The 70,940-nt window shown below is 43.3% G+C and overlaps 7 protein-coding genes and 1 pseudogene across 7 annotated transcripts; 7 read left to right on the forward strand and 1 right to left on the reverse strand.

Moving 5' to 3' along the window:
• Positions 1-731: 731 nt before the first annotated feature.
• Positions 732-1,682, forward strand: LOC119254631 (olfactory receptor 52H1-like). Its single transcript, XM_037521732.1, has one exon. It carries the CDS (start codon positions 735-737, stop codon positions 1,680-1,682), a length of 948 nt encoding a protein of 315 aa, XP_037377629.1. The 5' UTR covers positions 732-734.
• An 8,528-nt stretch (positions 1,683-10,210) lies between these two features.
• Positions 10,211-11,241, forward strand: LOC119254983 (olfactory receptor 52H1-like; annotated as a pseudogene).
• Positions 11,242-28,781: 17,540 nt separating this feature from the next.
• Positions 28,782-31,115, forward strand: UBQLNL (ubiquilin like). Its single transcript, XM_037521733.2, has one exon. The coding sequence runs from the start codon at positions 29,055-29,057 to the stop codon at positions 30,894-30,896; it is 1,842 nt and encodes a 613-aa protein (XP_037377630.1). The 5' UTR covers positions 28,782-29,054; the 3' UTR covers positions 30,897-31,115.
• A 1,800-nt stretch (positions 31,116-32,915) lies between these two features.
• On the forward strand, positions 32,916-35,595 carry UBQLN3 (ubiquilin 3). Its single transcript, XM_054699472.1, has 2 exons — positions 32,916-33,021; positions 33,297-35,595. The coding sequence occupies exon 2, from the start codon at positions 33,334-33,336 to the stop codon at positions 35,293-35,295; it is 1,962 nt and encodes a 653-aa protein (XP_054555447.1). The 5' UTR covers positions 32,916-33,021; positions 33,297-33,333; the 3' UTR covers positions 35,296-35,595.
• A 4,942-nt stretch (positions 35,596-40,537) lies between these two features.
• LOC119254634 (ubiquilin-3-like) lies at positions 40,538-42,496 on the forward strand. The gene has a single exon (XM_037521735.2). The coding sequence runs from the start codon at positions 40,757-40,759 to the stop codon at positions 42,320-42,322; it is 1,566 nt and encodes a 521-aa protein (XP_037377632.1). The 5' UTR covers positions 40,538-40,756; the 3' UTR covers positions 42,323-42,496.
• A 1,379-nt stretch (positions 42,497-43,875) lies between these two features.
• Positions 43,876-44,880, reverse strand: LOC119254636 (olfactory receptor 52D1). Its single transcript, XM_037521736.2, has one exon. It carries the CDS (start codon positions 44,856-44,858, stop codon positions 43,902-43,904), a length of 957 nt encoding a protein of 318 aa, XP_037377633.1. The 5' UTR covers positions 44,859-44,880; the 3' UTR covers positions 43,876-43,901.
• Positions 44,881-53,069: 8,189 nt separating this feature from the next.
• LOC119254637 (olfactory receptor 51I2-like) lies at positions 53,070-54,014 on the forward strand. The gene has a single exon (XM_037521737.1). It carries the CDS (start codon positions 53,070-53,072, stop codon positions 54,012-54,014), a length of 945 nt encoding a protein of 314 aa, XP_037377634.1.
• Positions 54,015-67,296: 13,282 nt separating this feature from the next.
• Positions 67,297-68,241, forward strand: LOC119254638 (olfactory receptor 51I2-like). Its single transcript, XM_037521738.1, has one exon. The coding sequence runs from the start codon at positions 67,297-67,299 to the stop codon at positions 68,239-68,241; it is 945 nt and encodes a 314-aa protein (XP_037377635.1).
• The last annotated feature ends 2,699 nt before the right edge of the window (positions 68,242-70,940 follow it).

The raw sequence follows: 70,940 nt of genomic DNA on the forward strand, positions 1-70,940 counted from the left end.
TCATAAGAGCTGGCAGACAAGAAATAGGGACTGAAAGTAGAAGAAGGACAGTCAGTCCTCGGATCACTATGCCCCAGCAGTAAGAGGGTGAACAATGTGATAACAACGTAGAATAACTGATGAGTAAGATGGCAGATGGGAGAAAAGTATGAATCCTGAAGAGTTTTTGAGTTGACAGAAGAATATTTGGATGGAGATTTTTTTTCCCCCCAAATATGGAAGAGGTAGAAGCAAGTCCTGGACAGCAGTAGATTGGCTCACTAGCATCCCAATGACACAGTGACATTAAAGAAATGGGTATTTGCTGACTTGCATGTGGTCTTTGTTGCCTTTTTGACTAGCCCAGTGAAGATGCTCCTGAGACTCACGAAAAGTAGTGTGTTTAATACATCTTTGAAAAATCTCAGACTGAGTTACATGGTAAGGGCAAGACAATCTTGGAACTTTAATTGACACAACGGGCCAATAGACTCCCAGCTCAGGAATCAGTCAGTCCCAATCTAGTAACAATGGAGTTATGGTAAACTCTATCACCCACAAGTAATGATTGGTTTTCACTGAGGTTAGTAACTAATGTAGACTGTGACAGAGGTATGTTTTGTTTTCTTTAGTGTTTGCTATCTCATAGAAAGGGAAGGATCTTAATTGTGGACAAGACTTAAAGGGAATTCATGGCTAGTCAGTTCCAGGAATCAAATAAAATATTTTGTCCTCAGGGAATGACAATCACCACGATGGCCACATTGAATTTGACAAGCCTCAATTCAGGCTCCTTCATTTTGGTGGGGATTCCAGGACTGGAACAGTTCCACATCTGGATTGGGATTCCTTTCTTTGCTATCTACCTTGTGGCCCTTGCAGGTAATGGCATCCTTCTCTACCTCATCACAGTGGACCGCAGCCTCCATGAACCTATGTTCTTCTTCCTCTCAATGTTGGCCTCTACAGACCTCCTCTTGTGCAACACATGTGTTCCCAAAACACTTGGCATATTCTGGCTCAAAGCTCAAGGAATCACATTTTCTGGTTGCCTCACCCAGTTGTTCTTTCTCCATTTCAGCTTTTTTCTGGACTCGGCCATCTTGTTAGGCATGGCATTTGATCGTTACATGGCCATTTGCTCTCCTTTGAGATATGCCAGTGTCTTGACGCCAAAGACAATTATCAAGATCATGGTGGGTATGGTTGCTAGGAGCTTTGCTGTCATTTTGCCTGTTGTTTTCCTTGTGAAGCGTTTACCTTTCTGTGGGTCACATATTATCCCTCACACATACTGTGAGCACATAGGGGTGGCCAGACTTGCCTGTGCTGATATTGCCATCAATATCTGGTATGGCTTATCTGTGCCTATGTTGACTCTTATCTCAGACTTGGTCTTCATTGGCATTTCCTATACTTTCATCCTTCGTGCTGTTTTCCGTCTTCCATCCAGAGATGCCCGTGAGAAAGCGCTCAGCACCTGTGGTTCTCACGTCAGTGTCATTCTCATATTCTATGCACCATCCATATTCTCTAGCCTTACTCATCGCTTTGGTCACAATATCTCTCTCTCCTTTCACATCATGTTTGCCAACTTCTATGTGGCAATCCCACCCGCACTCAATCCCATCATTTATGGGGTAAAAACAAAGCAGATCAGGGACAAGGTCATCCTTCTATTTTTTCCTAAAGGGATGCAGTGACCTAAGTATAAGGGCACAGAGAGAAGATTGTGGGAAATCAAGTAATCATGTTGATTTAATAGAATTTCTCATGTAAATCAGTAGTTGGTATCCTTCCACTGATGGAATCAATTTCTACAAATTTCAAAACCTCAGTTTTGTTGGAGAAAACAATGGATAGAATCAGAGGGTGAAAGGTAAGAATTATTCAATTTCCAAGAAAATGATAAACATCTGATGGAAGTATCCTGATTTTCTACTATCAAAAACATAAATACACAATTATTTACTCTCTTTGGGTACTTTCATTCTGTTTTGATTAATTTTTTAACAAAGGAAAAATAGCACTCATTTCTGAAATTGTTGTGGGTTTAAATTTGCTTATCACATGGTAAGCTCATAAATTCAACAGCCATCTATATACTGAAAATTCCCAATTATTTCTCTCTCCCATCTCTATTTGATATCTCCTATTGTTCATCCAACTGAAACTTCAAATCAGCACATGGAAAGAAATATTATTACCTTTTCCTCTTTCTTCATGATGAATATATTCTCTTGAATTCTCCACCTTGTATAGTGATACAGAATCCAACCGGTTTTCCATGTCAAAACTGGTTCTCCTTATCTCCTTATCTTAAATTTTTAAAAAATTAATTTACTGTTGATTATATTTTCTGAATTTTCTTAACATTCACTCACATGTTTTTAATGTAAAACATATCCCAACTTTCTCTTTGTCCAGGATTTTTCCAGCCGTCCCACTTAGGAATTTTTTGCATCCAAACTTTTTCTCTCCAATTTATTATTGTACTTAAAAAAAAAACTGAATTGTCTAATTCAACTCCAGCAAGGATCAAGGCAATCTGCTACTTAAAATTATTTAACAGTTACCATTTTCATTTGAATTAAACTAAAATATCCTAACACATCTTCAAAATTGTTATGATTGGCGCTAACCACTTAGTGCTTGGTGTCTACAGTGCCCAACTCTACCCTTCCCTCTCACTCTCTCCTTTACATGCCCTTTATACCACTTTAGATTTTCTTTTCCTTCTGAACTGATACATGTTCTATTCCTTTTGAAATCTGAAGCTTAGCTTGAATTTTGGTAGAAACAAGAATCTAGGAAAATGATTTCTCAATGACTTCATATTGTTTTATGTTCACTAGAGGTTATACTTAAAAAATGTCAAATAAGATTGTTGGTGAGGATGTATAGACACTGGAACTTTGATACATTGCTAGTGGGAATGTAAAATGTCACAACGTCTGTGGATAATATTTTGGTGGTTTCTCAAAAAGTTAAATATAGAATTACCATATTATCCAGCAATGCTACTCCTAGGTTTACACTAGAGAAAACTGAAAACAGATAAGATGTTCAAATAAAAAGTTGTAAACGAATGTTTATAGCAGCATTATTTGTAATAGCCAGGAAAGTGGAAACAGCTCACATCAAATGTTACCAACTGATGAATGGATAAACCAAATGTGTTATATCCAAATAATGGAATTTTTATTTGGTCATAAATAGGAATGAAGTGATGATATATGATACACATGGATGAACTTTGAAAACATCATATTAAGTGATAAAAGTCAGACACAAAAGTCTGACATTTTGTATGATTTCATTTATGTGGAAAATTTAAAAAAAGCCAAATCCATAGAGACAGAAATCAATTAGTAGTTGCCAATTGCTGGGGGAAGGAGAAATAGAGAGCTCTTAGTGAATATGATGTTTCTTTTTTGGGATGATGAAGATGTAGAATTAGATAGTTATGTTGCACACCATTGTAACTATACTAAAAGCCTAATTAATAATTCACTTACATGTTTTTCATGTAAAGCATAAATTTAAAGAAATATATTGCCCACTATAAAATGGTTAAAACCAAAAATCAAAAAGTTTTCTGCATTGCAAAGTAAATTGCCATCCAAATGAAAGATCAACCTTCTCAATGAGAGGAGATACTTGCAGATCATATATTTGATAATATACAAAGCATACAAAAAATTCACAGAACTCAAGAACAGAATCCGAATAGACACTTCAAAGAAGACATGGTTAGCAGGCACATGAAAATATGGTCATCATCTAGTATTTTTAAGCAAAAGCAAATTAAAAAAAGATGAGATATCATTTCACATTGTGGGAGTGACTATTATCAAAAAGACAAGAAATGAGAGGTGTCCATGAGGGTGTGGAGTAAAGGAAACCCTTGTGCACAGTTGGTGGGAATGTAAATTGGTGTAGCCACTATGGAAAACAGTGTGGAGAGACCTAAAAAAGTAAAAATAGAAATTCCATATGATCTAGTCATCCCACTTCTAGGTTCTTATCTAAGGAATATGAAAACACTAATTTAAAGAAAGGTATGTACCCCCAATCTTAATGTGGCATTATTTACAACAGTCAAGGGTGGAAACAACCTAAGTGCCATTGCTGGATTACTGGAAAAAGAAGATTCAGTGTATCTACACTCACAATGGAATACTAAGTTTTGTATGGAAATATTGTCATCTGTAACAACTTGAACGGGTAGAGAGAGTTTATGTTTGTGAAAAAAAGTCAGACAAAAAGATAAAATATATGGTTTTATTCATGTATAGAACATAAAGAAACGAAGTTAATGAACAAGCGAAGCAAAGTAAAAACAAGCATTTAGGGCCTCCCTGGTGGCGCAGTGGGTTGAGCACAGTGCTGTGAAGCTCTGCAGCACGGGTTCAATTCCTGGCCGGCCAGGGATATACCCACATGGCGCAGCAGACCTCTCCTGTCTCGCCCACTGCTCCCCTCAGCAGTGTCTTCGGGTGCCTGCCTGTTCTGCTCCCTGCTCTGTCTCTGGTGAATCCTCTCACCCTTCTGCGCCTCTGGCCTGTACTCCAGCTCTTGTATAAATAAATAAATCTTAAAAAAAAAAAAAAGAAAAACAAGCTCTTAGACTACAAGAACAAAGTAATGGTCACCAGAAGTTAAGAGATAAAGGGAATGGGTAAATCGGGTGGAAGGAGTCAATTGAATGATGATGGTGGTGAACAAAATGTGATATATACAGATGTAAAGTATAGCGCTATACACCTGAGACCTGTATAATGTTATAAACCAATGTTACTTCAACAGAAATGTTTACAATGGTAAATTTTTATTATGTTAGTCTTACTTTAATAATAAAATTAAATAATGTGCTCAATATCATACAAATAATATATGATAAGCATATACCTAGAAGTCTGTCTGAGTCCAAAGCCTTTATTTTTAGGAGACAAGAAAATAATTTTATTTTCTTTAAACTGTCAGTATTATGATACATGGAAAGATAAAGTATTTTTGTCTGCTGTAGAAAATATATTATTTTTTAATTAATTTTTTTTCATTAATGAAGTAGCATTGTTTTACACTTTGTTAATATTTTGACACTGTAGGATTTCTACCTTCAGGTGTGGTCACCAAATCTTTCCCACCACCAAGGCATCCATAGTCCATTGTGCTATTTTCCCACTTCTTATTCCTTCCTCTCCCCCTGATTTAAAATTCCTTATTTTTCACTCACTAGCCTACCTCCCAGTGGGTCGGGATTTCCTATTCTCCTCCTCCTGTTCAACTATTAACTGGCTCCATTGGCATTCCTGGGCACCCTGCTGAGAAAGAGCAACACCTTGACCCCTATTCCTAGACAGCTTGCCTCCTGCATGAGCTGGGGATAAAGATAGAACTGATTAACATAGTTATCGGAATTTCTGCAGGCAAACTCTGGAACGGTGAGTGGGGGTAGAAAACCTTAACAATCTTTTCAGCAAACCAACTTAACTCCAAAGGGAGAATTTCCACTCAAGAACACTATATAAAGATGTCCCTTGCTCTGGCAAAACAGAGATTTTGCTTCAGGACTACCTGCCTGTCTATGCAGTTGTGTCTTTAATCCTGCCCATTTCAAAAGGCACCTTCTTGCCCTTGGAGAACTGCCCATTTGCACCTATGCCAATGTCCCTTTCTTCTTCTTTTCTTTTCTTAACAAACCTGTCCTTTTCGCTTAATGATAAAGCCTCATTTCTAACTCACCTGTATTCCTGTGAATAAGTCAAGAACTTCTGGGATTCCTCAATACCCCAGGCCCCATCAGCCCCAGATATAAAAGGGACATTTTTTTTTGCAATTATAACAAGAAAAAGGGGGTAGAAAATAGGCATGTATATATGCCTGTTAGACGCCATCATATGTCCTGCTTGAGGTCATATCCAATGGCTTCTAATTTCTCTGTTAAGTAAAATAAAGGATTATCTGTTGAGAAAAGGGGAAGTTGTTGATGGTGAATGTGGTTGGAGGAGGGTAGAAAAAAAGTTATAGAAATTGAGCTGAACAAGATCATGTTGGAACTTTGGGCATTGTTGAGGGTTAAATTTTAGGTTGATGATCATGAAAATAGGGAAATATAAATATGCCTATTTGAAAGGTGTTTTTATTATTTTTAATTTTATTTTTTTTCAAATTTATTTATTTATTTATACAAGCACTGGGTACAGTCAGAAACGCGGGAGGGTGAGAGAATTCACCAGAACCAGAGCGGGAACAGAACAGGCAGACCGAGGAAACACACTGCTAAGGGGAGCAGCCATGTGGGATCCTCACCGGCGGCCGGGATTGAACCAGTGTTGCAGAGGCTGCAGGCAGCTTTGCAGCCCAGCGCGCAACCGCTGCGCCACAGGGGAGGCCCTGAAATGTGTTTTTTCACCATGACCTACAGTACTTATTAGGTTGATTAGCCTAGGATTTGAATTCTTACATTAACACACATGTAATTCTTACATTATCACGCATGACAGAAGGTCAGTGAGGCAAGGATAAACAAAACATTTCTAAGTGATTGAAACACTGAATCATAGCTAGCCTGGGTAAAGAGGAATGCAAAGACATCTGGGTACCAAATGATCAGGAGTAAAAACAGTCAATGTCCTGGAGGGCTCAAGATCATGAAAATAAATTGGTGACAGCTGAGACACATAACTGAACAACTATGAAGTAGAAAATTTAGGCAGGGGTTTCTGGGAGCCAAGACGTCATGGCAACTGTATGATCTCCGAAGGCTGTTGTGTGGGATCTCAGACAACCATAAAAGAGGATTACAGCAGCCAGGTCAACTTTTGCATCTGTGGAAGGTGGGAGAGGAAATGAAGATGATCTGAACCAACTCTCAAAGCAGTATTGAAGCAAAGACCTACCTTCTCATAGAAAGGTAAAATGTGGACAGTCACTCAGGATGTCCCTGAACAAGTTTGGAAACATCACTTCAGGACAGTGTTGGAAGAGAGAATAGCTACATGCGGCAAAAATTGAAGTGAACCAATCCAGGACTTACAAACGCCTCTTCTATATCAAAGAAAAAAATCTCTTTTAATTAGTTGCAGGTGAAATTTCGGGGAGTCAAGGTGTTGGGGCTTCGAGTACTCCTGGAAGCCACCGCTTGAGACTTGTTATCCTCTGCCTGTTTTTGGCTAAAGATGAGAGCCTGGCTCCCAAGCACATGGCTTGGACTATTTTTTTCTCCTCTGAGTGGGCATTTCATAGAGGCCCTGAGCCCAATTCTGTGGATTCCCGCTGCAAGCCACCACACAGATGATCTTTTAACAGTTATTAATTAACCTGCCCCCAAGGATTTGGAGGAAGATGAAGATGAAGATTTTGAAAAGGAGAGTGTGGAAGTCCAGGAAGGAACAAGAACAGAAAGCTGGAGAAGACAGCACGTGTTTGGAAGACATTCTCTGTGGAAACCCTCTCTTTGCTCACTGGCCCCTCCCTGCCAACTTCAAAGATAAAAGGAGACGGGATGATGTTGTTTGCAAGGACTGTGCTAGAGGTGTGGCTGATCAGAAGATAGACAAAAGATTGTAAAGGCTACTCTGTGATCTGAATTTCAAAAAAATTTCAAGAAGAAATACCCTCAGTAGTACGGTTTATGTGCTAACTAAAGACTGCAAAATGTACAGGATCTTTCTGATTTTATTTTGGTTAGCCTTTCTTCTCTTTGCCCCTTCTACATTGTGTATAGTCGCCTCTCATTTGAACCTCCCAGATGTCTTTTCCTTTATGAGACCATGTATATATAAATATACGTATATATGAAATATTATATATATATATATGTTTTTTTTGAGAAAGTGAAAAGGTGGATTTATTGAAACACTGCAAGAGAACACGGGGTGGGGGCCGGGGGGGGGCTGATACAGGAGACATCTACACACCAAGAAGGGCGTGAGACTCTCTTTTATAACCTGTTATCTGCTGGGATGCCTGGGCTTGAGCATTGACCTTTGACACAGATTGTGTCCTGGTCCTGCTTCTGCATTTGAGATCAAGTTGATCAGTTCTTATGGCCCAATTCCCAATGCAGCCTTACCGAGTCCCTTTATCTATTCAAGCCTTCCAAACTGGCCAGCTGGGCAAGGAAGGGGGTCTTAGTTTTTAACCTTTGTAATGATACCCTGACCTTTCCCCCTCTCCTGAGAGTTCAATGACAATCTTTGGAAATGGGATAAAGATTTAGCTTCTGTAGCTTCTTCAAGCTGAGTTCTGGGGTGTGGCCCTGGCCCTCCCTAGCTTGTTTTGTGTAAAGACTATAGGGAATGGGGTGTGAATGGGAATGAGATGCTGCAGGTTGGGTCTTTAGGCCAGGTCAATTTCAGCCATCATGTGTTGCTCTGAGGGGCTACAGGTGGTGCTGGTTGTCCAAAATGGTTGCCCAAGCATCCATCCAGGCATTCTGCAGCTGTGTAGACCTCTAGGTAGCCATACTCCATGACCTGAAGCTTTAGTTTGATGGTCTGTAAGCGAGATGAAACTGAACAAAAAGTGAGCAAACAGGGCTGTGGTGTTGTAAAACGTCCAGCCTTGGGTTGGCCATCAGTGCTAGTGAGGGCAGTGAAACAGTAGGTCAGTCTGGAGAACTAGAGCAAGGCAGAGCAAATGGCCTCTGTATCTACCAAAAAGCTGATCTCTTTGCCTGCCACTTTTAGGATCATCCAATACTTGTCCATAGAAGTAGTAAAGGCTGTCTCACCTCTGGGGTCTTTTAGAAAAGGAGGTCTTCTCTGTTTTTTTTTTAAAGATTTTATTTATTTGTGCATACAAGAACTGGGGTGTGGGCCAGAGATGTGGAGGGGTGAAAGGATTCACCAGAGACAGAGCAGGGAACAAAACAGGCAGATTGACTGAAATGCACTGCTGAGGGGAGCAGCGGGCAAGACAGGAGAGGTCTGCTGCACCATGTGGGAAGCTCCCTGGCTGGGGATTGACCTCGTGCTGCAGTGGCTGAGGACAGCTTCATTGTGCTGTGTCTTAACCCCTTGTACCACCAGTGAGGCCCTACTTTCAGTTTTCTTTATGTGACTTCGTTTGATGTCTTCTGCCATTCAGTTATATATGTATACCATTTGTCACATACTCTACAGATAATTTTGGTTATGCGTGCCAGATTTCTAGGAAAACACCCTTTGGGCTTGAGTCCCAGCCCTACTGGTTTCTCCTTGTGTGACTTTTGGCAAGTTACTTAACTTCTCTCTGCCTCAGTACCACATCTTTAAAATGTATCTAGATAACAGTCCTACCTATATCATAGGGCTAGTAAGAAGATTATAGAAGTGATTTCATTAAAGAGTTTTAGACTGTATATTGAAGATTCTAAATTCTTGTGGAAGTTCCTGATTTGCTGTATTTATTAACCCAGAATTTAGAATATATAAATTCTGCATCTCCTCCACTAGAGGTCACCTCTGTATTTGTCAAAAACACACTTGAACCAATTTCCTCACTCAGTACTAAATGGGAACTGGAAAATGAGTTGCCTAGTGTTCCCTCCAGTCCCCTTCACTGCGAGCCAGACATTCAACATGACCGTCTCCGAACTTTCCAGTCTGCAAGGCCCAAAGTTTTGTCATGTCAAGTATGTCAGAAAAATCATTGCGAGCACCCTAGGGTTGGTATAGTGGACAAATTAGAGTTCCACTCTTATATTTCCTTACACTTTTATGTCTACTGCCTACTCTCAATTCTTGCCTTCTAACAGTGTGAGGAAGCAGTCACCATGTGAGACAGCCACATGAAAGAATATTGGAGTATGTGGGATTTAATAATCCTGATCCTGCCACTTACTAAAGATGAAATCTTGGGTGAGATTATCTTTCAGTTTTTGTAAAAAAAAAAAAAGAAAAGAAAAGAAAAGAAAGAAAGAGGGGAGATAAAAGTAATTATCTTATCTTAGAAGATGATTCAAAATGAAATTATAGTTTATAAGAGCCTGACCTGTAAGAGGGATTTGTAATTGCAACCTACCTCCTTATTTTCATAGTTGTATCCCACTTAGTTTCTTTTTATCTCTGTATTGGTTCATTTGCTTTTCTTTATGGCCACATATATCCAGTAACAGATTGCATTAGCCCCAGAGAAGCTCAGTCTTTAAAACTGGAATAACATTTTTGGCAGTTTGAAGATTATAGAATGCCTGAGCAATTAGTACCTGTTGTAGTGGGTCAGGGAGATCTCTCTTGAAGAGATGAGCATTGCTCTTCGGAGCAATGAAAGGTTCTTCTTTGGAAGATTGGAAAGGGAAAAGCTGGGATGTAAAGAGAGGGTGGAGGAAGAATTTCCATATAGTTTACTCATGCTCATTATATAGAATTTGTTCTTTGCAGACAGAAGCTGTTCATCAGAACCCAGTGGCCATGTGCATCCTGAGTAGCTACAACACAAGTGACTTGACTCTCTTGGGCATGCCTAGACTTGATCAGCTTCCCCTTCTGCTGTATCTTTCTTTTGGCCACTGTGGGCAATTGTATCCTTCTTCACATCATTGCAGTGGGACATGGTCTTCATGCACCCATGTTCTTTTCCCTTTACATCCCGGTTGTTTTGACCCCATATTGTAAACCTTTTACCATCTTCTGGCTTGGTTCCCAGAAAATCAGTTTTCCTGACTATCTAACCCAATAAAGTACTCTTTCTGCGCTACAGCTTTTCCTGGACTCAGCTACATGATATTTGACTGCTATGTGGCCATCTGTTCCCCTTTGAGATACAATGACCCGAAGGACCATTGAAAAAATGCTGTGGGAATCAAGGTTTTGCTCTATGTGTTCCCCTTGTAAATCAGCTAACTTTTTGCAGGACACGTGTCCTCATCAATACTGTGGTTCATAGGTGTTATCTGCCTTGCCTGTGCTGATATCGTCATCAATATCTGGCATGGCTTTTGTGTTCCTATCATGGCAGGATGACAGATGTTGCACTAATTGCTGTCTCCAGCACCATGCTCTGTGCTTTCTTTCACTTTCCCTCCTGAGATGCCTGCCAGAGACGCTTGGCACCTGTGGTTCTCTCATCTGCGTCATCCTCATGTTCTATTTACCAACATTCTTCTCCATCCTTGCACATCACTTTGGGCACAATGTCCCTCATGCTTTCCACATTGTGTTGACCAATCTCTATGTAATCATCCTACCTGTACTCAACCCTGTTACCCAGGGAGTAAAGACAAAACAGGTTCAGGACAGAGTCACTCTTCTCTTTCTTAAGGCATCCAAGTGATACATGCCTGCATCCGGGCAGCAAGAGCAAGTTGACTGTGCATATGGAAGTTCTGCATTCGCTTTGGTACATAAGATTAAGTAATCTAATAGTGTGTATTAGATTGGATAATATTGGCTGTTAGACCTAAGCTGTAGCTTATCACCCCAGAGAAAGAACATTTGAAAAATTCCATCTTAATTTGAAAAGTGGTTTTGCCTTTCTTACCATTTCAGACATGTCTACTCAGTCATTGCAGTTGCAAAAAAGGTAAATTGTGAGTCTAGGAAATAATAGATTTTTTTTTAAATTCCTGGAAACTAAAATTTTGCAATTCCTTATAACTGCTCTAAGATGATGACAAACTTTTAATTTAAACAAAAATGATCAGCATCTTTTTTTCAATATGTTGTTTATGGGCTAAGGGGACAGAAATAATACTAAATAACCATAACTATCTGCTTCTAGATGGGTTTGCCCACTTGAGAATGCCTCCATCTGAGTTGGCTGCTGCTCTCTCCAGTAGTTCTGCAGATCCTTCCCTGCTCCACCTCTACTTTTCCCCAGGCCCTGGGAGTGCCAGGCAAATGCAAGTCAGCAGAGATGAATATAGGCTTCTGCTAATTCCTCATTAACAGCTTGCAGCGGAGACTAGCAGTTTCTCAATCCTACCAGGCCTCAGGGCCCATGCCCCCCTCCAGAGACGCAGAGAAGAAACCCATAAATCCTTCTCATAACACCTGCTCTCTCCCAGGCTTACCAGAGGAGCATCTTTGGAGCATCCCAGGTCTCCAATGCACTGACCGCTGAGTGGACAAGCTGGAGCAGCAGAAAAGGAAGCAGCATTGGGTAGATAGAGGTTGGATGCGTCTTCCTCATCTTTAATCCAACTTCCACAGCAGAGAGGTGAGAGGTTCCTGTCCCATCAGCAGTAGAAGTTCACCAGCTAAGATCAGCCATACCCGAGGTAGAGTTTTGGGATTCCTGAAAATATCACCTTGACTTATTCCAAACACTACAAATATCACTTTGACTTATTCCCGCACTTTGACTTATTCCGAACACTGAAGATTTTGATAAGAATGCCAGGCCTCAAGGAGATGCTCTAGGAAATATTGTTGTCCTGATGGAAATGAGTTAAGATTTTTTTCAGAGAACAACTCTGGGGTACAAAGGGGAGCATGCAGCACAGGGCCAGTGAGGCTGTTTTGAGAACTGGACTAAAGCATCACAACTTCCTTCTTCTTTCCCACCATTACTGAATCAGAATAATGGGAAAGATGAAGGTTGGGAACCTGGAGTGGGATTAGAAGACAATATCATCAAACTACCCACTTTATTTAGAGCTAGCCTTATACTCAGTGCCTGTTTCTTGGGTCTATTTGCAAAAAAAAAGTTATTTCTTTGGCCTAATCAGATCTAATCTGAATCTTTCAGTCTGCTTTTAGCCAATATTTTTTCATACTCAGGACCTTTCTGCTTTCAAATTTCCTTAGTTCAGTTCCCAACACTCTTTGTTGTTAAAAATATATATTAAAGAACTTGAGGCAGATTATGGAAATGAGAGGTAAGAATGTAGGAGAATGGGACTCTAGAGGAACAGGTTCAAGGGACAATGCAAGTGCTAAGGGTAATAGCAACAACACTTTGTAACATGCATTAAGCTTTCACTGTGTCTCAGGCACTTTTGTACCTCATGCAATTGCTTTGCATATTTTGTTTTTAAATCCTTACATTATTCCTGTTAAGTTGGTACATTTATTATAATCCATGGATTTTAGATAAAGAAATTAAAGCATAGAGAAGCTGAGTATCTTGTGCAAGGTCACACATATGTGTGGCAGAACTAGAGACCTAACCTAGATAATCTGGTTTTAGAGCCCGCTCTAGATCTAAATCACAACCCTGAGGTGGGACTATACAGGAACAAGAAAAATGGAACACTCCTGCCTCCTAATTTCTGCTAGGTTTAAGATTGGATCAGATTGACAGTCTGATGCTTCTACCAATTTCCCACTAACATGCTATGGACATACTGGAAAGAGAAATGCACATACACACATCCTCAGGATAAATCTATTTTCAAGAATCTTTGAAGAGCTTTCACTAACAGACCAACTGAATTGAATTGTGAAACAACTTACGGTGCTAATGCATATGTTTTTCCATGGAAACCAAATAAACTAGCAACCCTTAAAAAAAAATGAAATCAGGTCAGGAATCTCAAATCTGTCTACATCGTGGTCACAGTGATTCATAGCTTTGCCTCAAATCATTTAACAAACCTGAGACTCAATATATGGTGTTTGAATTGATTTTCTGAACTCTTTTCATTATGTCTTTTTTCCCCCCATAAAGCGTTCATTTGCATTTAATATGCTCTTCCACAGAGGGAGCCTCTTAGGCAGGACACTGTATGAATAGAATGGCTCTGAGGAGCCAGAGGTACGCTGAGGAGGATGGATGGAAAAAGAAGAGGGAAATAATGGCCTCCAGCCCAGAGCACTCTGGGGAGGAGGCAGCAGACGGTGAGAGACAAGTCTCAGTCTGCAGCGGTTGGGGCAGATCTCTGTACCACCAGTGCCTCAGGACTTGTACCTATTAAAAGGAGTGAGTGTGTGACTGGAGAGATGAAAGAAGAGGTTCTCAGAGTGGGAGTAAAGCCCAGGGTTAAGCAGAGCTGCGGAACCTGTGCAAGTGGCAGAGGCAGATTCCTCCGCTAAACAAAACCACTGTTGAGTGAGGAGTAGGGTGAAGAATGTGGGAGGAGGGTTCCGGCCTGCCAGGTGATCTTGTCCTAGTCCTAACTCTATTAACTCTGTCCTTCTGTGTATGTTTCCAGAGAGGAATAGACTGGGAGGACACCTTAGCTGGGCATGACCACTCAGATGCTCCTGGACTCGACTCAGAGTCATCCTGTGCCTCAGAGGTTGGGGGGAGAAGACATCCTATTTTATCTCTCCCTCCCCGCGTTCCTTGTTGCACTCCAGGGGATGCTGACCGGTTCTGGAGCGGCAGCAGGGACTGGCAGGCAAGGAGAGCAGAGAGGGCAGGTGGAGGAAGAGAGGTGTGTGGCTGTGCCTGCAGAGAACCGGACACAGGGCAGACGCTGAAGCTGGAGGTAGTAGGGGAGTCCAGCTTCTTCCTCCTCCCCTTTCCTTAGTCTGTGGGAAGAAATGGGAGGAGCAGAAGTGTGGGCTGTGGACATGAGGGAAGGGGGGGGAGTTGTCCCTGGAATTCTGCCAAGAGGAAGTGTGCTGGTAGGGCCTACACTCTACGTTTTGGAGATTTTCTTGTGGGGCCCTGTCTGGATATGGGTTACGCTTGCCCTATGGTTTGGGGACAGATGTTCCCAGACCTTGAAAAATTTGGCAATCTCCTCCCCACATGAAGGCTGAGCCTGTCCTGTGGGTCCTGGAAGAATGTTCCCAGGGCTCAGGCAAGCTTGCAGGGCCCCCACTGTGCGAGAGGCAGGGCAGGGCCCATGACTCAGTCAAGCCTCCTCCCTCAGAAGGAAGCTCTAGTTTCTAAACCAACAGGACTTCCATTTGGGAAAGTCTAGCCAAGTGTATCATCCGTGTCTACTCTGCAGGAGTCCAGGTGTGGGATGTGAGGGAAGGTCTCCAAGGCAGCACTGTGGGAAGCCTGATGTGGACACAGCATGGGAAGCTCCATAGCTTTCTCAGAGCCAGACACCCAGCTGTCTGCCCAGTCCCTCAGTCCTCTGAGGTTGGACCCCAGATGCTATATCTCATGCAGTTCAAGGACATATCGCTGCCCTTCTGGTAGAGTATGGAAAACCTGTCTTAGCTTAGATCTTTTTTCCAGTCAATTCTTAACTTCAACCCAGCTAAGTTAAGACCTCTCACCGCTACCCTGTAAATCTGACCACCAGTTGCCCTGTCACTGGGCAGCTGAGCCAGTCATCTTAACTGCTTTAGCGTTCTGCTGTGTCCTCAGTGGGATCTGAACTTTCCCATACTGAGTTCTGTAGAACCCAAAGGATCTTTACGTGCATTAAGGACAGAAGAAAGAAGAGCCACACAGCTAGTGAGGAGTGGACAGCTGCACTAGTCAATGAAGGAATTATTGGCATGAGAGCTGGAGGGAGGAAGGTCAGAGGCCACGAAAAAATGGGGAAAAGTACTGTACAGGCTGGGAGGAATGTGGTATTTGGGAGAGTGGCTTCTGGAGAAGGATCTCAGAAGAGCTTTGCAGGAGCATGTCAGTAAGTGGGGTGGGAAATCACAGTTCCATAGTTGTTTCTGATTTCTTTCTCCTCTAGGGAAGAGGGAGCACAGAGTCTGTACTGTGGCTGGAGGGATTGAGCTAGAGGACACGAATGGCTCCCTCTGGAACAGGTGACCAGGAAAGGCACACCCCGCTGCCCCCAGGTGGCAGCCCTCAGAGAAGGCTGTCAGAGAGGATGGCATTTCATCATGTTAATATTGAATCAAATATTGAATATTGAATCAAATATTCCTCTAAGTTCCCTGTTGTGTGACCTGGAGTAATTATACTAACTTCTCATAAGCCAAATTCCTTGATCCATCGTATGGGACCATTAGCAAACTGGTTAGGGAATCAATAGGCCGACAGTTCCCTAGAATAGTGCCTGCCACGAAGACAGCTCTTAGCAAATGCGGCAGCATCCTAACCCCTGCTCGCCACAGCCACCTATGTGAAAAGTCTACAGAACTGGTGATTGCCTCTCATGGGCCCTGTTTATACCTTGCAGGGCTGAGCCGGAGGAACCGGGTGATGGAGCTGGACCCTGTACCGCCTGCTCTCAACCAGACCATGCACATCAGTGGGCCGGGGCCCTTTGTCCTGTTGGGGGTGCCAGGACTGGAGGCCTTACACGCCTGGCTCTCTGTGCCTGTGTGCCTGCTGTATGTGGCAGCTCTGGCAGGAAATGCCCTTCTGCTGGGGTTGGTGGCGGTAGATAAGGCCCTCCGGGCGCCCATGTACCAGCTGTTGGGGCTTCTGGCAATCACTGACTTGGTTCTGGCCACATCCACTGTGCCCAAAGCTCTGGCAGTGCTCTGGGGCTTGTCAGATGAGATCTCTTTTGGGGCCTGCTTAGCTCAGCTCTTTGTTGCTCACGTGGCCTTCATTGCCGAATCCTCTGTGCTGCTGGCCATGGCTGTGGACCGCTACGTGGCCATTTGCCAGCCTCTGCGCTATGGGGCCTTGCTGACCCAGCGTGTGATAGGTGTCGTGGCCGTAGCTGCTGTGACCCGGGGTGCCTGTGTCATGGCGCCCCCTGTGGCCCTGCTCCAGAGACTGCCCTACTGTGGGCAGCGGGCTCTGCCCCACACCTACTGTGAGCACATGGGGGTGGCTCGACTGGCCTGTGGCGACACGCGTCCCAACGTCTGGTACGGACTGGCCACTACCTTGCTCTCTCCAGTTCTGGATCTAGGCCTCATAGGTACTTCCTATGCTTTTATTCTCCGTGCCGTCTGTCGCCTGCCATCCCACGGTGCCCGTCACAAGGCCTTGGGCACCTGCGGGGCCCATGCCAGTGTCATCACTCTCTTCTACACACCTGCTCTTTTCTCCTTCCTGACTCACCGTTTTGGCCGCCACACAGTGCCCAGCCACATCCACATCCTGCTGGCCAACCTCTACGTGGTGGTGCCCCCGGCCCTGAATCCCGTGGTCTATGGAGTGCGCACCCAGCAGATTGCACAGAGGCTCAGGCGCTTGTTTCGACTCTGCTGGGCGGGGCCAGTGCCAAGCGTGGGTCCCGAGAGAGCCTCTGGGAGGAATGAATGAACATTCTTTTTTCTCCAGCGAGTGCCGACGGGTGGCCAAGCAGTGCTACTGGGCCTGTCTGGTTCAGCTCTACTCAGGTCTCCCCATCACCGGCCAGTTTGGGGCCTTACCCTCACCCCAGCCCTCTTCCATCACACAAGCGGAATGAACACTGCACTGACCTTGCCCTGCCCGGAGTGCCGTGCCTACACCTGTTCTGCTCTTTCTGCCTCTGTGTCGATCCCCATAAATGTATCACCGACCTATAAGAAGATGGCTGGGCCTGGACCATGACAGACAAGGAGGGCCAGGACACAGCTGGGTGGGAATCAGGAGCCTGTCTTTTTCTACCACCGCTCAGCCAGCAACAGATTATAAAACCTGGCCCTGAGTGGGGCCTTTTGTACAGTGTGTGACACAAAGGAAGAAATTCACGTTTGCTGAAGGGAAGGGATGAAGGCAGGAGGGGCTGGGGAAATGGCTGGGGAAATGTGAATAAAACAGAACATAACTGGAAACTGTCATGGTCTCTGACCTGGGGGATGGATACCTGGACCCCAAGTTACCCGTAGCGCTGGGAGGGAAGGGAGTGGATTACAAGTGGATCTACAACTTGTATTAGTCACAAAAGTCTAGAAAGAGGACCCCAGCACTAATTATTAGGCTTCATGCTCTATCTGTTCTTTCAGCCTCCCTTCCCTCTATCCTGCCTGCCATAAAGTTCTGGCAACACCAGCCTGAACACTGGGCATGAAGAAAGTTTTCCACTCCATGCAGTTTACATTTTCAGTTTACATTTTCCAACTCATTCCTCTCTTATCTCTAGTCCCTGGTACCTCCAAGGCTCATGGTACAAAAAGACTGGGCCAGAGGACTTGAGGGAGAATGGAATCCTGGCTTTGGCAGGTGGGTGAGAATAGTAAAGTGAGATACAGGTGTGGCGTCTCATCAAAATGCCCTGCTGCATCCTGGGCACGTTTGCAGGAGTTATGCATTCACATAAGCTCTCCAGCACTTTCCCTAGAATGGGAAGGTAAAATTCCATGCACATCTTTCTCTACTAGGTATTATGCACTGGGAAAAGTATTCTAAAGGATGTGGTGAGCAAGCAAAGGACATTTATGTTAAGTGCTCATAATATTCAATTGGAAATGCAATGAGATTCAGGAATGGTAAAGGGTATAGAGATCAGAGTACAGAGACTAAATTCCTCAGTGGAAAAAAGGGGGCAAAACACACCTCATAGTAAAGTGACATCCCCCTCGGTGCCAGGGTGGATGTGAGACTCAGGGTCGATGCGTGAGACGCTCTCAAGAGACAGAGAAGACGGCAGAGGAGAGAGTAAAAGGGTGGCCAACACTAGGCACTGAGCTCTGACCCCTTCTCTAGGCCTCAAGAGCCAAAACTCCTCCTTTGTAGGGATGTCCTAGCAACAGCACAGGGCACTGGAGCCTCTTCAGCCTCCTTTGACTGGAGGGGACTTTCTTGGAGGGTAGGCAGCGGAAGTCTGGAGGACAGGTCACTAGAGCTGGAATTAGGGGATAGATCTGAATAGTGGGATGGGACGGAAATGTTTAGAGTAGCTAGAATAGAGGGGCAGTGCTTCTCTCTAGGGGTGAAGCAAGGCACAAGACAGAACAGGTCAATACAGCGTTGCTGAAGCTATGCCCCCAGGTTGACAGCTTGGCCCCCATCCAAGGATGCATGGTTAAGTAAATGCTTCTCTTCTGGAGACTGAGCAGGTAGAGTTGCATTTCCTTTTAGAGTATTCCCTCCCTCTAAGTTGAGGGGAAGACCATAATCCTCCTTGAAAGGGACCCATCTCGAGGCCCCCAGGATGTCTCAGATTTGCCTTAATCTGTTTGGACAGGAGGGCCCAGCAGGGCAGAGGCAGATTTCACCTGGGGGTGGGAAACTCACCTCCACCCCCTCTTCAGAGGCACTGGCCTGTCACAGCTCTTTTCTCCCACCCCTGCCTCATGGCCCCCCATCATACAATTAGATGTCGAAATCTATGCTCCTCCTATTGAGACCATTCACTTGGACCGAGGATAAAAGCCTAGAAGAACGCGAAAGTCTTGCTCCACTCCGACAGCTGATTCAAGATGCAGCCTCTCCCAGCCTTCCTGACCACAGTCCTGCTGCTGCCCCTGGTGTTCCCAGGACAGCCTCAGGTACAAGTAGAGGATGAGGGGGGATCACAAGCAGGTAGGGAGATGGTGATGTGCTTTGGCTAGACTTCCCTCACCATGGTGATCTTTTTTAAGATCCTCAAGGTTTAAGGCAATGTGGGGATGGAGAGACCTGGTAGAGAGATGCCCTAGACGGAGAGTGGGGGATGTCTAGCCAGTCATGCCTGCTCCCCTCAGGCACCCAGAGCAGGGCCCACTCTCCTGCCTCATGTTCCCACCGTGCAGTGTGCCTGACTTGCTTTCATGTGCTTAATGTGCTTGTCGTCATTCTTTTGTAATGGACGAGTTGGGATGCCTAAAAGCGCAGGATAGCTCGCTTATGCCAGCTACCCCTTGGTTGGTATGGCATGGGGTTAGAGACGAAAAATAAGGTGATAAAGGAGGATTCTGGGCTGTACCCTGCTCTTTTATGAGGCCTTGTATTCTGCAGATGTCTGCCACTTTTTTCTTGTGCTAGGGAGGCTGGGACTAAGCGTGGTCAATCTGGACTATTGTAGGCATGTCAGCCCTGATTCATGATCCCTGAAACCTAACCTATTGGACTGGTTTTAGAGTCTGAAGGTGTAGCTAGATTAACTACCAGGTGACAGGGCTTTGAGTGGGATTATGCAGAGAAGGACAGGGGCACACATCTTAGTTCTTGAAGATTCTGTAAGGAACCCCCATCTTGTGCCACAGGCTTGGTCAACAACTTGGGAAAGAGTCTTTGATATAGTGCTGGCTTATCTGACTTCAAAATGGGAGTGGAGATGAGCATAGGGAATTATAATAACTGATATAAATGACTCCTACCATAGAATAGTGAGACTGCATATAAATATAATATCTACATATTAACATATCTACACCTCTTAAAGTAAAACATAATTATTCTCATTTACACACAGGACCCCAGGACATGGAAGATAAGTAACTGACCTTACGTCACAGAGTGAGAAGTAGAACTCAGTCTGGCTGTCAAGTCAGTGGGTTTTGGCTCTGAGTAAGAATGTGAGTCAGATGAGGCAAGAGGGAGGAAGACCCCAAAATATGCTTTATTTATCTCTGGAACATTTCCCCTCCTGCTCTATTTAGCTGAAGCAGGGAAGCTGCCTCCCCTCCGGCACCCTTCTGCCTGCATCTCCTTCCGACTCCAACTTGGAGTTCTGGGGCTCCCCTTGGAGGAAACACACAGGATCTAACACAAACATGAGACCTGGGGGAAGTCTACAATCTTGTCATTATTGATCAATGAGCTAGAGAAACATTTTTTAAATTCTCAGGACTTCTGGGTTTTCAATTATAAAATGTGGATTACAAGTCACACCTGGTCCTGGTCTTGTGAATGTTCCATATCAGTCTAGGCTGTGCTGTCATCATGCTATTCTTACCATTTCCCTTCTTTGAAGACCTGGAGCTCTCTGTTGCCATTGTCTTCAAGACAAAGCAAAGCTGGGGGAATCTACTAAATCTCTAGTGTGGGGATACTGCAGAGCACTGAAGCCCCTCAGCAGACCCCTTAACACTTTTCTTCAAACCAGTTTGCCTCTCTCCCACAGAACCTGGAGGAAAAGTCAGCTTCCAGTTATGTGAACTGCAGCCAGATCCAGCCAGTTCATGAGGTAGGGGGGGAGGGTGGTCTTCCCAACAGGAGCCAGCAGGGGACTGCAGCTTCAGTTCTGGGAAATCAAGGAAATAATTACTGAAACCTATGGTAGAAGCATGTTCAGACAGTCCACAACTGCCCCACGTGCAGAGAGCTCTTCTTGGGCCCACAGCACAGGGCGAACCTACCCCATGTCCCCAGAGTGCAGGGTGCCTCACATGCTTCCTTATGCTTAATGTGCCCATGCCTATGCTTTTGCAGCTGGTGAGAAGTGTGCCAGGCTCCATGAATGAGGACGGCATGTGCCATTGCGTGGTCCACCTGCCCAACGGCCTCATCTCCCTGCAGCAGCTGGAACAGCTACAGAGTAAAGCCCAGGCACTGATGGACAAATATGAGTGGGCGCTGTCCAGGGTGAGTGCTGGAGCCCCAGGCTGGGCCTTGGGCTATGAGCTGTACAATCACAGTTTCTACGGCTCCCAGCATGAGCGCTGGGATGGAGAAGGAGCTGAAGGAATTGCAGTCCTCACCTTTGAGATGAGTTCTCATCTTTTGAGTATGAAGGGAAAATTAGGAACTGTTCTTGGGACCCTCAGTGGTAGCATCAGGATAGAGAGGTTTATAGAGAGGTTGCTTTCCATATTAATGGATGAATTAGTGAGCATGAATCAAATGGGAAATGGAAGGAGGATATGACACTCACTGGTTTGGAAGTAGGATGATAGGTGCAAAGGAGGCAGGAGTTTGAATTAAAGAGTTGAAAACGGGCAGTTTGTGCAGGGTCTGTGGGTCAGACAGTTGAGTTTGAGATTGATGCTACACAGGTGAGTGAATAGGAAAACAACAGTGTGAAGCGGGCAATTATTATTTATTGATTTTTCTTGCAACGCTCACACGTTGCTCCTGGGAATGTTGATGGGATGAAGCCAGATGGAACCTGGGAGTTTGCCCATTCAGTCCCTCACCAAACCATTCCTGAGCGTGTGGCTCTAATCAGGACAAAAGAAAGAAAATTGGGTGGCGTAGGGAAATGGTTATTTCCCCTGTGATGCAAAGGAGGATCTGAGTGTCCTCAGTTGTGAAATGGGGATAACACCAATGCTCACCTCACTAATGGAAATAAAAAGGGCTATTAAAGGCAATAAAGGAGGTGACAGAAATGAGTAATTTGTAGGCTGAGTGGCACTGTTGGGATGAGGATGGATGGGCAGAGCCACAGGGGTTGAGGTTTGGAGGAACTGCTTGGTCCACCCTCCCACCTCCCTGCTCAGGTCGGCGGGGATGCACATGCCATGGACGGTCAGGGTCATCAGGACCTGGAAAGGGACCTCACTCCAGAATCCAGGAATCCCGGCGTCCTAGTTTCCTCCTATGAGAACCCAGTTTTCAACCTGCTGCGCCTGGAGCTGGAGGGAGCCCAGGAGTTGGTCACCCAACTTAAGGCTACGGGAGAAGGCAGTGGAGCTGGGGGCCTCCTCCACCAACTGCAGAGCCAGGTACATGGATGGATTAAAGCATCTCCGCCCCCTGTAGCTTCTAGCCTTATCGAGCCTCGCAAACTCGACGATTTCCCACATCACTTCTTTTGAGCTGAGAAATATGAGAGCCTGTTTCCATGTCTTAAGAACATCTGTGACCTATGTCTTGGCATCTAATTTCCACAGGTGGCTAATGCCAGTGTCACACTCAAGCTTCTGGTTGACTCTGACCAGCACACCCTCCGCGCCCTCCGCCAGGAGGTGGATGTCCTTGAGGGCCGGCTGAGCGAGTGTGAGAGGGAAAAGGAGCAAGAGGAGGCCTCTCCACATCCTGGCTCCTCCTTGCCCCCTGGTGAGGTCCCAGAATGAGTTTTCCAAAACCTCATCACCTTAAGGGCGGGTTGGGAATGCAGGGTTAATTATGGTGCACTGGAGGCTGCGCAGTAAAGATCTTGATGTATAAGAAGTCTTCATTTCCCTGTCTGGTGTATCACTAAGGGATGGAGGCTGAGACAGGTACAGGCACACCACATGCACAGACATATCAACACACCCCCTATAAGACATGCGCACTAACCTGCATTCATGCAAGATCATCCCTGCTTGAACGCTTATATAAGCACTCAGGTGTATGGACACATCTCAAAGGTGCATGTGCTTATTACACTTTCCTTCTCTGCTCCCTGGGGGTTGTGTGCTTCACAGCTACTTCACACATTACCTATGCTCTTCTCTAGGTTCTTGTGCTCATGGAGGCCTCCAAAAAGTCAGCAGACCCCTTGTGGTGCAGCTCAATTGGAGAGGCTTCTCATACAAGGCAGGTGCCTGGGGCAGAGACTCAGCACCCAATCCAGACTCATCCCTCTATTGGGTGGCCCCTCTGCGTGCAGATGGCAGGTAAGTCCAGGGTGATTTCTATTCTGCAACCAGATTCATTTCAAATGTTCCCTAGCCTACCCACTAGTTTTCTTTCAGCCCCCAGCCCACCTATTTCTTTACCTCAGGTGTATTTCTGGGCAAAACTAGCTCAGGTCTGACAGTTTGCCTCCTAATGTACCCCTCATGGATTAAGATCAGCTCCTAATGTTGCCCTCATGAGTTAAGGATGGTTCAGATTGTCCTGACTTCCTTCACAAACTCACTGTCTCAAATTTCTAATTTCATTGTATTTCAAAGTTTGTTCTATCCCTGTCCTGTTCTTATACCAAGAATAAGATCTTCTATATCTGGGCATCAGAGTCATAATTTCTATTCAGAAGTTTAGAGGATTAACTACCAATCTTGACACTTGGAGTCAAATAGATCTGAGCTTGAATTTCAGTACACTTCTTGGAGAAATGCATTAACATCTCAGACCCATTCTTCACCATATGCAAAATGAGGAAGATTACATATATGAAAACATCACAAGAAATTACAAAGAAAGTTGTGGACAACATAGTAGGTGTTGGTAAATATTTGATGAAAAAACAGCTAATGAATTGATGCACAGATGAATGCGTCCTTCAGTAAACTGGCTAGGGAGCTAGACCTGGCCAGGGAGGTAGACTCAAAACAGCAGGTTTAAAGACAGTATTTATTTATTTATTTATTTTTAAAGATTTATTTATTTTTTTTATACAAGAACCGGGGTACAGGCCAGATGTGTGGGAGGGTGAGAGGATTCACCAGAGACAGAGCGGGGAACAGAAAAGGCAGACTGACGAAATACACTGCTGAGGGGAGCAGCAGGCGAGACAGAAGTCTGCTCGCCATGTGGGTTGCTCGGAGGCTGGCGGGGATCGAACTGGCACTGCAGAGGCTGCGGACAGCTTCACAGCACTGTGCTCAACCGCCTGCACCACCAGGGAGGCCCCAAGACAGTATTCATAAAAAAGTGACTCTGGAGTAGGAGGTTATGGGAGGGAGAGAGAAATGCGAGTTCAAGGAGTCCTTGAAGAACGCCAGTAGAAGTTAATTTCCGAATTGTAAGCGTCACTGATAATTCTTCCTAACCCCTATAGACATTTTGTTTCATATGAAACACATTTACTTGCCTTTGCTTTTTAAATTCTTTTTTTTTTTAAACTCACCAAGTTTTATATATATATATATATATATATTTAGATTTATTTTTATTTATTTATTTATACAAGCACTGGGTACATTCAGAAGCTCGGGAGGGTGAGAGAATTCACCAGAGCCAGAGCGGGGAGCAGAGCAGGCAGAAGGACCGAAGTACACTGCTGAGGGGAGCAGTGGGCAGCAGGAGAGGTCTGCGCGCCATGTGGGACCCTCCTTCGGTGGCTGGGGATTGAACTGGCGCTGCAGAGGCTGCGGGTTGAGCAACCCGGTGCTCAACTGCTGCGCCACCGGGGAGGCCCTGTTTGCTTTTTAAATTCTATCAAAATCTCTGTAAGGAAAAAAAAAAAATGTCTGTAAGGCAGGACTTGCTGCCTAATGTTAAGAGAGGACAATACTCATAAGACAGGGATAATTTAAAGGACTTTCCAAAAAGACCTCATCTGCATAATCTCCAGGAAGGAAGCTTTAGCTAGAACTACATTCTGCTCAAGGGCAGATGAAAAGCTGTGAAGTTTATGTACAGGAAAATATCCATGAAGGAAAAAACTAGCTACAGCTTGTGGATCCTTATTTTGAGGTGAATAGGCTACTAACTGTTTTATTTGCATTATCTAGGCCAGTTCTGACACTGAATGAAGTAGATTCTTTTGTTACTGTTTTTATGGATTTACATATGAACTGAATGACCAGGAGCAAACTACTTAACCTTTCTGAGACCCAGTCTTCTAATCTGTAGCAACACAACCTTTCTTTAAGTGTTTTTATTATAAGTAAATGAGCTAGTGCATGCACAGTGCCTATAATGTATTGTTGAGGATGTTATTGCTGCTGTTTGTTTCATGCTTTTAAAAGTAATTCTTTAGTGTCACAGTATATCTTAAGTAAAAGAAGAGAAATTAAATTAGATTCCAAAGCCCCTGCACTTAATTAGCCCACTAGTCCTGCTATTTTTCACAGCATGTGTTTAGTCGCATGTTCTCACCAGCTAACTCTGGCGTGGGGTGTGGCCTAGGTACTTTGACTACTACCGACTGTACAAGTCCTATGACGACCTGGTCTTGCTGAAAAACTCTCAGGAGTGGAAGATGGGATATGGTGATGGCAGTGGCAATACTGTGTATAAAAACTTCATGTACTTCAACTACTATGGCACAGCGGACATGGCCAAGGTGGACCTCTCCTCCAACACGCTGGTGCTGCGGCGGCCCCTGCCGGGAGCCACCTACAACAACCGCTTCTCCTATGCGGGCGTGCCTTGGAAGGACTTAGATTTTGCTGGTGATGAGAAGGGACTATGGGTGCTCTATGCTACCGAGGAGAGCAAGGGCAATCTGGTTGTGAGTCGTCTCAATGCCAGCAGTCTAGAAGTGGAGAAAACCTGGCACACCAGCCAGTACAAGCCGGCCCTGTCAGGGGCTTTCATGGCCTGTGGGGTGCTCTATGCCCTGCGCTCTCTGAGCACCCGCCAGGAGGAGATCTTCTATGCTTTTGATACCACCACTGGGCAGGAGCACCATATCAGTGTCCTGCTGGATAAGATGCTGGAGACGCTGCAGGGCATCAACTACTGCCCCTCAGACCACAGGCTTTATGTCTTCAATGATGGCTACCTCATGAATTATGACCTCAGTTTCCTCACATTGAAGCCCAAGCAGCCAAGACCACCAGCCAAAAGGTCCCCTGGGGCTTGGGATCCACCCAAACCCATTAAACCCAACAAGTCCTCTGGGCCCTGAGACCCAGGACAGGGCATTGGTAGATACCCCTCCTCTCCTCAGCCTCCCACCCTCCATCAAATGGCCTATCAGCCCTAATAATTGGGAGGCATTGATTTTATCTAGTTAGTTCCTTTTTATTAATATCTCAATCAGCACATTAAAGTTCTCTTTAATAATGGTCTAGGTGGATTTAATTGATTGGGAAATGAAACACTAGCTGGGAAATGTTATTCTTCTTTAACCAGAATCCTGGAATTATGCAGGAGAGAGAGTCATCTTTAAAAAAAATATCTTATATTTTATGTTTTGAGAATGGTGAATGCAGTTACTACAATTCTAGGATTCTGGGAATCAGTTTAGAAGTGTAGCTCTTGGATTTTCTCCTCTGATTCCAGTGCAGAAAACCCAGGGAGCTGGTTATTAGAGTGGGATGTAGAAGTTTTCTTTTTAAATATCTAAGATCCAGGGATTGGGGAACCTGGGGGCCAGAGAGGCAGTGTCTTGGTGTGAAACCAATGTTTCACTGTCGTGAATCAATTTAATTTTGAATGTAGTTGAGAGAGGAGTTTAGACCTGACTCCTGCTATAAACAGAGCTGCGAACAGCAGCGCATGAGGGGGTCTGTGGTGGATTGGGCTAGAGTGTCAGCCATTCCCAACAAAGAAATCTCTTGATCAACTCTCTGTGGCTTCTTTGCTCATCTTCAACACATCAAGAACATACAAGTCTGGACTCTCTGCTTATCATATACCCCTGTAAGCAGGTGGAGAACTCTGATGTAGGGCTCGGCCTAGGTACTTTGACTACCACCAGCTGTACCAGTCAAGATTTCAGACCATGAGCTCTTCACAGTCACACAGAGGATACCAGAATACTCCACACTGTCTTATGTTTATGTTAGTGGGTGGCCAAGTGGTACCCAGCGACCCCCAAAATGCACAGTCTAAAGATCCAGGCTTTTATGTACACAAAGGCAAAGCAGACTCTTAGGGTGAAAGAAATTTAATAGAATGAGTGTGCACACAGAGAGAAGAGGAGACAGGATATTACTAATATTTCCCAACAAAGCACCCCAAATTACCTATGCCCTTGTGGGCAAATGCCCAGCCAAATTGGATTGGCCTGAAGTGGTGCCTCTAAGACCCAGAAGTCTGAGACACCTTCTGGCTGGAAACCATGTGAATGGGGTTCTGAAGCAGGTCCCAGAATCGGGACAAGGAGCAAAATCAAAGTACAAGTCAAGATAAGGCGTCATCATCAGCCTCCCCTTGTGTCTCTCACCTACATGTCTCTTTCAAATGTCTCTATACATTTCTTCTTCAAGTGTCTTCTTCCGTGACTTCTTCCTAGAAGCACCAAGGTGCAGTTTGGGCTGCAGAAGCAAGAGTTCTCTCCTCCAGCCACCTGCCTTTGCTGTCCTGTAGCTTCCCCTGGCCACTCTGCTCCACCTGTCATTAAGTGGGATAGGGAACATGGTATTGCCCCTAACAGTTATACCCTCATGATACACTCACAAATATGTATCAAATCAGACTTGCATCCTCGCTTTCAGATATACAATATTTCCATCCATACCCAAACACCAGCATACACATTTACATTTTACATAGACATTGACTTTACACAGACAATATACATTTTAATATATCCACTGACAGGAAATTAATTTGCTACCTGAATAAAAATCAAACACCTTCACCATATTTCTGTGAAACGGAGAATCTGGCTTTTTGATTTCCTAAACCTGTCCTCTTAAGAATACCACTAGTAACCACCTCCACCTCTTGATTTACAGGTATCTCTACCCTTAAAGCTTTAACACAAAAGTAAGTGCTTGAGATTGGATCAAGACGTTGAAACAAATATTCATAAAAATTCTGGTATCATGATAGTTAGCAATGACTAAGTGATAAGTGAATAAAACATGTGTTGCAAGAAAAAGCTCACTCACTAGTTTGAAATATTCCTGGAGGGAATCTCCCAACCCTGTTTCTAGGACCGAATAAATCTTTTCTCACCACAGGAGTGCCCCCTCAATCAAGTGCAGAATCATAAAATCTCTAACCAGAGGAAAAACACAACTTTCCCACTTCCACTTAAGAACTTGCTCCATTTCCCAACCTTTTTCAGATCACTAAGAAAAGTAATAATCTTTCCATGGAAAAGACTCCATTCTGACTCACAGCTATATGGTTTCACCTGTGGTTTCAATAGATGTCACTTTTCCACAATAAACCTGACATCCCTACAAAAGACTCACACACAGCACCATAAAGAAATTCTCGCCCCCCCAAGTTTCTTTTTTTTTTGATTTATTTTATTTATTTATACATATAAGAACTGGGGTGCAGGCCAGAGGTAGAGGGTGAGAGGATTCACCAGAGACAGAGTGGGGGGCAGAACAGGCAGACTGACTGAAATACACTGCTGAGGGGAGCAGGGGGCGAGACAGGAGAGGTTGGCTGGGCCACGTGGGTTAGCTCCCTGGCTGGGGATCAAACTTGTGCCATAGTGGCTGGCGATAGCTTAATAGCACTGAGACTTTAACCCCTGTGCCACCAGGGAGCTCCCCCTCCACCACCCATAGTTTCATACTGAGAACTTTGTGTCCAATTTGCTGGAAATTTTTCTTATTCCTTTATGGAGACCTGGACCTTCAACTAGTCATCCTTCCCCAATTAGTCCTGGCAGAAGTTGTGAGGCTTGAGTTGACATCATAATATCTTGCTTTTGAAGCAGTGATGCTCTTAGCGGGAGGGGCAGACCTGGGAAGAGTCATCACTTGGCCACACTGAAACAAGGATGGACCAGTAGCCACAGCAGACCTCAGCAGGGTGACGTCTGGAGAGCTGGGGTGGGGGTACAACATCTGAAATTACCTGGCATAGCTTGGTCACTCATTACTTTTTGGACAAGGAAACTAGCTCGTGAGTTAAGAGCACAACACCGAGACAGAGGCCAGTGGAAACGTTTGTCTGCCCTCACCCCTTCTGTCTCTACTTCCACCTGCTCCCCAGCCAACCATCCACACAGCTCCATGCCGCATATCATCTCTCAAGCATCCAGGATGGCCCACCATGGGTGTCGTTCAGGTTTGCCTGCAGATAATAACATCCCTTCCAGTGTCACTCGAGTGATTGTGAAGACTCCAGGCCACCAGGAAGACTTTACTGTAGCTCATGACACTTCTGTGAGGCAGTTTAAGGAGAAGCTATCTGCTCACTTCAAATGCCAAATGGACCAAATAGTGCTGGTCTTCATGGGCCGCCTTCTCAAAGACCATGACACCCTGAGCCAGAGGGGCATCCTGGATGGCCACACCATCCATTTGGTCATCAAGTCCAAAAATGGCTCTAGATCCCGAATCCTTCACTCCCATAATCTGTCAACCAATGAGCCCTGCCTCCAGGACAGAAACACCAATGGAAACAGTGGAGTATGCCAGCCTGCTGGTGTGAGTCACATCTCAGGGAAAGCAGCACACTTTGTGGAGTCTGAAAGACCCAAGGAACACATCCAAGACACAGAAGTGGGCGGTACAGAGCTGGAGGTACAGAAGCTAGAGAATCCTATTGTTCAGCAGCTTCTGTCCAATGTTGACCTCATGAGACAGTTCATTTCAGATCACCCAGACATGCAACAACTGGTGCAGCAGAACCCGGAGGTCTCAAACATCCTTGAAAATTCTGAGATTCTGTGCCAAACTCTGGAACTGGCCAGAAATCTTGCCATAATTCAAGAGATAATGCAAACCCAGCAACCTGCACAGAATCTTGAACAGCCTCGGAACCCACAATCATGTCTGGGATTAGAGACAATCTCAGGTGGGGACAATGTCCTGGGTCATAGCTATGCTGATTTCAGTGACCAAGTGCTCAACAGCTTGCACGATCTCTTTGGCAGCAACATTTTCAAGGCTCTCCTGGAAGGACAAATACCAGAAGTCGATTCTTCAACCCCATCTCCACCACCATCCCAGGAACAGTGGAACCAGCTCTCACAGCTTCCTACTACTCGTGTCATCTATTCTAGCTCTCGTTCTGGTTTAACCTCGATCATCTCACCCAACACTACCCCCAACAGGGCGAACCATACTTGCAGAGTCAATACTGCCGCTCTCTCCACCAAAAGCCAGAGTCAGACATGTGCCATTCAGCAGCCAGCTGGGGTACCAGCTTTACCTAGCATAGAGCTCTCCCAGCAGTCCCAGGCAAAAGACAAACATGCCACCACCTCTTCAGATAGCTTTGACCAGAGTTCAGAGGAGGATCTCCACCCACTGGATGAACAGAGCAGCTCCCAGATCACAGGAAGCATGATGCAGTTGCTTTTGAATAATCCCAACCTGGCAGCCCAGATTATGTCATTCATGAGTATGTCCCAACTGAGTGAGCAGTGGCGGCAACCACTGCTCACCTTCCTGCAGCAGACACAGCTTTCTGACATGCTTTTATCCCTGACCAACCCCAAAGCATCACAAGCATTATTGCAAATTGAGCAGAGTCTGCAGATTTTGGCCACGGAGGCGCCTAACCTTCTACCCTGCGTTGCACCCTATCTGTGGGGCCTGGCTTGGCTTCCTGCCCCCTGTTGCAGCTACTCTGATGCAGTGCCCTGCACTGGGAATATGTCAGATATGACTGAGTCCAAAATGTCTGAGTGCTGTCATAAATGTGGAACAGTCCCTCAGAGGACGCAATCCCTCGCTGATGCCCCTTCCCAACTTCTACAAGTCCCTGAGATTCGTTACAGCAAGCAAATGGAATCTCTGCAGGCCATGGGATTTGGGAACTATCAAGCCAATCTGCAGGCACTGATTGCCACTGAGGGGGACACCAGCGCTGCTATCCACAAGCTCAAGCGATCCCAAGGATTCTAACCACCTCATCTACCTATTTGCTTGTTATTTGCCTGCCAATCCATAGGACCATCTTTTCTGACTTTCCACCATTTCTGATGCTTCCAGCCAGGATGAGTCCTGGCATAGGAGAAAACAGTCACTGCTTTCTCTACTGAATAACAGATCATTGGTCATGGCTGGAAGATCTGTCAATAAAATGGCTACACTCACTCGTCCCCATCCAAGGTTTGGCTTTGTTTCTTTTACTAAAAAGGCAATGATCTCTGTGTGACATCTCTGTGTCACATGCCATCTATCCGCAAACACACATACACACTCCACATACATACATTAATGCAGAGCTATAGTGGCATACACAGAAGCACATACCAAGATATAATTTCATGATTGTGTGTATAAGAACAAGCCTATGTAGCTTCAGATAGGTGTGCACACGTACACAAGCTTGCATAGCCATATTCACATACCTGGGCTCACAAAGTCAACACATAGGTATACACAGTCATGTGCATACACAGCTGCACACAAATATCTGGTGACACATAAAAAGACCCAGATGTGGGGAAGACAGTCATAACACCCATACCCCGAAGGGAAAATACATAAATAGACCTAGGTTATTATTCTAAGAAGGATGGCCTGGTAAGCCAGAATAGGAAAAATTCACATTTCAGCCAGGACTTGGTGAGTATTTATCCTCATGGGAGTCTCTTACTAATTGCTATTGTTACAATCGTAAAGTTTCTCTGGACAGTGACTGTTCTCTCTTTAGCACAGAGAGATACAGCTCTGCCACTCCCACTGCATCTTCCAGTCATCACAAACTCAGGCCTCTATGGGACATGCCACCTTCCAAGAAATCATATCCATTAACATCACCAATGTTTGTAGCTTGTGTTTCCTATAGTCAGCCAAGATCCCCTCTCCTGGTCTTCCAGTCTCTCCAAGAGGATCCCAGCCAATTGGCATGTATATGTAAGTGACTATTCAATTGCTAAATAATTTAACAAGTTCTAGTGGTAATTCAATAACTCAAACACTCTTTTACATATTGAATACAGTGACAAAACAAAGATCTTTAATTCATGGAGTTGAATTTTTTGATGGGGAATATAGAGAATAATATGGGAGGGGTAATGAGTGCCGTGAAGACAATTGAAGCAGGAGAAGTTATTTAAGTTATTTCAAACAGAGATAAGGGAAGGCCTCTCTGAAAACATGACAATTTAGCAGAAAGGAAAAGAATTGAGAGAATTGAACTTGCAGTTTCCTGGGAGAAGTATGTTCCAGGCAGAATGCCAAAAAAAAATTTTTTTCTCAGATTCCTTTGCTGAATTAATCTAATCTTCGACTTTAAATACTGAAGTGCCCATGATTCAAAATTTTTATCTTTACCTTTTTTATAATAATCACAAATCTCAATACTGTGCGCTGCTGATAGATTCTAGACTCATAATTTTGAGCTATCTCTCTACATATGTAAAATAGACATAGACATATGTAAAACAACTCTTTATTATTTGTCTAACGACTTTATTCCATAGTCTTTTTTTCTTAATTCACTAGTCAAATCATTCTTTTAGTTCTTCTGGTGGCTAACACTGTTTTTTAAAAGTTAAATAAAAAGTTCCTTAATCCCGCTCTCATACCCTAGATCCTACCTATCAGAAAGTCAGTAGTTTGAGAGTACATAAAGAATTCATAGCTAATGTTGAACCAGAAAGACGCCAGGAACACAGGATACTAGCAAGTAGCTGAATTTGGTTCTCAGTGGGGACACAAAGGATGATAGTGCCTTTCCTAAGTGTCCAATCTCATTGTGATTCTCCTCATGCCATGTATCGGATGTGGAAGCAGGACTCTTGAGAGAGAGGGGTCAACCCAGGTCTCTCACTAAGAAGAGGCAATTGAGATACAGGAAGTAAAGCAGGGAAAGTGTGAGGCAGATGGCGTTCCCTTACACTTGGACACCTTGGAGAAGTCTCAAGAATCCATTGTACGCTGCTGTGATGTCAGTGCTGAAGTCACAGAGAAGACCTGATGGAGTGGGTTCCGGCCCAGAAGGCTTCATGGGTGTCTGTTCAGCAAGATGAGGGTGGTTTGGAGCCCTGTATAAGAGGAAGGACGGGGCCACAGCTGATCGGTATGTATTCCCCAAATTGGGCCCTTCTTTCTGGCTTTTCCCTTCTGCTCATCAAATGTAGACCTCTTCCCCAGGTTCTCGGATTTCTCTCCTATCACCATGTCTTGAACCCATAATCTTCCAAAACCTTCCTATCCCAGGGATCTGACTGTCCCTTCCATGTGGGTCCCACAAGTTCCCTAACGCTGAGATAGTAAGGCCCCTCTCTGCCTTCCCTTTTCTACTTTTACCACTGCCCAAAAGGATGATCTTGGTCTTCCACCCCCACACCCCAGCTGTGTCCCCACAGACCTGGGCCTCCTGCTGCCCACCATGGCCAAAAGCGGAGAAACTCTGCCACAGGGCAGCCCAGTGCCAGTCCAGGATCCCCACCTCATCAAGGTGACAGTGAAGACGCCCAAGGACAAGGAAGATTTCTCAGTTACAGACACGTGCACCATCCAGCAGCTGAAGGAAGAGATATCCCAGCGCTTTAAAGCCCACCCTGATCAGTTGGTCCTAATCTTTGCTGGCAAAATCCTCAAGGACCCTGACTCACTGGCACAGTGTGGAGTGCGAGATGGCCTCACTGTCCACCTGGTCATCAAGATGCAGCGCCGCCCCACGGGCACCGAGTACCCAGCTGCTTCGGTCCCTGCCTCAGCCCCAGGCCCTGGATCCCTCCCTCAGTCCAGCCCCATTTACCCAGCAGATGGACCTCCCACCTTTAGCTTAGGGGTCCTCACAGGCCTTAGTGGACTGGGTCTGACCTCTGGCAGTTTCCCCGACCAGCAGAGCTCACTGATGTGGCAGCACGTGTCTGTGCCTGAGTTCATGGCTCAGATAATCGACGACCCCTTCATCCAGGGTCTGCTGTCTAACACAAGCCTGGTGCGCCAGCTGGTTCTTGACAACCCCCACATGCAGCAGCTCATCCAGCATAACCCTGAGATTGGGCATATTCTCAACAACCCTGAAATCATGCGGCAGACACTGGAGTTTTTACGCAACCCTGCCATGATGCAAGAGATGATGCGTAGCCAGGACCGGGCACTCAGTAACCTGGAGAGCATCCCTGGTGGCTACAATGTGCTTCGTACCATGTACACCGATATCATGGACCCGATGCTGAATGCAGTGCAGGAGCAGTTTGGCGGCAACCCCTTCGCTACGTCCGCTACTGCTAATGCCACCCCCAGCAGCAGTCAGCCTTCAAGGATGGAGAACTGTGACCCTCTCCCCAATCCCTGGGCTTCCACCTCTGAAGGCTCAGGAGGCAGGGGCGGCAGGCAGCATGGGGATCATGATGTATCTGCAATTAGAAATAGGGTTCCCAACATTCTGGGTAACATAGGCCTCTATGACTATCTCCAGCAATTACATGAGACCTCCCAGTCCCTGGGAGCCTATCTGCAGGGAACTGCATCCATCCTTAGCCCAAACCAAGAACCACCATCACAGGGAAACAGAGTTCCCCCGAGTTTGTCCCAGGACCCTGAGTCAGGCACGCCACTCCCCAAAGAGTCAGTAGCATTCAAGGGAAAGTCCTCCTGCCCAGCCTTCCTGAGACACCCCACAGGGAGAGGCACTAGACAAGATAGGGGCCACGATGGTGCAGGGAATGGCTCCACTGCCCACAGCGTCAACATGCCTGATCTTGTCTCGGGGTTGGGGGATTCTGCCAATAGGGCACCATTTCTTCCTTCACCACCATCCCCCATGGCTGCTACCCCTGGAATCCCTGAGCATGCCTGGCTGCCACCACCAGCTTATCCAAGATCTCTGAGACCAAACAGCAGGTATCAGGCCCCACAGTTGCAGGAGGAGATGCGCCGGCAGCTGCCATTGCTACTGCACCTACAGGCAGCCATGGCAAACCCTCGGGCCATGCATGCCCTGCTGCAGATTGAGCAGGGCCTTCAGATCCTGGCCACTGAGGCACCTCGCCTGCTCGTCTGGTTCATGCCTCGCCTAACGGGGCTGGCAAGTGTGGCAGGAGTTACAGAATCTGGAGAGGGAGCCCTGGTGCCTGAGGATCTCCCCATAGCCCCAGCCTCCGAGGTTCCCCTAGTGCAGGGCAATAATGAGCAGGGCCTCCATGCCACCCCCTTCCTCCAGATGCTGCAGGCCTTAGCTGGTGCCAATCCTCAGCAGCTGCAGCCTGAGACTCACTTCCGGGCACAACTAGAACAACTTAGGGCCATGGGATTTCTGAATCCTGAAGCCAATCTCCAGGCTCTCATTGCCACAGGAGGTGATGTGGATGCTGCTGTGGAGAAACTGAGGCAGTCATAGAAGGCCCAGTTATTGAGACCATATCCTCTGTGCATTCCCTGCCTAGTCCATTACCCCAACTCCCCATTCTTGAATGCAGCTGCATTATGAACCAAATTTACTATGACGCCCTTTCCTGCGGAGACCATGTTGTTCAAGTCAATGAGGAAGAACGCGAGCCAGAAACAGGGTAGGGGTGCTCTGTGTGACCTGACCACCCCTGGCTTTGTGCCATCTTGGGGCCCCAGTCTGAGCTCTGCTTATGCCTATCTTGAAATGCAATTACATCCAATCTCCAGTGTCTCTTGCTTCCTGAGTTTTCTTTGTGGGGATGGTATAGAAGAGGTGGGATGAGATTTTCTCTGCATGGATGGGGAGGGTTTGGAGGAAAAACTAAAGAGTTGAAATTAGATTCACAGGTGTAAAGAATAGAAGGGAACCGAAGGCCTATAGCTATCCTGGTGTCCTCCTTGAGGTCCCCAGGTTCTGGGCAGGATTCAGTCCAAGTTTTAAGATTCTCTAATGTTACCAAGTTCACAAAGTTACAGTGTCTAGTCATATTCAGAGAGTTGATTTCATTGCTATGGACTCTGTTCAGGATTTTGTCTTTCTTGCAACTTTTAGCTCAGAAATTGAGTACCAAGTCTGTGCCCAGCATTCTGCTGGGAATTAGAAAATCAATAAGAGTGAAAGAAACACAATCTTGCCCTCATGAACATGTGCTCTAGTAGCAGCATATGTACTATGAGTTCACTACACATAATTAAAAACAAAGTGCTATAAAGAAAAAGACAAGGGGCTATGAAGTAGCATAATGGGCTTGATCTAGGCTGGGGAGACAGGAAAGGCTTCTGTGAGCAAATCTCTGGAAAGTGCTTAAGAACGAAGTAGGTAAAGATTTGAGGGGGAGGAATATTCCAGCAGAAGTGCTGTCATGTCCAAAGGCCCAGAAGTAGGATGTGCAAAGGGTGCTCAATACTGCAGACTAAATTCTAGTTTGCATTCAGTGAAGCTTTGTTATGCGTGTTCTTCCAGGGTAAGGTGTTGCAAACCATAGATCAGGCGGCTGAAACATGACCTCCGGTACATATACATACAATGTGTCCCTGGGCTCACACTTGTCAGCATGTTATGGGGAAATACACAAACACAGGATGTACATTTCAGCTTAAATTCATCTTCACCTGGGCACATCCTATTTTGCACACATGCAAAAGCACACACCCGGAGAACAGTGTATCAAAAGCTGATCATAGAATGAGTGTGTAAACATAACATGAATCCTATCTTCCTGTCAAGGAAGGAAAAGGATCTTGATGGAGGGTACTGCTATGGTAAAACTGACCGTGGTGTGTTTTTAAACATCAGCGCCTCAGGTTGGGGTCTCAGTCTCACTAGAAGACTAGAAGTAACAGAACCCTGGAACTCTAGATACTCGGAGCAACCCTTCTTTACTTTTTAGCAACCAGCGTATGACTTAGTGATGAGACAAGTTTTTCGGCACAACTTTCTCCCACAGCTTTAGGCCTCGGTCTCTAGGTGGAACACAAACCTCCCTTCTTTTCACTCTTCACCCCAACAGTGGGGGAGTTCTCCCGATCAGAATAGTCGTTTATGGCTCCACCCAGCAAGGCGAGGGCTGTGGAGCTGCCTCTGATGAGTGAAAGCATACAGTGCTATGGTAAAATTGATGACCAGGCAGGTCTGAGAAGAAACCTCTGGGTAATGAATTTTCCTTTTTTGCCTTTTGCATGGGCCAAGGAAAGCAGGAGAATTCATGAGAAGTAAATCCTGCTGACCAGGGCAGACAACAGTTCCAAATGTAGGTGGAAAAGTCTTGGTGAGGGTGGAGACTATTCATGGAATGGATCAGTTCCTGAACAATCAGAGTCCATAGACAAGGAATTTGGATTTTATTCTAATGCTGATAAGGAAATAAACTTTGCCACTCCCATAAGAATGTCGTAGTCTAACTAAATAAACTTCAAAGATGATTATTAGCCACATGTGGTTCACATCTATTCAGAGAATACAGGATGGAAAACACAGCCCACCAGGAGGGCAGGACCAGGCATTTCTTATTGGATGGGAAATTCATTAGCAAAGCTACTTGGGTGTCATCCTTTCCTGGGGGAAGGTTCTGGGTTTCAAAAATTAAACTCACTGCATTCCTTTGAAGTAAATTGTTGGCAAGCAACACTGGAACTGTATGACTGTAATATCGAGCTCTTCATGTAGTTTTATGTATCTAATAAAACTGCTATTCAGATGGGAAAAGCTTAACCGATCACTGAGAAGAATATGGGAATGTGACATGAAATTACATCTTCAGTATATTGACGATTAATGTTTTATTGAACCTGGTTGAAGCCCTCAGTCTGACAAGGTTTTCTGGATACTGTACTTCCTCCACCGATCTGTACTTCCTCTACCACCTGTGCCTGGGCATTCAGACACATACCTGTTCCCTGTGTCTCCCAGCCAGGTGCAGATCTGACCACAGGGTGTGCCAAAGATTGGCAGTGACTGGAGTGTTGAAAGCATAGTCAATATTTAACAAATGTCTGCACTGTCCCAAAAACCTTGGGTTGCAGTTTATATGCATTATGTCCTTGAATCTTCAAAACAAATCTGTGAAGACAACGATTTTATAGATGATGAAACCTGGGCTTAAAAAGGGTACATAAAAAAGGGAAATAAGGATAAATGACTTGTTGACGGTTATGGAGTGGTAGCAAGTGGGCTATTTAACGCTACAGTTCAAGTTTCCTTTTCTTCTAAATATATTGGATTAAATAGTAACTAGTTTTATTTTATAATTATAGAAGGAATATACATACTGTGTAAAATATTCAAACAATGTCAGCTTTTCAGGAAGGTTAACCCAAGTGTTCTTCTTGTGTTAAGAACAGTGCACGGTATGAATAAGACTCCCTCACTGACACACAGTAGGTGAATGAACTTTGAAAGAACTTCCAGCTGGTGCAGGGGAAAGAGAGATTCAGGCACTGCCAGCAGAGCCTACAGGGCAGGAGATGAAGGGATGGCCCACCTTAAAGGCAGTGGGGAGGAAAAAAATCCCTGCAACTATAAGATAAGCAAAGGCGATTCTGGACAATTATTACTTGGAATACTCTTCAGCCCCTGCTACACATTTCTAGATCAGCTAAGGAAAAGCCAGAAGCATTCATTTGAATATCTGAAACTGCTGAGAGCAACTTATAGGGGAATTTCCAAAAAGGAATTAGTTTACTAATAATATTTGGATGACAGAAGTTCTGTGTTTCGGCATTTATTAGGAAAGGCCAGACTGCTGGCAGCCAAACAGCCATGAAGCTCACTTTGTGAAATGTCCTGGTCTTTTAAACTTAGAAATTACGATTTATCCATGCTTTGATACTGGCTGGATGTGGGGTATAATGATTCAAGTGAATCAAAATTTCAGAGTTTATATCAATTTCCCATAAACCATGGAGTTGTTGAAGGATCATGGAGTTGTTGAAGGATCTGCCAAGGTTTCCCACATCTGGCAGAACATCCTGAGCATGGCATTTTAGGAAGTCAAATCCTAACTTTGCAGTCTAGAATCAGACACATGGTTAAGTATATAAAAAAGCCCAAGGTAACCTGATGTATCCCTCTTCACAGTAAAGTATATATTTGCTGCAAGTCTTCGACAGATGATGGCTGAACTTTCCCACCTGGAATGTCAAAACAGTGCTTCAGAGGCTATTTACTGATTTTATAGTTAAAACAAGTCCCTTCTGTAGTGGCAAGAAATATCAGGGTGAGGCCAGACACACGGGGGTGAAAGAATTCAACAGAGACAGAGGGGAAAACAGAAAACGCAGATTTATTGAAATACACTGCTAAGAGAAGCACTGGGTGAGATGGGCGAGGTCTGCGGGCGAAGGAGGGTTTGAGGCTCTCTTTTATATTCTGCTCTTACTGGCTTTCAACCTTGGGGCACCAGTTTGCACCAGTTATCTACTGGGGTGTCTGGTCTCAGGCACCAGCCTCTGACACAGAATGTGTCCTGGCCTTGTGTCAGCATTCCTGGAGCAGGGCTGGATTTTCTGGTCAGGGTGGTTGGTTTTATGGCCTGGTTCCCATGGCTACCTTGTCAATTCCCTTATCTCTTCAAGCTTCCCAAACCTGCCTCCTGGGCAAGGAGTGGGGGCTTGGTTTTTAACCTTATTAAATTGTATTCCCACACCCTCCAAAGTGACAATTGTCTTCTTCAAACATACCTTAAATCTAATAAGTATTGTCCTAAATACCTAGACTCTGTTATTTTCTTACAACTCGTCTCACATCTGATCCTTAGAGTGAGGTCACAGTTTATCTCTCAGAGCCACTTTGTTCGCAAGTTCTTAGGAAACAGGGTGTTTCTCTTAGAATGTTCCTTAGAACCGGACTGAGATGTAATTACACTTGTCTGTCAGGCCTCAGCAATGCGAGCTGCCTACAAGACTGTGGTGAGGCTGAGTGGACTAATCATACAAATCATCATTCTGTCCACTTGAGGCTTTGATTAGCTCATGGTCGGCACACAGCAAATTAGTGGAAGTGACTAGAATCTGCATTTCCTAATCTAGTTCTTTAAGTAATGGCTTTGTTACGGGGCAGCCTTGGGGGAAGTGGGGATGACCTGGCTTGTAGAGTCTTCACCCTCACGCTTAAGAACACAGAACACAGCCCAAAGCCTACACACAGAGTAAACCAGCACAAACAGGAATTAGATAGGAGTGAGAAAAGGGAGTGGAGAAAGAGAGAGTGAATCCACAAGCTGGCGCCTGGCCAGACACACTCTGCCCTACTGCAGAGAGTGTCAGCTGAGCAGAGACTTCTCCACCCACACCCCTCCTCACCGGCGACTTAACTGCCAAAGCCACAGTCATTCTATTACGAAAATGGCTTCACTACCCAAATCTCCGGCTCAGCACCTGTTTCCTGTTTGCCCCACTCAGGATGGAGTCTGGAAGCTTCATCTTATACTATTGATTGGTTATGAGCACCACCTACTGGCTCAAAGGTTGCACCTCACGGTTCCATAGGTACACTCAGCTCTACTTATTTCCAAAACCCAAGTGCATCATTTTCCACAGTGAAGGAGGATGGTACAAAACAAATTTCTAGACAGGAGCATGTCAATATTTTTCTACTGTTATTTAAGTCAGATCATAAAGAAAGCCAGCCTCCGGGGTGTGAGACCTCTGCCCTTCCCCCGTCCGAGTCTCCAACTGTGACCTCACCACTGACATCATATTCCCCACAGCTGACCCTGGAGAAGGGCAGCTGCCACCTTATGGGAACCAGGTGGCTACAGGGCTACACTGGGAGGTGGCGTGCTTAGGGTCCTTAGGGTGTGGGTAAGGGGACATCCCTGGACAACTACTGGTCCCCGCAGCTGGGTGTGCTCAGGTCTCCATCTAGGCTGCCACAGCTCTCAGGTGGCCCTGCGTTCTGCTCTCCAGGAACTATGGCACGGGCTCGGGAAGAAGCAGGGGACAGCAGACTGGTGGCTGGTCGCGAGCCATCATCACGCATCATCAGAGTGTCTGTCAAGACCCCACAGGACTGCCAGGAATTTATGCTGGCTGAAAACAGCAGCGTCCGCCACTTTAAGAAGCAGATCTCCAGCCGTCTTCACTGTGACACTGACCGACTGGTGCTGATCTTCACCGGGAAGATCCTCCGGGATCAAGACATACTGAGCCAGCGTGGTATCCTTGATGGCACCACGGTCCACTTGGTGGTGAGGACCCACCTGAAAGGAGCTCTGCCCAGTCCTGGAACTCTTCCAGGTCCCCCAGGCCCCAGCGCCCATCGTGCTGATGCCTCCACCTCCGACAGTGCCGCCGTGCAAGCCAGGCTGGGCCGGCTGGTCCGCTGCTCCCCTGATCTGCCTGACTTCCTCAGCCAGCTGGGGCAACTCCTGGTGTCTGCCCCTGAGTCTGTAGTGCAATACCTGGAAGACCCTCTGGTGCAAGGTCTGGCAAGTGAGAAACCAGCCAATGTCAGTCACGTTCCTGAATCATCAAGGCCAATACAGAAAACTGAACCAGCTCCTAAGGCTCTGGAAAACTTGCAGAATCCAGCCCGGCAGCAGGATCTTCTGCGGGCAAATAAGCGGCGTCTGGAGGTTCTGAAAGCAGTGCCAGGTGGTGACAGTGCCATGCCTGCCATCTGCTCTGACATCCAGCAGCTCATGCTTTCCACTCTGGCCCCTCTGGTTGCCTCCAAAGGCCACAGACTAGGTTCAGAGACCTGCAGAGGAGAAGCTAGTGCTCACAGCAGGACTGACACCATCACCACCCCCTCCACAGCCTCTGCATCTTTCAGGCCATTGGCACAAGAGATCAGGCAAGAGGTCAGCGCAGGTTTAGTTGCCCAAGTCAGGGGGATGGCCTCCAACCAGGCCAATTCAGGGTTCAGGAATGGCATGTCAGACTTTGATCAGGATTCTCCCGCCCAGGGGAGCCAACAGCCTATCGGGAAAGCTACTCTAACAAGTCAGCTGAGACCCTCGCCCAATGCCTTGCGTAGAGCCTTGCACATCCTGCAGCAGAATCCAGCTTTGCTGCATTACCTGACCACTGGCAGTCCCCTGCGACATCATATGCCACTGCTTCCCATCCTCACCAACCCACGAGCGCTGCAGGCTCTGATACAGATAGAAAAGGGCCTGCAGGTACTGGCCAGGGAGGTGCCTGGGCTGGGAATTTACTTATGGGGCACAGGTAGACCACGTGGGGCTAGAGGAACTCCTGAAACTAGAGGTGGAGGACAGGACCATAGAGCAGACCTTCTGCCACCTACTTTGGCTGTTCTTCAGCTCCTCCATGCACTGGCCAGTGCCTGCTCCCAGTCTACCCAACCTCCACCATCCTCAACCCACCTCACTGAAGGCAGCTACCAGCAAGAACTGGAGCATCTTAAGGCCATGGGCTTTGCTAATCATGATGCCAACCTGCAGGCCCTGAGGGCCACAGGTGGAGACCTCCATGCGGCCATCGAGAGACTGCTGGGGGCACCGGAAGCCTAGGTTCTTCCAACTGATGCCCACGAGGCACCACTCCATGGAGATGGGAGAAAAGGAAGGGGAGGGAACTGGGAAGGGGAAGTAGCTTATTTTGGGAATTCCTACTATTCAGATCGTGTACACACTTGAAAGCCCCTCTCTTATTGCCCAAGCTCGTTCTACATTAAAAAGATTGCTTGGATCTTGTGTGTGATGTCAATTTGAGGGTAAGTGAGCAAAGAGAATATTATTTGGAAAAGGAATTGATCGTAATAATATATTGTCTCAGGTCTGTGTTTTACCCTCTCTCCTCAAATCCCTGATTTCAGAGTATTTTCCAACTTTGTGTGTGACATGAAAGAAATCCTGAATTTTTCTCAGGTTTTTACTCCTACTCAGTTCCCAGCCAACCTTATCATGGATGCAAGCCCCGGGTCTGAGTCAGGGGTACTGAGGAAGGGGGTCAGGTTTGTCTACCAGGTCTTAGCTGGTGGCCTCATGGAAATGCCAGAAATTTGCAATCCTAAGGATAAGGATATTACAAAGACACGTGGGTTCTGAGCAAACATCACGAATCTTTAACAAGTCACAACAGACTATGGTGGAGGACTATGGATGATGATTTTAGGGTTGCACTACAGTGGTGATATCTGAAGGGGGGCGAGGATCACAATGTTATCTCAACTGAAAAATTAAATAAATTTATTAAAATAATAACAAGGGATACTTTTATGTTTAACAGAAAAGGAAACACAAACATGGAGAACAGGAATGGGAAACAGTACAGTTTTAATAAGTACTACTTACATCCCAAGCACTATCTAAATATTTTAGAGTTGTTATATAATAAACGTATCATAATAACCCTGTGAAGTTATATAAAACATTTGTAAAGCAGTTATAACTTGGTTAATAATGCTTAATAAGCTATATATCTTACATGTTTTGCATTCATTAATTTATTTACCCTGCACCACAACTTGAATAGTTAGATATCAACATCATCTTCCATTTAACATTTAGCATAGCCAAGGCATAGAAAGACTGAGCAACTCCAAGGCCACAAAACTAGTTAAGCAGAAGAACCAGGATTTCAACCTGGGAACTTTGATTGTAGACTTTGGCTCTTGACGACCCAAAGTGTTGCAATTCAGAATAAATTTACTACAAATATTCTTTTTCTTTTCTACTTGGACTTATAGAGAAATATTCCCACCATGAAAGCCCAACTCCTTTGAAGAACAGAAACTAACTTGATCTTCAGTAAGTCAGAGAGACTTTTGGAGAAACAGTAAAAGTATTTGGAGCTTTGTTCAGTGGCGACATCAACATCATTGCTGATGGAGCTTATCCAAGGAGTGGTTATCGTTGATTGAAAACATTCCCCCAAAGTAAAGTGATTATTACATTTTTGGGCAAGTTGCTCAAAAGCCTCAGGATTTCAGTATGTTCAGAGTAAATATTGCTGTCTCTGATCATCTGACATTTCCTTGTCCTTTGAGTATTTCCTTTCATGTGAACATTCCTCTCCTCTTGGAGGTGAATGCATCTAGATGGCTACCATCCCAGTATACTTGTCTCCTACTTTACCTCTGCTCAGAATTCACACTGAAATCTTCCCCAAGTGAAGCAGTTTTAGAAGTCGAGTCCGAATCTCCTTGGTCCTGGCCCCATAGATGATTGGGTTGAGCACAGGAGGCACCAGCACATAGAGATTAGCCAGAAAGATGTGCACAGGCTTGGGGATTCGATTTTGCCCAAAACGATGGGTGAGGAAAGAGAAGAAGGCAGGGATGTAAAAGATTGTGATGACCCCAAGGTGTGAGCCACAGGTACTCAGAGCTTTTTGCTGGGCATCACGAGATGGAAGACGGAAGACAGCACGTAGGATAAAGCCATAGGAGATAGTAATGAGGACCGAATCCAGACCCATTGCCAGCAGGGCCACAGTCAGTCCATAAACAATATTGACAGTGATGTTGGCACAGGCCAGTCGAGCAATGCCCATATGTTCACAGTATGTGTGTGTCATTATATGGTGACCACAGTAGGGCAGTCGCTTCAACAAGAAAATGAAGGGGGAGACTATAGCCACACTACGGAATAGCCCAGCAAGGGCAATTCGGCCTATGACCGTATGGTTGAGGATGGTTGTGTATCTCAGAGGGTTGCAGATAGCCACATAGCGATCAAAGGCCATGGCAAGAAGAACCGAGGACTCCAGAGCGTAGATAGAATGGACACAAAACATCTGTGCCAGGCATCCATCAAAGGAAATCTCACCAGCTCGGAACCACAAAATGGCCAGCATTTTTGGCACAGTGGTGGAGCTGAGGGCCAGATCGGTGAGTGAGAGAAGGCAAAGGAACAGGTACATGGGTGCATGTAGGACATTGTCCAAGGCAATGACCAGGATGAGGGCAGCATTCCCAGACAGTGCTACCAGATACATGGCACAGAAGGGAACAGCAATCCAGAAGTAAGCCCATTCCAGCCCTGGAATCCCGGTGAGGAAGAGCGTGGATGGAGGACTGGCATCACTGATGTTGGGAGCTGACATTCCACTTGGCAAATCAAGAGCTCTATCCATGGGTTGACACTATGCCTGCTCTGTAACATCAGGTATGCAGATCATTTATGTGAAATGATGAGCCTTTAGTGAATTTTTTAGACTGAGAAAAATAGTTATTAACTCGTTCAAGTTCTTAAAGTACTTTACCACATAAAATCTGCTTTGTTTTCCCTTCTGCCAGTTTCTTATACTGACCAATCATGATTTAAGTTCTGTGCTCCAATCACGAAATTAAATTTTTATGCATTTGTCCAAGCTGACCCTTCAAAATTTATCTCCTATACATCCCATATATGCATTTATTAACCGTTAGTGAACCCAAGTCTAGGGATATTCCTTACATGTTTCATTCATGTCCTTTTCCAGGCCTATGGCTTTCTTCCTTTATTTCCCCCTTTTCTCTTTTTTTTAAGATTCCATGAAATTTTCTCTGCCTGGCAGAAAACTTCCCTGTCTTCTGTTCTTTAGTCATCTTTTACTTTCTGTTCATTTTTCAACTGCTTTGCAAAAGCCCATTAGTTGAAACTATGTGTTTTTGTACACTGATCATGACTGTGTCTGTACCTAGGCATTTTAATTAAACTTCACTCAATTTTGGTGACTTTCAGTAACTTATTATTGACTTTTTGACATAATGGTATAGTAACATATTCACCTTATTTTCTGTGCTTGTGATGTTTCTTATATCTACTCAATGGCTCTTTTTACACCTTACCTAAAATGCCTTCATAGAGTCTAGGCAATCTGAATATAGCTACATTTGTCATGACTGAATATCTACAGAGACTGAGCACGTACGTGGGTACAATGAAGAAGTCAAGAGACACTAGACATGCTAACTGGGGGAAACTCTCCTAACTATGGCAACATCAACCCAAAGCTCTGTACACCCACAGTGTGCTAGCTGGAGGCAGGCCAGATCAGAATGCCAAGTGCTTATAGGAGTAGATTAAGGGAGAAAATGGAGGGTCCTTTGTTGCTAACAGTAAGGACGTTCTAGAAAGGAGATCTGTTTTTGCTATGAGACACTAGTTAGTACTTATTTATACTCTCCTTTAGAAACATATTGTGTACCTAAAAGAAACCTGCTTAGGATTCTGAGAAACTTGAATTTTAATCCTGATTCTGTAACAAAATGAAGTGTGACTTTGAACAAATTTCTCTCTCCTCATCACAATCTCTGCAAAGATCAGTGACTCTTGTCATTCTCTCATCTTTACTCTGCTCATTATATGGCATCGGAAAAGTACCCAATCATTCTGTGCTTTTATTTCATCTCTAAACTGGGAATGGCATCACCTGCGCTACTAACTTCACAAGATTTTGCCACTGAGCAAAAAGTCATATTTATGTGATAAAAAATTGTACCCCAAATACTTCCTTTTTTATAAAAGTACAATTCCTTATCATCTTACAAATTCCTGAAAACAATACAGTGTGATTATTATTTGTACCATTAATCAATGGGGAAGACAAATTCCAGAGAGATGATTAATGTATTCAGGTCATAAAGTATGTCAATTGCAGAACAGAACTCAGGTTTCATGGACCCAATTCAGAGTCACATGTTTTTAACCTCACCTCAATGACCATCAATATGACCAATACCTGAATTCTTACATTTTTCAAGCAAGGCATTTTGTCTAATATCGATTCATGATGTTACAACCACTTTACTCATTATGTAAATTCCAAATGTTAAAGAGAATGAGTTCTATTTACATCAAGACTTTTGCTGATGACAGCAGCTGGTCTTGGGCTCAGTTTTGACACAGGCCCATGATTCTAGGGAAGAAAAGCTTGGATGTAAGGGCAGAGCTGGAACCACTCCCACCTTCCCCTTTTCTCTCCTACCCCTGTCTTGGCCCCTAAGGAAGATCATTTTTATTATAAGATAGCTCCTACTCTCTGACCATCTGTGGGTATGAGGACCATAAAGACCATTTTAAGAGTTGAATTCCTCTTCCTCCGCTGAGCCCTGCGAAACCAGGGCATAAGGATGCTGAGCTGTAGTGCCAGCCTAGATCACAGTGGGGTGATACTCCAAAACCTGTCACAGGGTTGTTTTGTCTTTTGTGACCCTCTCTCTGGTCTAGATTTCAATAATTTAACTCTGAATTGTTTCACAGGACAGTTGCTGAGGAGTCTGACTTCAAATACATACCTGTGTTAGAGACCCAAATTTGCATGTGGAGGATGCTGAGGCTTTAGCTCCCGTGAGATGATGTGCTGCAGGAGCGTGAGGCTGTGGGATGGAGCTGCAACTCAAGCAGGTGTTGGGTATCTGAATGCAAAGTGTTAGTGAAGAGGTGAAAACTGTGCTTCTGTGAAGGTTCGGTTGGTTGTGGTTTCGGGGAGAAGAGGGGTCCGAGTCTGTAACCTGGATTGAAATGTCAGCTCTTTTATCTGAGCTCTTTTTTCTGGGTTCAATGAATGTCTTCAACTCAGCCTGTGTTCCAGCTTCTTCCGATCAATGGGCTTAGTCAACAAGGTTATTTATAGATTCTCTCTATAATGCCCAAGTGTGAAAACCAAAGTGGTCTCCTCTAGGGAGTTGATATGTGATGCACATTATGAGAGAGAGACAGAGAAAGGATAATAATGCTAAAATAAGAAAGAAATGAGAAAAGTAATGCTCCTTCATGACTGAGCAAAGTGGAAAGTAAACATCTAGTGTGTTTTATGTTTCATCCTCCCTTCTCATCTCCTACTTTCTCTTTTATTTCCTTGTCTCCTACTTATTTTCTCTTCTGTGTGTTTTCTTGAACTATCATTCACTTGAGGTCCACCAGAATTCTGTGCCCATGGGGTGTGGTGAAAGATTTATGTGAATGGGGCAACAAGTAATAGTGGTGGGAATGTACAAGCAACACTGTATTACAAGACCTCACTGACAAAACACAAGTTCAAAAATAAAATGATCAGGAATTTCATGACAACAACAGAGTGTTTAGGAAAGCACAAGGCAGAATTTTCTGAGCATGGGTGCCGAGTAACTGCACAGATTATATGCCCATGAAATTGGTTCTCATAGTGAATGACATCGGTACTCCAGGTAGATTCCCTCACATGACTTGACATCAGCCATTCGTCAAGTCTTGTATTTTGTTTTGTTTGTTTGTTTGTTTGTAAGATTTATTTATATATGCATACAAGACCTGGGGTACAGGCCAGAGGTGTGGGGGGTGTGAGAATTCACAAGAGACAGGGTGGGGAACAGGCAGACTGACTGAAATACGCTGCTGAGGGGAGCACCGGGCATGACAGGAGAGGTCTGCTGTGCCATGTGGGTTTCTCCCTGGCTAGGGATCGAACTCATTGTGCAGTGGCTGCGGGTAGCTTCATAGGTTGCATTTTTTTTTAAAAAAGATTTATTTATTTATACAAGAACCGGGTACAGGCCAGATGCGCAGGAGGGTGAGAGGATTCACCAGAGACAGAGGGAGGAACAGAAGAGGCAGACTGACGAAATACACTGCTGAGGGGAGCAGCAGGCGAGACAGGAGAGGTCTGCTGCGCCATGTGGGACCCTCGCTGGCTGGCCGGGATGGAACCCGCACTGCAGAGGCTGCAAACAGCTTCACAGCGCGGAGCTCAACCACCTGCGCCACCAGGGGAGGCCCACAAAGTTTTTTTAAATTAACTTTTTTCATAAATTCTTGACAAAGTTTTTATCTTCTATGTTGAATGGGTCTAACCTGAGATGATGTTGATACACCGTTTCCAGCCACCTCTACGAGGATGGCAGCCACTATTACTGCTTATTCAAACAGGCACTGAGAGATTTTCACTCCTTCAGGGTGCAGGGGCAGGATGGGGACAGAGCAGGATCTCTATGATCCGAGCAGACTAGATGGGTAAAGCAGAGTCCTGGAGTCCTTGGTGGCTTTCTCAGGCTTTTATTGAGCTTTTACATGTATACAGCAACCAGATACACAGCAGGTAGGGGTGCCGGGGGGCCGGAAGGTCTACAGCCCTCTCAGCCCCTGGCAAGTCTTCACTCTGGGCTTTTCTGTTTTTTTTTCTCCCCTTCTCTCTCCTGCCTCTTCTCCTGCTTTTGCTTCTCTTCCCAATATCTCAACACTGCAGTGATGGCCCATACAAGTAAATAACACAGCTTGCAACAATGTAACAACTGCAGGTGCCCCATCAGGCAGGGCAATCCTAATGGTGGGAGGGCAGGAAAACTGGATTTACCAAACCATTTACCCTACACAGGGCTAAGGGGAATAGCCCTAAGCAGCAGGAAGCAGCAAGGGAAGAGACCATCTGCCCCAAATCCCTTTAAGATGAAGAAGCTAAAATCTCTCAGGGGGAAATGAGAAAAGAAGTATCAAGCTGGTAAAATGAGAGTTGCCTCAAACCCTGTTGGAACAGGCGGACTACACTGTGGACTTGTGAGTGCTGTCAACACTGTCCAAACAACTCAGCTCACCAGACTGACCCAAAGCATCATGTTAGACAAAAAGCATTGGATACTGACTTGTGATTGTTTCCTAATTTCCTGAAGGGGCAGCCTGCACACAGACTTGGAATGGAGGTTGTCTGCACATGCCTGGGCAGTGCAGGGCCTCTCAGAGTGACTAAGACTCTGCCATCCCCCAAGCTCCCTTTGGACCTACCCTTTAAATATCTCCTCTGAGGGGAAGGTGCACAGGTGCACTGGGGAAGGAAACTCTATGGGGACTACACCTGAGGGGTTGGGGGGAAGCAAACATTGTTTAAAAATGAACAATGATGTAAAGAAATAAAAAAAGTTAATATTAAAAATAAATAAATAAATATCTCCTCTTAGCTGCCTTCAAGATGCCATGGGAATTCTTTTCTGGTACCAGTTCCTTCAGCCAGGATCTTCTGATAAAGTTTGTCTTATTTCTTTTCTAGATTCTCATGACCTATATTATAATATGAGGGATTAGAAACCATGTGTCTGTGGGTTCTGTCCAGTTCCGTTTCTACTGCTGCATACCTCTATGATTGATGAAATACAGAGAGGTAAATGCTCCATATTCTCAGGGGTTCATATTCCCAGGGGTTCATGAGCTTCTGAGCTCAGAGAATTTCTGGATGCAGTCTCACGGTACTTAAGCCAGGGAGCTGGTGGTGGTAACGGGGTGCAACAGCCAGGACATGCAAGGCCCCAACTGCTGCTATTTCTTCCTCTGCTTCTTCCATACATAGAGCTCTCTCATGTAAGTAAGTTGGGGCTCCCCAGCCTTAGGGCCCTAAGGTATACTTGCCTGTGATTTATAAAGTCTGAGTGTTATATATGACAATCTGAAGGAGAAAACATTGTCCTGAATCTGAGTGTGATTTTCTTTTCCTACATAATTTCCTCTTTATCACTTTCCTCATTCTGTATTTTCAATTTTTTGCTCTCCTTCTTTTGAATCCTGCCATGCTATCAGCTTTGGATAATTGTTACCCTTGTTATCAGGGATAGTCTATTATATTATGATTTGGCTATAGATGCCTCGATGTGAATAAGAAACCCACAGTTTTCTCAGAAAAACCTTTAAGAGCCAGATATATAAAAAGTCACCAGCTGCCTTTGAAATCTCATGGCAAGACCCAACTTGGAGCTAACGGACTCCACTTCAGGGTGTCTGCATATTATATAGAGATGCAAATGAAAATGTTTAGCAACAGATTTGGGCTACAGAAAATAATGGGGTTCTGTAGTGGAGGGAAGGGCACGGAGCAGGATGTCTATGATCTGGCAGACGGGTAAGGAGGAGTCTGGGAGCTCTTGGTGGCTTTCTCAGGCTTTTACTGAGCTTTCCATGTAGTGTGGCAAGCAGGTACAGAGCAGGCAGGGGTGCTGGGGGGCCAGGAGGCCAGCAGGCCTCCAGGCCCCAGCAAGTCTTCACTCTGGGCTTCTCAGTCCTTTTCTCCCCTTCTCTCTCCTGACTGTCTTCTGCTTCTGCTTCTCTTGGTGATTATCTCAGTACCCCCACCCATGGCTCACAGAAGTAAATAGGACAGCTTGCAACAATGTAACAAGTATAGGTGCCCCATCCCGCATGGCAGTCCTGATGGAGGGCAGAAAAGCGGGAAAACCATTTACACTACAGGTTCCAAGAATATAAATTGAAATATAAAGTTCAACCCAAAGAGAAAGTATAGAAGTGTTCTGAGGCAGACGGAGAAACAAAGGCAGCCAGAAGGCTGAAGGTGGAGTGTAAAGCACACTTGAGAACTCAGAGTGAAATGACTTTGTTCTTAAGAGTTTTCACAACTATCCCCATAGTTCAAAACTATGAATCATCACAGCCTCAGGAGCTAGACTTTTAGCATTTCCAATTTACAACAGAGAGCTATTGATGCAACTTTGAAGGAATAAGTGATGCACTGAGTGCATCTCCTGTTCAGGACCTTGAAGGAGCTGAAACAGTGAATAAGAATCAGGGCTGAGTGACTCTTGGAGCAGGTGAATCAGAAAGAAAGACTTCATGAAGCTGTGGGTGTGGTCGTGGTGGTTACAGGAGGGGGGAGAATGGAGAAGGGAGAAGTTACCCCTGTTTGCTATGACCAGCCAAGAATTCAAGGTGAAGGGCATCACCAATTTGATGTATTTGAAGACGGATTAAGTGGGTGTTTTCACACATTCTGGGAAACCTCTGAGAGCTTGAGAAATCATAGTTTATGGCTGAATAACAGCAAATAGACCAGAACAGACCCCCTGAAGTGTGAGAAAGAAAGGCAGATTATTGATCTAGTACTGACTACAGAGGGCCTTTATTCTGGGCTAATGGATTTGGATTTGATCTTTTGATAATATTCTTATCAGAATAGTGCCATTTCCATATTTGTCTTTTAAAAATATTAGTCTAGCATCAGATTAGAAAGTGAAATGGAAGAAGTATGAGATTTATTAGGTGACAGTTATTGTGGTAAAAAATGCAAATCTTGTGTCTGAAGCACGCAAACACAAATGGAAGTAAATGAGAGGTGCAAATAGGACACTTTGGGGTTGGAAATTTCACGTACTGTTGCCTGGCTTAAAGTAGTAGGTAAAGGATGGAAGGTGTCAAAGTGCTGTTTGGATTTCTCGTCCCAATCTTGGACATAATTGTGCTCGCTTCGGCAGCACATATACCAATCTTGGACATAATGATGGTATTATTCAAAGAGATGACAAACACTTGAGAAGCAGTTCTTTGGTCAAGAGAAATGATCATGAAATCCAGTGACTTTCAGGAGCCAGGGGCCATTCTGTTCTGAAAGAAATTATTATTATTATTTTTTAAATAATAAATTTTATTTTTATATTCCCCCATACAATTGCAAACCCCCCATTCTGACCCCAATCCCTCCCCTCCCGCCCCCCACCCCCAAAAAGTGTCTCTGGTTCATAGTTTTTGTTGATTTTGATTTTCACTTTCTTATAGTTATTCATTTTCCTGGTCCCTTATTTAAGTTTTCTAGATTCCTGCTATGAGTGAGACCATCCGGTATTTTTCTTTTTCTTTCTGGCTTATTTCGCTGAGCATGATCCCTTCCAGCGCCATCCATGGTGCTGCAAATTGCATGTGTTTATCTCTGAAAGAAATTATTAAAAAGATTTTTCATAAATTATTTAGGGTAATAAGTAATGACATTACTTAAATGGAAGGAAGAATGGAAAGATGAGTGGAAATATAGGGATGTAGTGCTTCTTGATTAGGTGTGTGGAAGGTTGTCTCTAATGATAGTTATCTGGGCATCCATCAAGCAGGGTAGATGGATGGAAGAGCTGAGAGACTATATTTGAGAAAGCAAATTGGGAATAATAAGTTGGTAAATGAGAGAAGGGAAAGAGATGTTTATGTATCAATTAGTGGAACGCTTAGGAAGGGGGCAAAATAGTCCAGAAAATAGTTTTGTCTTAGGTTTTAAACAAAGTGATACCCACTTTGTTGAATTAAGGAAATAATTATTAGACCGTGAGAGGGAAAATGGATATGACACCAATAGGCACAGGTAAGGGAAGACGCTATGACCTGTTTAGTCAGTTGGGAAAGCAGAAAACACACAATTCCAGAATCTTGGTGACAGAGACAGGATGAGTCATTTGGTGAACAAGTTACTAATGCTCTATAAAGTCAGGCATTGAATGGTATGTAACAGACTTAAAATGTGAGGTGTAGGCCATGGATAAACTGTGTGTGTCTTCCTTACAGGACAGCGGCTGGAGTAGGAGCAGTAAGGCTAAGCAGCATGGGTGGTAACCCGCACAACAGCTCAGGGATGCCTCCTTTCATCCTCACGGGGCTCCCGGGGCTGGAGGCCTCCCAACACTGGATGTTTCTGCTCCTTGGGCCCCTCTACACTGTCTCCATTGTGGGCAATGCCCTTATCCTTTTCATTGTCAAGGAGGAGCAGAGCTTACATCAGCCTATGTACTATTTTCTGTCCCTACTATCAATTAATGACTTAGGTGTGTCTTTTTCCACGCTGCCCACGGTGCTGGTCACATATTGCTTCCATTTAAAGAAGATTAGTTTTGATTCTTGTATGGCTCAAATGTTCTTTATCCATTTCTTCTCCTTCATGGAGTCCGGGATCCTGCTGGCTATGAGTTTTGACCGCTACGTGGCCATCTGTAACCCCCTGCGATATGCCACAGTTCTCACAGATTCCCGTGTGGTCCGCATGGGCCTATCTGTGATCATCCGTAGTTTCTGTGTAGTCTTCCCCCTACCTTTCCTTCTGAAGAGGTTGCCCTTCTGCAAACCCAACATACTCTCCCATGCTTACTGCCTACATCCAGATCTGATCCGCCTGCCCTGTGGAGACATCACCGTCAATAATATTTTTGGTCTATTCATTGTCATCTCTACCTTTGGACTGGACTCTGCACTTATTCTTCTTTCCTATGTGCTCATTATGCGCTCTGTACTTGCTATTGCCTCTCAGGAGGAACGATTAAAGACACTCAACACGTGTGTGTCACACATGTGTGCTGTGCTCGTCTTCTACGTGCCCATGGTTGGGGTGTCCATGGCCGCTCGCTACGGGAGGCACGCCCCGGAGTACGTGCATACGTTTTTGTCCCTGATCTATCTCTTTGTACCTCCCATGCTCAACCCTGTCATCTATTCCATCAAAACCAAGGAGATTCGTCGGAGGCTTTGCAAACTACTACTGAGAACCAAGTTTTAAGCAGGGTGATTGTAAGGGGTCAAGAGTAAGAAGATATTCATTGTCACTCCACACATTTGAGTTTTCATGAACCGGCTTGAGAAAACACTTAACATTTCTTTTTGGGCACTAACCTACTATTAGTATTTCTGCCATAATGTTTAATGACAGACTGGGCATAGTTAAGAATCAAAATATTGGATTTTGACAAAATAAACTGGTCATAATTTAGCAAAATATATTTGCTCAATTCTCCTCTTTTTAAATTCATTAATGTACAACTTTATATCCAGTCCCTTATTTGGTCACAGTATGTTTCTATCATCCTTGTTTAAAATGAAGCATCCAAAGGAACTATTAATTACTATGTTAATATTGCCATAATATGTAAAGGATTATTTTCCCAAGATTATAACAAAGGCAGTTCTATTTATTTTATTTTTTTTAGTTCTATTTTTAATCTTTTGAAGAGCATCTATGCTATTTTCCATAGTGGATGCATTATTTTACATTTCCACCATAGTGTACAAGTGTCTGAATTTCTCCACATACTCACCAACACCTCTGTCCTTTGTTATCTTGGTAACTGCCTTTTTGACAGGCGTGAGGTGATAACTCATGTTTTCATACAGTGATTCTGAGCATGTGTTGCCATATGCTTATCTTCTCTAGAGAAATGTCTATTTAACTTCTTAACTCATATTTTAAATTAAGGTTGACATTTCTGTTGCTACTAATTTGCAGGGCCTCCTCATCTTATGGAGATTTACCACTTAACAGATGCACCGTTTGCAAATATTTTCTTCTCTTCCATATGTTGCCTTTATACTCTGTTGGTTGTTTGCTTTACAGAAGTTTTTAAATTTAATGTAGTCTCATTTTATTTTTTGTTGTGCTACTTTTGTTTTTAGTGTTATAACTATATGATCCAGCAATATCACTTTTATGTATTTATCCAAAAGTTCTGAAATAGGATCTCAAGGATATTGTCACAGTCCCTTGTTCATTGCAGCACTGTTCACACTAGGTAAAATGTGGAAGCAACTTAGATGTTAATGATCCAATAAATGGATAAAGAGAATGTGATATATACATATATCACTTGTGTTATATGTACACACACACAATGGGACACTATACAGCTATAAAAAAAACATAATCTTGCCATTTATGACATGGTTGGACCTTAAGAAGATTATAATAAGTGGAACAAATCAGACTGAGCAAAACTAATGTCACATAATTTCACTCATTCACGGCAGGAAGAAATAAAGCAAATGAACAAATGAAACAAAAACACATCTTTATTTTTTTTTTGAGATTTATTTATTTATTTTTATTTTTTAAAAATAAATTTTATTTTTATATTCCCCATACAATTGCAATCCCCTTATTTTGACCCCAATCCCTCTCCTCCCTGCACCCCACCATCCATAGAGTGTCTGTGGTTCATAGCTGTTTGTTGATTTTGATTTTTACTTTCTTATAGTTATTCATTTTCCTGGTCCCTTATTTAAGTTTTCTAGATTCCTGCTATGAGTGAGACCATCCGGTATTTTTCTTTTTCTTTCTGGCTTATTTCGCTGAGCATGATCCCTTCCAGCGCCATCCATGTTGCAGCAAATTGCATGACAAAAACACATCTTTAGATTTAAGAAACACAATGTGGTCACCAGAGTGGAAGGGAGGTTAGAGGGTGGACAAGTCAGTTAAGGCGGGTCAGTTGTACAATGGTGGGTGGAAACTAGACTTTTGGTGGAGATTGCAATATATCATATACAGATTTTGAACGATAATGTGCACTTGAAACATATATATGTATATATATTTAAAAAGCAATGTTACCCCAATAAAAATTTTAAAAATATTACCACTGTATCTATCTCTTAAATCCTACTACCCCTAACCATTCTCCTCTTCTTCACAAAAAACATTTGCTCTACATTTAAATCATATAGATTCTTAAGACAAGCTACTTTATGCCTCTTTTTATACTTCGTTCTGCTATTCTAACTTGGAAAAGCTTCCATGTATTTTATGCTTATATTTTTATTCATCAAAAATATTTATTAGACAGTTAGCATGGGTTAGATACTGGCTCAGTTCTGGGTTATCTTTTTTTTCTTTAAAAAAAGATTCATTTATACAAGAACTGGGGTACAGGCCAGAGGTGTGGGAGGGTGAGAGAATTCACCAGAGACAGAGCAGGAAGCAGAATAGGCAGATGGACCAAAAACACTGTGGGCGAGACAGGAGAGGTCTGCTGCAACATGTGGGTATCTCCTGGCCAGCCAGGGTTCAAACCCATGCTGCAGAGGCTGTGGACAGCTTCACAGTGCTGGGCTCAACCCGCTGAGCCACTGGGGAGGCCCTCTGGGTTATCTTCTTATGAAATATTTTTAGCATTCCCTTTACTCCTTCCAGCAGAAGTAAAACAGATGTTTCATTGTTTCTAGTATGTTTATTATATATATATATATATATATATATATACACCTATACCTTAAATGATATTCATACATGCTGAAGATTTTTCTTATCAAAATACCTCATTAAAGATGTCATCGTTATTCATATTTTGTTATTCATATATTGTTGAACATTTTCATAGAAAATAAAATGTATTTGGAAGGATTTAAAATGTTTATTAGTACTTTAATCTGGCTAGTGAGAATTAGTAAGATTTATTTTCTATTTATCTTTTTTCTCTTCTGTAAAGCACATGTATTGTCTTTTAATAAAGTCAGAGAGCGCATGAGAGAATGCAGTACCTGAGAATGATTTCAGAGCTCTGAGGGAGCATCACAAGGGAGAGGGCCAGTGATGGTGCCCCTGCTGGCTCCCCATCAAGGCATTTTCCAAATGCTCCTCTCTGCTCATCTCCAGAGAGCAGCATTTTCTTTCCTTAGGGGACTCATTCATTTCCAGATGGGGGCCCGTGGGCTGTGGAGGGCAGCATCACTACTCATGAGGGCGTGATTCTGGGCCCCCGAGACTCATTCCACCTGATGCATATCAAGAACACATCCAACTTTCACTTCCCATTTCCCATTTCACCAGAGGCCTGTGCTGGCCAGAATATTTGCTATGTAGTTAAAGGATATCAGATCATTAGTTTAAAACAAATGACAGAATATTTATTTATGGCAGGCCTGATAGCAGGACTAGTCCCACTTGGTGTTTTTCTTAAACCGGGTTCACTAGACCTGTCATTTATAATTTCTAATGCTCATTTTACCAGCTACGAAGTAATACTAATGATAACATTTCTTGATTACTTATTATTGTTTACTGAAAATAAAGTACCAATGATAGGTAAAGAGGTTATTAAGTGATCAAAGTGAGCATTCAAACGTAGAAGAAACCCAGCAGATTTTAATCTGTAAGAGCTGTTCCAATGAACTAAGATTGACTCTAGTTTATGTAGGCAGGAACACTGAGTCACTGAATCATATTGTTTAAAAATGAACAATGGTGTAAAAAATAAAAGATTAAAATAAAATGCACACACGTCAAAAAAAAGAATGTAAATTCTTAACAGGAGGTGTTCTAAGTTGTTAAGACCTAAAGATATGCTGATGATAGAGGACAGCAATGTAGGATTTATTCTCTTTTCTAAAAAATGCACTACAGAGATGCAAAGGCTGGGTGCTATTATTAAGTCTTGTTTACCTGATTCCTGGGTCTTCAGTGGGTTTGAAAGGGCTGGCTTTACCTTCAGGCAGCAGATTCCTGCATTCAGGAGGGAGATTGCTCTCTCGTACTCCAAGTCTGTGGGAATGGCTTTTCTCTCTTGCCTGTTTAATCTGTATTTTACAGTATGTTCACATTATGTGCCAGTCAAAGCTAAAAAAAATATTTGTGTGTGTGTGTGTGTGTGCATTGCATACAGAATAGGTTAACTTGTTGCAGAATAGGTTAACTTGTCCAGGATCACACAGCTGGTTGAAAGGAGGATCAGGAAGTGAACCCAGACTGACTGACAACCAAGTTTAGGGCTACTGTGATTTCGAGTTGATGAAACTATTTTGAAAACTGTTGCAATTTTTTCTTTTATTGCCTTCCAAACATATTATAGGGGCAGGATGGCACTGAGCAGGTTTTCTATGATGGGAGCAGACTGGGTAAAGGAGGAGTCCAGGAGCCCTCGGTGGCTTTCCCAGGCTTTTATTGAGCTTTACACGTATTGTAGCAACCAGGTCACAGCAGGCAGGGGTGCCAGGGGGCCAGAAGGCCAAGAGGCCTTCCAGGCCCTGGCAAGTCTTTACTCTGGGCTTCTCTCTCTCTCTTCTGGCTTTCTTTCTCCCCTTCTCTTTCCCACTTCTTTCCTGCCTCTGCTTCTCTTGGTGACTGTCTCAATACTCCTCCCATGGCCCACAGAGGTAAATAAGACAGCTTACAACAATGTAACAACTGCAGGTGCCCCATCAGGCAGGGCAATCCTAATGGTGGGAGGACAGAAAAGCCTGAAAACCATTTACTCTACACACACTTAGTATAAATAGTTTTAGGCTGGACTAGAGATTTGCAAGATATCAAATCACAAAGGAAGCTCATCCATTCATGTAAGGGCTACTTGAGAACTCCTGAAAAATAGGCCCCATGTTAAGCACGAGGGAATCCAGGGTGAAAATGGCAGAAGGGCACTTACTTTGTGAACTCAGTGTTGCCTTATAGCATCATGGCTGAGTACCTAGACACAAATACTAATTCTGTCACTTACCTTTTCTGGTGACTTTGGAAAAATATAAATAATGTCTGTTTCATAAGGCTATTGTAAAATTGAAATGAATTAATGGAGCTAACTGATACATGAAACACTCAATAAATACACATAAGTGTTATTATTGGTGGGGAGGATTATTCCAGTTCAGAGAGCTAAGATATCAGGGTTATGGTCTGTGGTAGCCTGTAGGACCACAAATTTCTCTAGTGCACATTGACTTGGATTAATTTAGCTCGAAAAGTGAATCAATATTACTTTACAAAGATTCTAACCAATAAGGAAAAGAGGGTTTGGATTGGGAATAGGTTTGTTAAAAAAAAAAGGAGTGACACAGTGTGAGCCCTTTCTGCAAGATGATGCTGTGGGACTGATAGGCATCTAATACATGGACAACAAAGCATCAACCAAATAGGTATGTGCATGTCACATGTGCTGAACATGTCATTCGCTAAGTAATGTGGTAACCAGTTTTGCAAACTTATGAGAAGAATGCTGATGCTGTTAGGTTAATGGTATAATTTATGTCCAAAATATTAGCTTATGCTTACTATTTGCTAAACATTGTGCTAGATACTTTGATAATTTAATTTAACTTAATGTAATGGGGAGACTGTTCAAACCACAAGATCTATAAGTCCTCAAAATGAAGGTATGGAGTCTGTGAGCCCAGAAGTGTTTTCTTTCATTAGGAGAAAATAAGAAATAACTTAGGGAAAGGGGTGCGATGTGATCAAGCAATAGTGGAATCTTGGGGGGGTCATTACGAGGGAAGATTGAGTGGGGTGTTCCATATTCCATTGCTTGCTCAAGTTCAAGAGCCTGCCAAGTTAAGTTTTTTTTTTAAGATTTATTCATTTATGCATTCAAGAACAGGGGTACAGGCCAGAGGTGTGGGGGTGAGAGGATTCACCAGAGACAGAGGGGAACAGAACAGGCAGATTGACCGAAATACACTGCTGAGGGGAGCAGCGGGGCGAATCAGGAGAGGTCTGCTGCACCATGGGGGTCACCTCCCTGGCTGGGGATCAAACTGTGCTGCAGTGGCTTCGGTTAGCTTCACAGGTTGAGTCTTAACCCCTTGCGCCACCAGGGAGGCCCCGCCTGCCACCTTTAGAAGCGTCCTCCAAGATTTTCACAATTCTTTTGCTCTCTTTCCTCAGGTTCTCACTGAGTTCTGAAGCCTGCACTGTACATCTTGTCCTACGCACAGACGCAGCAAGATAATGGCCAAGGCCCAGGAGCAGACTCCCCCTTCTCTCACCCACGTTTCTCTACCAAGGGTCTCTTGTACGTCTCCTCCAAATCTCCCTGCAGCAAGGTGCAAGTCAAGGTGGAAAAGCAAGACAGTTTTCCAACTTCTATTCAAAAGTTTTTTTGGCAGAAGAAAAGTTGGCAAATCATTAAAATAGCTCTTTTTCCCTAAGTACTTGCTTGGGGATCTTGAGTTTCACGGTCAACTGGATCTGTAAGCATTTGCACAACAATTTTACAAAAGAGGAATCAGGAACTTGAGAAAATTAAATAACTTTCTAAAGATCATCCCTCAGACAGGGAAGGAGGTTTAGAATCAGATCTGCATATAGGGTGACAAATTGTCCCATTTTGCAGCAACTGAGGGGTTTTCCCCAATGCAGGATTTTCATTGCTAAAATCAGTAGCGTGCCAGGCAAACCTGGATGGTCATTCTGTTTGCCAAGTACAAATAAGTATGCTCTTAGTGGTTCTGTTATTTTGCTTCTTGAAATCTATTTGGATTGTGGCAGTCAGTAGGAAGAGTCGCAATTTAGGAGCCAGTGAGAGACAGGGTCTGATTTCAATCGACTGTTTTTGAATTATTGAATAGGTTCTTTCTGGGCTTCTGAAGGAAAACACAGTTCTAAGTCTTAATTTCTTTCAAACCTCTTTTTTTTTTTTTATATTTATTTATTTATTTTTTTTTAAATATTAAATTTTATTTTTATATTCCCCCATACAATTGCAAACGCCCCATTCTGACCCCAATCCTTCCCCTCCCGCCCCCCACCCCCCAAAAAGTGTCTCTGGTTCATAGTTTTTTTGTTGATTTTGATTTTCACTTTCTTATATTCATTTTCCTGGTCCCTTATTTAAGTTTTCTAGATTCCTGCTATGAGTGAGACCATCCGGTATTTTCTTTTTCTTTTTGGCTTATTTCGCTGAGCATGATCCCTTCCAGTGCCATCCATGTTGCTGCAAATTGCATGTGTTTATCTTTTTTGAATGCTGAGTAATATTCCATGGTATATATGTACCACATCTTCTTGATCCAGTCATCTATTTTTGGGCATTTGGGTTGTTTCCAAAGCTTAGCTATTGTAAACAGTGCTGCTATAAACATAGGAGTGCAGGTGCTCTTTGGAATTGATGTTTCTGTGTCCTTTGGGTAAATACCTAGGAGTGGAATTGCTGGATCATATGGAAGCTCTATGTTTAGTAGGTCCAGAAATCTCCACACAGCTCTCCATAGTGGTTGGACCAGTTTGCACTCCCACCAACAGTGCAGAAGAGTTCCTTTTTCTCCACATCCTCGCCAACATTTGTTGTTGCTAGTTTTTTTAATATGTGCCATTCTCACTGGTGTGAGATGGTATCTCATGGTAGTTTTGATTTGCATTTCCCTGATTACAAGTGATGTTGAACATTTTTTCATATGTCTGTTGGCCATTTTCATTTCCTCTTCAGAGAAGTTTCTTTTTAGCTCTTCTGCCCATTTTTTGACTGGATTATTTTCTTTGTTGTTGCTGAGTCTCATCAGCTCTTTGCAGATTTTTGTGATCAGTCCTTTATCATTAGTGTTGGGTGCAAAAATGTTCTCCCAGTTGGTGGGGTTTCTCTTTGTTTTTGTTATTGTCTCTTTTGCTGTGCAGAAGCTCTTTAATTTGATGTAGTCCCAGCTGTTTATCTTTCTCTTCACTATCACTGCTTTGGGTGATGTGTCTGTAAAGATGTCTTTGATGTGCAAATCCCGTAGTGTTTCGCCTATATTTCCTTCTATGTATTTTATGGTTTCAGGTCTTATGTCTAGTTCTTTAATCCATTTTGAGTTGATTTTTGTGTATGGTGTGAGGTAGTGGTCAAGCTTCATTCTTTTGCATGTAGCGACCCAGTTTTCCCCAGCACCATTTATTGAACAAACTTTCTTTGCTCCAATGCATAGTCTTTGCTCCTTTGTCAAAGATTAGTTGACCATAAATCTGTGGGTTTATTTCTGGATTTTCTATTCGATTCCATTGGTCTGTATGTCTGTTCTTGTTCCAATACCATGCAGTTTTGATGATTATGGCTTTGTAGTATAGTTTGAAGTCTGGGAGTGTGATGCCTCCATTTCCTTCTTTTTTTTTCAGTAGAGCTTTGGCTATTCGGGGTTTTTGGTGATTCCATATGAATTTCATCAATAATTGTTCTATTTCTTTGAAGAATGCCATTGAGATTTTGATTGGAATAGCATTGAATCTGTATATTGCTTTTGGTAGGATGGCCATTTTAATAATGTTTATTCTTCCAATCCATGAGCAGGGGATGTCTTTCCATTTCTTTGTGTCTTCTTCTATTTCTTTTAACAGTGTTTTATAGTTTTCTTTGTATAGGTCCTTTACCTCTTTTGTTAGATTTATTCCCAAATATTTGATTTTTTTTGTTTCGATAATAAAAGGGGTGGTTTTTTTGATTTCTTCTTCTTCAGATTTATTGTTTGTGTATAGGAAGGCTACTGACTTTTGCGTGTTGATTTTGTATCCTGCCACTTTACTGAATTGATTGATGAGTTGAATTAGTTTTTCTGTGGAGATTCTGGGGTTCTCTATGTATATTATCATATCATCTGCAAATAGTGATAGTTTGACTTCTTCTTTTCCTATTTGGATTCCTTGGATGTCTTTCTCTTGTCTTATTGCTCTGGCTAGGACTTCCAGTATTATATTGAAAAGCAGTGGTGAGAGTGGACATCCTTGTCTTGTTCCAGATCTTAATGGAATTGCTTTCAGCTTTTCACCATTGAGAATGATACTGGCTGTTGGCTTGTCATAGATGGCCTTTATGATGTTGAGGTATGTTCCTTGTATCCCAAGAATTTCAAGGGCTTTTATCATGAATGGGTGTTGCACTTTGTCGAAAGCTTTCTCAGCATCTATTGATATTATCATATGGTTTTTATATTTCTTTTTGTTGATGTGTTGGATAACGTTGATTGATTTTCGGATGTTAAACCATCCTTGTGCCCCTGGAATGAATCCAACTTGGTCGTGGTGAATTATCTTATGGATACATTGTTGGATTCTGATAGCTAAAATTTTATTGAGGATTTTTGCATCAGTGTTCATTAGGGAGATTGGCCTATAGTTTTCCTTTTTTGTGTTGTCCTTATTCGGTTTTGGTATTAGTGTAATATTGGCTTCATAGAACGTGTTTGGTATTGTCCCTTCCTTCTCAATTTTTTGGAAGAGTTTGTGAAGGATAGGCACTAATTCGTCTCTGAATGTTTGGTAGAATTCATTTGTAAATCCATCAGGTCCTGGGCTTTTGTTTTTGGGAGGTTTTTAATTACCATTTCAATTTCGCTGCTTGTAATTGGTCTGTTTAGGTGTTCTATTTCTTCTTTATCTAGCTTTGGGTGATTGTAGAGTTGTAGGAATTTGTCCATCTCCTCTAGATTGTTGAACTTGTTTCCATATAACTGTTCATAGTAGTTACTGATTATTCTTTTGATTTCTGCTGTGTCCGTTGTGATTTCTCCTCTTTCATTTATGATTCTGTGTATTTGTGCTTTCTCCCTTAAGGGAAGAAATGCGAGGACACAGAGGATCCATCTGTTTAAAACGTTTGCATTCCCTGCAGTCCCAGTCACCTCCTTGAGCGCCAGGACTGACTGGGCCTGGGGGATTCTAAATCAGCAGCTTTAAATAGATCAGGGCAGGAATGGGTGGAGGCTGGCAGGAAGCTGTGTGTAGAGTACAAGGTCCTTGTTTCCCCCTCGCTCCCATAGACACTTCACCTGTCTCTTTCCTCTGGTTCAGCAGAACTGTCCTGGAGAGGTAAGTTGGGACTCCAATTCTCCCCTCACTTAGGAATCTCATTCATACCTTCAAAATCTAGTTAGCACAGTACAAACATTTGAAAGAGGAGAGGCTGGCTATGATTCATGTGTGGAGACTTTTCGCTGCATTCTTTTTCCATATTCCCAAACCCACCCTCCCATCCATGGCCCTTGGTGCCAGAAATCCCACTAACCTGGCTTCATCCTTATGGTTTTACTTTATGGTTCTTAGTCAGTGTAGAGCTAATTTTTGAAGATTTTATTTGGTGTGACACACACTCTTAATATTCTCATTAGGTAGGTAAAATTCTGAGGAAAAATGTCTGAGCCTTTGGTTTGGAAACTGGAAACTAGAAATGGGAAGACAGTATAGAAGAAAGATCAAGAAGTCTCATCCACTACATATTCCTTTTTATCACCACTTTCTTGGTTGCCATTTATTAAATAGATATATCTTGAGCCAGGGTCCTTCCAATGCATTTTAAATGTTTTACTCTTTAGACTTTATTTTTCTATATAATACTGTAAAAATGAAAATAAGGTATGAAGAAGTAAACTAAATTCACAATTGAGATAAAAACTCAGTTTTTAGATGATAGTTATTTAATTGTCTAAATTCACTTTACACTTAAACACATAGTTCATGCCTTTCTCCTAAAAGAGTTAATGTATCTATTTAATCAATATTTATTAATTAGAACTAGATCTGGTCATCCCTGAGTTCTAGCCCAGGGCTCCCAGAGATTTGTCTAAGCATTGAAGATAAAATGAGAAGAAAGAAAAGATAATTATAGGAACTTATAATTTATTGGGGGAGAAAATACAAATCAAATAACAGATACACATTAATTCACTTTAAGTCTAAAGTATGATAAGAATCATGAAGAAAAGTGTGTGTGAGGATATATAACAGAGACATACAAGCATGAGTACAAGAGTAAGGATGATTCAAATAACTGGATGCTGACAAGCAGATTCACAGCCAGTATGTTTCTGCATAGGATGGTAAGGGTGTCTGAATTCTTATTTCAGAAGGTAAGGGAAGTCATTGGAAACTTTCCAGAAGGAGTGTAACATCTTTTAAATTTATATTATGAGTAGAAATGGGTAGAAAAGGCATGCCAGAGCATAGCAGAAAGAGTGGACGACCAGTCAGGAAGCTGTGCTGACCTCCTGGGTGAAGCTACTGAGGGACAGATTACAGCAGAAGTGAGGAAATGAGAGAAGCCAGTGTGAAGAATATTTTGGAAAAGTGATAATACATTGCTGAGATCTGGGACTGGGAGAGAGTGTGAAATGTGTTCTAGGTTTTTCTGGCTTGAGTGCATGGATAAATGGTGATGGTCTCTAATTACATGATAAATATTGGAGATCAAGTATGCTGATTAACAAAAAGTTCAGCTTTGCATATGTTGTGTTTGACTACTGATGAGCTGTTACAATTGATAGTCCAATAAGGAGCTGGATACTTTAATCTACAAGAAGAGAACTCTAAACTGGAGACATACATTTGAAATCATTGGTGTATGGGATTGAGAAAGAGCATCATGAATAGAAAATTATTTTGAATATATTAGTAATGAAAGAGAACAGAGAAATGAGTGATAGCTTGAAAAATAAATAGGTAAATATTTATTTATATAAATATTTATTTATATATTTATTTATATATAATTTATATATTTAATATAATATATAATATAATATATAATATATTTAAATAATATTATAAATATTTATATATTATTTATATATATTTATAAATATTTATTTATAAATAAAAAATAAATAGGGCAATAAATAGGTTTTTTTTGTTTGCCGTGATAGTGAATTCTGAAATTAATCTTCAATGAGGAAAAAGTTGGTGTAGGTGGCACTTATCTAAAGCTAACAGGAGAGATTTTTTTTTTCTGATTTTTTTTAAACAAATGGAGTGCCCCCAACATTTTCATAAAGTAGCTAAATTATCTGAAACGAAGGCTGTAGGTGGAATCAGATACCCACTGCTGACTTTCTTTCTTTTTTTTGCTAACTCTCTTATAAGCTGGAACCCCATAAGTTGCTTTGTAGTGCTAGTGCATTCATGGGCACTCCATGCTTTGGAGTGGGGATTCCAAGGGTACAGCCTAGGTTTTAAAGAACACCAAGCCTGGAACTCCAGGAATCTCACTTATATTCCATTGCAAACTTATAAGAGATCTTTCAAAATTATCTGAGTCTGAAAATTCTAGAACTGTATCCTAACACTTAGCTTAGATTTCTTCTATTTTTAAAATTAATTTTTAACCTTAATAGAAGTGATTTAAATCTCTGGCTCTCAAACTTCACTGCCTTTTGGAATTGCCTCAGAAGTTTTACAAGAGTACTGATTCCTTATTTCCACTGCCAGAGATTTTGATTTAATTGTCATGAGTGTGGCTCAGGCAGAGGGTTTTTTTCTTTTTTAAGTTCCTTAGATGAATCTAAAATATACCACATTTTGGAAAACCTTAATATATATAAAAGAAAAATAATATAAACATGAAAGAGAGAAAAAGCAAAAGCAATTGGGAATGAAGATCATGAGAATCTGCATACTTGGTGGGTACTTGAGGAACTCAAATAACAAAGAGAGGGTGAGGAACTAGAATGGTTTTTAAATATAGATGAGAGGTGAGACATAATTCAGAATATAGGGGAAAATGTCATCATTTGCATGAGAGAGAGTGATTTAGTAAGTTGAGTTTATTAGGAAAAAGTTCATGTAAAACGCACTCTACCTCTCTTCTTTCTTTCCCTTTGATTTTGAGTTTATGATGTTTTTCAGTTGAAGTAAAATTGGTTTATAACATTGTTTGAATTTCAGAGGTATAGATCTCCTCTTTCGTATTCTGAATATATATACATATATACACACACATATATATGCCAATATATAGATACACAGTGGAATGCTACTCAGCCATTAAAAAGATAAACTTGCCATTTGTGACAATATGGATGAAACTGGAGGGGATTATGCTAAACAAAATAAGTCAAAGGAGAAAAACAAATACCTAATGGTGTCACCTATAGGTGGAATATAGAGAAACAAAACAAAGGGTCAGATAGAGCAGAACCAATAACAAATCTTAGAAATCTAATTGTAGAGCTGAGGCCTCTGGGGTGGCGGGAGGGAACAGAGTGGACTGTAGTGTACCTCACTTCTTGAAGAAGTTGGTGGCTAAGAACAGGCAGGAAGAAAGACCAAAATCATTTTCTACCATTGGAGAAAAATTTGGATCTTTCTGTAAAGAATACAGAGATAGGAGAAATGAGGAATAATATCCAAAAAACCCCAAAAGAGTCAGGAGTATTTGGAACCTAACACATGTGGATATAGTGTGGAAGGCTTAGGATAAAACCAGTGACTCATAGCCTGTGCCTTCCTGACCCTTCCATCATTTTTGATATGGAATCTACGTAGCATTGTCCCTGCAACCCTGAGAACAGTGACTCCTGGTCTTCCACTGTCTGACCTCACTCTGGTTGTTTTCCTCTAGAATCTCATGGCAAGTTTTGGGACTAATGTATCCAGAATTACCAGCTTCATACTAACAGGCTTCCCAGAGATGGAGGGCCTGGAGCACTGGTTAGCTGCCTTTCTCTTGCTGCTATATGCAATCTCCATTGTGGGAAATGCCTTAATTCTCTTCATTATAAAGGAGGAGCAGAGCTTGCACCAGCCAATGTACTACTTCTTATCTCTGTTGTCTGTTAATGACCTGGGCGTATCCTTTTCTACGTTGCCCACTGTATTGGCTGCCATGTGCTTTCATGCTCCAGATACTGCCTTTGATGCCTGCTTGAGCCAAATGTTCTTCATTCACTTTTTCTCCTGGACTGAATCTGGGATCCTGCTGGCCATGAGTTTTGATCGCTACGTGGCCATCTGTAACCCCTTGCGTTATTCTACAGTGCTGACTGATATCCGAGTGGCTCACATGGGCATATCCATCATCATCCGCAGCTTCTGCATGGTCTTCCCACTGCCTTTCCTTCTGAAGAGGCTGCCCTTTTGTAAAGCCAATGTGCTTATTCATTCCTACTGCTTACACCCAGACCTGATCCGCCTGCCCTGTGGAGATACCACCATCAACAGCATGTACGGCCTATCCATTGTCATCTCTGCCTTTGGGGTGGACTCCGTGCTCATTCTCCTCTCTTATGTTCTCATCCTGCGTTCTGTGCTGGCCATTGCTTCCCAGGAGGAGAGGCTTAAGACGCTCAACACGTGTGTGTCACACATCTGTGCTGTGCTCGTCTTCTATGTGCCCATGGTTAGTGTGTCCATGGTTCATCGATTTGGGAAGGATGCCCCTGAGTATGTGCACAAGTTCATGTCCCTGGTATATCTCTTTGTGCCTCCTATGCTCAACCCAATTATATATTCCATTAAGACAAAGGAAATCCGTAAGAGATTACGGAAAATGCTATTGGGACCTAAGTTATGACCAGGGAGAAAACTTATGGAAAGCTATGTGCCTTAGGAGCTTGCTGCTCTTGGGGTGTCTATGCCAGCCATTGGAGGATTTCAGTTTGCCCTTTTATGTGGATCTATATTGGTTGTATAATATAGGCTGGTAATAGCCCAGGACTGGGAAACTCAGGCTGCCCTATATTGTACTTAATACGTCACAAATGGCTTCTCTCAGGCTCCACAAGGAAGAGGGTTTTCAATTAGACTTTTTTATTTGCTCCAATGTACTATTAAAAAATCTATGCTTTCAAGTCAATCTCAAAAATAGACAAAAAGTACACATAAATTGTGTTATAACTGGGGATTATGTTACTTGAGATTATATATATATCACCCAATACTTTTAAAAGGAATAATAGTTTTGAATATCTTTAAACTTTAAAAACTAAGTTTATAATAGCTGTGACAACTTTGCACTGTTTTGAAATAAAAAAGAGTATTCCTGAGTTGTATAAAATAAAACATATATGCTTGCTTGGTGGACTATGTAACATAACACCTGTTTCATAGAAAAAAAATAAATGTCATTCCTTGGGAGTTGCTGGGAGAATTAACTTCCTTAGTAACCTCTCTTGCCCGGGACCAGCCTCCGGCAAAATGTCGTGTCAGGGGTTCCTGAAAGTATGAGACGGCCTAGGCGACCTGTAAGGGGCTGAAACTTAAGGGCTGAGGGGAAGGGGATAAGGTAGTGAGGAGACTCTGACACTGGATGAGGTGCAAGTATCTTCTGCCGAGAGACTCAACAGATCTTTATTTATTCATTTTTAGTAAGCAGAAAAAAAAATACATCATCATGTGTAAAGCAGAAACAATTAGTGTATTTTATTCCCATGGACTACTGGCTCCTATGGGTCCCAGCTAGACGGTAGCCTTCAAGGTTCATAGATAAAAAACCAAACCTTACACTAAAACTTATTATTTCAGCTAGACAATTACCTAAGACAGTTGATAGCCATCAGTACATCCCATCACCTAAAGCCTAAGCATCAAAAGACTATTTTATTCATATGGCCTTCAGCCGGAGACCAGCAGCTACTCAGCTATCAGAACTTTTTTCTACCTAGAAACTTCTTAACACAGTTAACTTTATTTAAAAACTTTCCTAAGAAACATCTAAATAAAAAGGGAAATTCTAAAAAAGCAAAAGAAGGATTTACTATAATTGTTGCATTGGATTGCTTGTTAGGCATGTCTTCTACCCTTCATGTACAGATAATTTTCCATGCCATTTATTTGCAGTATACTGATGCATATAATTTATTACCTAATGTACTTTCTGGGAAATTTTTCTCTTTTTATGACCAAGAACAAAAAATAAAGGGATGTTAGCTCTTCAGCCCCATGGTGTGAGGCACTAGGAATCTTCAGCCCCATGGTGTGAGGCCCTTTACCTTTGGCTCCACCATGTGAGGCCCTTTAATTTCGCTCCTTGCCAGTGTGTTATCTGACTGGGGCAGCAAGGCCCCCTGCTGCACTCTCTAAATGAAAAGTTAACAGATACTAGTGATGTGATGGTGGGGCAAACCTACACACTGTGGCATGGCCAACCACCTGTTAGGAAATGGACTTTTGTGGCCTGTAGTGACCCCCCAAAGGCACAAAACTTCAGCTATGATAGAGCAGAGGAGAGGAGCTGGAGACTACCAGGAAACTGGCAGAGAGTAATCCCTGGAGAGTAACACTCTGCAAGCTCTTGCAAAGCACAGACAACATAGATCACATGGGCTTGCGGGCACTGGACAGACAGAAGCACAATGTGGGAGGTTTTTTTTGGACAGTGGACAAGTCATGACATAATCCAACCCTAATAGATGATTGGGGAAAGCAGACACTGAGGCAAAAAGTTATGCAAGAAAAATAGAGAAGATAAATTATCCATTCAATAATCTGTTTAGTTTTGTACATGTGTAACTCGAGAGAAACCTGACACCATCTAAACACATTTCACTGATATTTACATAGGCCTCCAATACTCTTCAAATAGAAAATATAGCTCCCAGACAAAACTTTCCATAAATTACAGCATTCATGTATCATTCACCCAAATCAATGGCATGTGACAGCTTTAATAAAAGTTTCATTGACAAAGAGATCTCAGTTGATAGAAATGCAAAAGTCAAAGTTGCTTATTGAACAATCTTGATCTTACATCATTTATTGTTGCTCAGAGTGCTTGAGAAAATTTCTCACTAGAGTATGCCTCCACCTTCATGTCTTTTAGCGGAGATATTTAGCCATAATCTTTACTCAACTGCAAGTTGAGAGATTTTCAATATAGAGATTTTCTGGTGAGTGAATGTACTTCCTGTGGCAGACTATTTTGCTTACAAGCTTTGCTTTTGGTTTGTTGACTTATAAGAAACATAACAGCTCATTTATTTACTTTTTCAATAAAATGTATTGAAATCTACAATAGGGTGGTACAGTGTCAGGCTTGAGGGATCAGTCACGATGGAATGTAGTTATTAGGGTTTGTGAGAGAAACCTGCCTGAAGAGATGGGAGGCATATTTTTGCTAGCTACACTTCCATTTAAACACCCTCTTACCAAACCACATTTTCCGTGGCTACATTGGGATGGGGGAGTGTTGGTGGTGGATATGTAGTAAATGTTCATGTGAACTGTGTTAGGACAGCACAAGGCCTGAGACCCAAAAAGCCTCTACTTAAGATA

This window comes from Talpa occidentalis, unplaced genomic scaffold (genome assembly GCF_014898055.3).
Source record: "Talpa occidentalis isolate TD23 unplaced genomic scaffold, MPIMG_talOcc4v2.1 talOcc4.3, whole genome shotgun sequence".
NCBI classification, from domain to species: Eukaryota; Metazoa; Chordata; class Mammalia; order Eulipotyphla; family Talpidae; genus Talpa; species Talpa occidentalis.

Excerpts from the sequence above, each read along its gene's own strand:
- LOC119254631 (XM_037521732.1), top strand. The coding sequence starts at position 735 with ATGGCCACATTGAATTTGACAAGCCTCAATTCAGGCTCCTTCATTTTG.
- UBQLNL (XM_037521733.2), top strand. The coding sequence starts at position 29,055 with ATGCCGCATATCATCTCTCAAGCATCCAGGATGGCCCACCATGGGTGT.
- UBQLN3 (XM_054699472.1), top strand. The coding sequence starts at position 33,334 with ATGGCCAAAAGCGGAGAAACTCTGCCACAGGGCAGCCCAGTGCCAGTC.
- LOC119254634 (XM_037521735.2), top strand. The coding sequence starts at position 40,757 with ATGGCACGGGCTCGGGAAGAAGCAGGGGACAGCAGACTGGTGGCTGGT.
- LOC119254636 (XM_037521736.2), bottom strand. The coding sequence starts at position 44,858 with ATGTCAGCTCCCAACATCAGTGATGCCAGTCCTCCATCCACGCTCTTC.
- LOC119254637 (XM_037521737.1), top strand. The coding sequence starts at position 53,070 with ATGGGTGGTAACCCGCACAACAGCTCAGGGATGCCTCCTTTCATCCTC.
- LOC119254638 (XM_037521738.1), top strand. The coding sequence starts at position 67,297 with ATGGCAAGTTTTGGGACTAATGTATCCAGAATTACCAGCTTCATACTA.